Raw genomic sequence first — 72,089 nt, 5'->3', positions numbered from 1 at the left:
AAAAAAATGATTAACCACAAACAAAAAACAAAAAAACAAAAAAACAAAAAAACAAACATACAAGCTGACTAATACATCTTGCAAAAACTTCGTTTTGGCAAGATAACAAACATACAAGCTGACTAATACATCTTGCAAAAACTTCGTTTTGGCAAGATAATAAAACTCACCCACAGGGTGAACCGTATCTTGCCAAAATGTGAACATGAGTGACTTGCTTCAGGTCACACTGAGGTGAACAGAACTGCTATCCACTAGAAGCGACTCTTTGAGGAATGTCTGCCCACGAGATATTCCGATGATTAATCGTTCTAGAGAGTGACCTTGAAAAATCAGTTTTTTCGTCATGACATCATCAAATGACGTCATAGCGTCAAACTAGTTATATGTTTGGAAAGCACTCAACAAGGGCTTCAATTTGAGGTACTACTCGATATGGTAACTGAAACTTGAAAATTTTACCTTTTGGCCAAAATTGAATGACCTTCAAAATGACCTTGAAGGTCAAGGCCGATCGACACCAAAAACTAATCAACTGAGCGCCATACCACACCGTATATACCCACCAAGTTTGGAGATCATAAGATCAAAGTTACTCAAAAAATAAGGGTTTCGTAATTTGACCTTGGGGTCAATAATTTTCGACCTCCAGCGCTAACCATGAAGGTCAAGGCCGATCGCCACCAAAAACTAATCAGCTGAGCGCCGGACCACATACTAGATTCCCATGAAGTTTGGAGACGATCCGATCAAAGTTACTCAAAAAATAAGGGTTTCGTCGACCTCCATGATTGACCACAAAGTGACCTTGACCTTTGACCTTGACCTTCAAAATTTTGTGTGCTGAAGGGTATCTCTATAGGATTCTGATATGCGAAGTTACAGGAGTTTCCAATGACTCGATATGGTAACTGAAACTTGAAAATTTTACCTTTTGGTCAAAATTGAATGACCTTCAAAATGACCTTGAAGGTCAAGGCCGATCGCCACCAAAAACTAATCAGCTGAGCGCCGGACCATATACTAGATTCCCATGAAGTTTGGAGACGATCCGATCAAAGTTACTCAAAAAATAAGGGTTTCGTCGACCTCCATGATTGACCACAAAGTGACCTTGACCTTTGACCTTGACCTTCAAAATTTTGTGTGCTGAAGGGTATCTCTATAGGACTCTGATATGCGAAGTTACAGGAGTTTCCAATAATAACTGTGGTCTACAGAGTGATCTAAACGTGGAAAAAAAATGATTAACCACAAACAAAAAAACAAAAAAACAAACATACAAGCTGACTAATACATCTTGCAAAAACTTCGTTTTGGCAAGATAAAAACAAACATACAAGCTGACTAATACATCTTGCAAAAACTTCGTTTTGGCAAGATAACAAACAAACAAAATAAAACTCACCCACAGGGTGAACCGTATCTTGCCAAAATGTGAACATGAGTGACTTGCTTCAGGTCACACTGAGGTGAACAGAACTGCTATCCACTAGAAGCGACTCTTTGAGGAATGTCTGCCCACGAGATATTCCGATGATAATCGTTCTAGAGAGTGACCTTGAAAAATCCGTTTTTTCGTCATGACGTCATCAAATGACGTCATAGCGTCAAACTAGTTATATGTTTGGAAAGCACTCAACAAGGGCTTCAATTTGAGGTACTACTCGATATGGTAACTGAAACTTGAAAATTTTACCTTTTGGCCAAAATTGAATGACCTTCAAAATGACCTTGAAGGTCAAGGCCGATCGACACCAAAAACTAATCAACTGAGCGCCATACCACACCCTATATACCCACCAAGATTGGAGATCATAAGATCAAAGTTACTCAAAAAATAAGGGTTTCGTAATTTGACCTTGGGGTCAATAATTTTCGACCTCCAGCGCTAACCATGAAGGTCAAGGCCGATCGCCACCAAAAACTAATCAGCTGAGCGCCGGACCATATACTAGATTTCCATGAAGTTTGGAGACGATCCGATCAAAGTTACTCAAAAAATAAGGGTTTCGTTGACCTCCATGATTGACCGCAAAGTGACCTTGACCTTTGACCTTGACCTTCAAAATTTTGTGTGCTGAAGGGTATCTCTATCGGACTCTGATATGCGAAGTTACAGGAGTTTCCAATAATAACTGTGGTCTACAGAGTGATCTAAACGTGAAAAAAAATGAAATTGAATGACCTTCAAAATGACCTTGAAGGTCAAGGCCGATCGACACCAAAAACTAATCAACTGAGCGCCATACCACACCCTATATACCCACCAAGTTTGGAGATCATAAGATCAAAGTTACTCAAAAAATAAGGGTTTCGTAATTTGACCTTGGGGTCAATAATTTTCGACCTCCAGCGCTAACCATGAAGGTCAAGGCCGATCGCCACCAAAAACTAATCAGCTGAGCGCCGGACCATATACTAGATTCCCATGAAGTTTGGAGACGATCCGATCAAAGTTACTCAAAAAATAAGGGTTTCGTTGACCTCCATGATTGACCGCAAAGTGACCTTGACCTTTGACCTTGACCTTCAAAATTTTGTGTGCTGAAGGGTATCTCTATAGGACTCTGATATGCGAAGTTACAGGAGTTTCCAATAATAACTGTGGTCTACAGAGTGATCTAAACGTGAAAAAAAATGAAATTGAATGACCTTCAAAATGACCTTGAAGGTCAAGGCCGATCGACACCAAAAACTAATCAACTGAGCGCCATACCACACCCTATATACCCACCAAGTTTGGAGATCACAAGATCAAAGTTACTCAAAAAATAAGGGTTTCGTAATTTGACCTTGGGGTCAATAATTTTCGACCTCCAGCGCTAACCATGAAGGTCAAGGCCGATCGCCACCAAAAACTAATCAGCTGAGCGCCGGACCATATACTAGATTCCCATGAAGTTTGGAGACGATCCGATCAAAGTTACTCAAAAAATAAGGGTTTCGTCGACCTCCATGATTGACCACAAAGTGACCTTGACCTTTGACCTTGACCTTCAAAATTTTGTGTGCTGAAGGGTATCTCTATAGGACTCTGATATGCGAAGTTACAGGAGTTTCCAATAATAACTGTGGTCTACAGAGTGATCTAAACGTGGAAAAAAAATGATTAACCACAAACAAAAAAACAAAAAAACAAAAAAATAAAAACTCACCCACAGGGTGAACCGTATCTTGCCAAAATGTGAACATGAGTGACTTGCTTCAGGTCACACTGAGGTGAACAGAACTGCTATCCACTAGAAGCGACTCTTTGAGGAATGTCTGCCCACGAGATATTCCGTTGATAAATAATCGTTCTAGAGAGTGACCTTGAAAAATCCGTTTTTTCGTCATGACGTCATCAAATGACGTCATAGCGTCAAACTAGTTATATGTTTGGAAAGCACTCAACAAGGGCTTCAATTTGAGGTACTACTCGATATGGTAACTGAAACTTGAAAATTTTACCTTTTGGCCAAAATTGAATGACCTTCAAAATGACCTTGAAGGTCAAGGCCGATCGACACCAAAAACTAATCAACTGAGCGCCATACCACACCCTATATACCCACCAAGTTTGGAGATCATAAGATCAAAGTTACTCAAAAAATAAGGGTTTCGTAATTTGACCTTGGGGTCAATAATTTTCGACCTCCAGCGCTAACCATGAAGGTCAAGGCCGATCGCCACCAAAAACTAATCAGCTGAGCGCCGGACCATATACTAGATTCCCATGAAGTTTGGAGACGATCCGATCAAAGTTACTCAAAAAATAAGGGTTTCGTTGACCTCCATGATTGACCGCAAAGTGACCTTGACCTTTGACCTTGACCTTCAAAATTTTGTGTGCTGAAGGGTATCTCTATAGGACTCTGATATGCGAAGTTACAGGAGTTTCCAATAATAACTGTGGTCTACAGAGTGATCTAAACGTGAAAAAAAATGAAATTGAATGACCTTCAAAATGACCTTGAAGGTCAAGGCCGATCGACACCAAAAACTAATCAACTGAGCGCCATACCACACCCTATATACCCACCAAGTTTGGAGATCACAAGATCAAAGTTACTCAAAAAATAAGGGTTTCGTAATTTGACCTTGGGGTCAATAATTTTCGACCTCCAGCGCTAACCATGAAGGTCAAGGCCGATCGCCACCAAAAACTAATCAGCTGAGCGCCGGACCATATACTAGATTCCCATGAAGTTTGGAGACGATCCGATCAAAGTTACTCAAAAAATAAGGGTTTCGTCGACCTCCATGATTGACCACAAAGTGACCTTGACCTTTGACCTTGACCTTCAAAATTTTGTGTGCTGAAGGGTATCTCTATAGGACTCTGATATGCGAAGTTACAGGAGTTTCCAATAATAACTGTGGTCTACAGAGTGATCTAAACGTGGAAAAAAAATGATTAACCACAAACAAAAAAACAAAAAAACAAAAAAATAAAAACTCACCCACAGGGTGAACCGTATCTTGCCAAAATGTGAACATGAGTGACTTGCTTCAGGTCACACTGAGGTGAACAGAACTGCTATCCACTAGAAGCGACTCTTTGAGGAATGTCTGCCCACGAGATATTCCGTTGATAAATAATCGTTCTAGAGAGTGACCTTGAAAAATCCGTTTTTTCGTCATGACGTCATCAAATGACGTCATAGCGTCAAACTAGTTATATGTTTGGAAAGCACTCAACAAGGGCTTCAATTTGAGGTACTACTCGATATGGTAACTGAAACTTGAAAATTTTACCTTTTGGCCAAAATTGAATGACCTTCAAAATGACCTTGAAGGTCAAGGCCGATCGACACCAAAAACTAATCAACTGAGCGCCATACCACACCCTATATACCCACCAAGTTTGGAGATCATAAGATCAAAGTTACTCAAAAAATAAGGGTTTCGTAATTTGACCTTGGGGTCAATAATTTTCGACCTCCAGCGCTAACCATGAAGGTCAAGGCCGATCGCCACCAAAAACTAATCAGCTGAGCGCCGGACCATATACTAGATTCCCATGAAGTTTGGAGACGATCCGATCAAAGTTACTCAAAAAATAAGGGTTTCGTCGACCTCCATGATTGACCACAAAGTTACCTTGACCTTTGACCTTGACCTTCAAAATTTTGTGTGCTGAAGGGTATCTCTATAGGACTCTGATATGCGAAGTTACAGGAGTTTCCAATGACTCGATATGGTAACTGAAACTTGAAAATTTTACCTTTTGGTCAAAATTGAATGACCTTCAAAATGACCTTGAAGGTCAAGGCCGATGGACACCAAAAACTAATCAACTGAGCGCCATACCACACCCTATATACCCACCAAGTTTGGAGATCATAAGATCAAAGTTACTCAAAAAATAAGGGTTTCGTAATTTGACCTTGGGGTCAATAATTTTCGACCTCCAGCGCTAACCATGAAGGTCAAGGCCGATCGCCACCAAAAACTAATCAGCTGAGCGCCGGACCATATACTAGATTCCCATGAAGTTTGGAGACGATCCGATCAAAGTTACTCAAAAAATAAGGGTTTCATCGACCTCCATGATTGACCACAAAGTGACCTTGACCTTTGACCTTGACCTTCAAAATTTTGTGTGCTGAAGGGTATCTCTATAGGACTCTGATATGCGAAGTTACAGGAGTTTCCAATAATAACTGTGGTCTACAGAGTGATCTAAACGTGGAAAAAAAATGATTAACCACAAACAAAAAAACAAAATAAACATATGTCACCCACAGGGTGAACCGTATCTTGCCAAAATGTGAAAATTCCGTTTTTTCGTCATGACGTCATCAAATGACGTCATAGCGTCAAACTGTTTACAGATCTGGGAAGCACTCATCAAGGGCATTCATATGAGGTATTACTCAATATGGTACCTACGATTTCAAAATTTGACCTTGGGGTCAATAATTTTCGACCTCCAGCGCTAACCATGAAGGTCAAGGCCGATCGCCACCAAAAACTAATCAGCTGAGCGCCGGACCATATACTAGATTCCCATGAAGTTTGGAGACGATCCGATCAAAGTTACTCAAAAAACTACGATTTCAAAATTTGACCTTGGGGTCAATAATTTTCGACCTCCAGCGCTAACCATGAAGGTCAAGGCCGATCGCCACCAAAAACGAATCAGCTGAGCGCCTGACCATATACTAGATACCCACCAAGTTTGGAGACGATCCGATCAAAGTTACTCAAAAAATAAGGGTTTCGTTGACCTCCATGATTGACCGCAAAGTGACCTTGACCTTTGACCTTGACCTTCAAAATTTTGTGTGCTGAAGGGTATCTCTATCGGACTCTGATATGCGAAGTTACAGGAGTTTCCAATAATAACTGTGGTCTACAGAGTGATCTAAACGTGAAAAAAAATGAAATTGAATGACCTTCAAAATGACCTTGAAGGTCAAGGCCGATCGACACCAAAAACTAATCAACTGAGCGCCATACCACACCCTATATACCCACCAAGTTTGGAGATCATAAGATCAAAGTTACTCAAAAAATAAGGGTTTCGTAATTTGACCTTGGGGTCAATAATTTTCGACCTCCAGCGCTAACCATGAAGGTCAAGGCCGATCGCCACCAAAAACTAATCAGCTGAGCGCCGGACCATATACTAGATTCCCATGAAGTTTGGAGACGATCCGATCAAAGTTACTCAAAAAATAAGGGTTTCGTTGACCTCCATGATTGACCGCAAAGTGACCTTGACCTTTGACCTTGACCTTCAAAATTTTGTGTGCTGAAGGGTATCTCTATAGGACTCTGATATGCGAAGTTACAGGAGTTTCCAATAATAACTGTGGTCTACAGAGTGATCTAAACGTGAAAAAAAATGAAATTGAATGACCTTCAAAATGACCTTGAAGGTCAAGGCCGATCGACACCAAAAACTAATCAACTGAGCGCCATACCACACCCTATATACCCACCAAGTTTGGAGATCACAAGATCAAAGTTACTCAAAAAATAAGGGTTTCGTAATTTGACCTTGGGGTCAATAATTTTCGACCTCCAGCGCTAACCATGAAGGTCAAGGCCGATCGCCACCAAAAACTAATCAGCTGAGCGCCGGACCATATACTAGATTCCCATGAAGTTTGGAGACGATCCGATCAAAGTTACTCAAAAAATAAGGGTTTCGTCGACCTCCATGATTGACCACAAAGTGACCTTGACCTTTGACCTTGACCTTCAAAATTTTGTGTGCTGAAGGGTATCTCTATAGGACTCTGATATGCGAAGTTACAGGAGTTTCCAATAATAACTGTGGTCTACAGAGTGATCTAAACGTGGAAAAAAAATGATTAACCACAAACAAAAAAACAAAAAAACAAAAAAATAAAAACTCACCCACAGGGTGAACCGTATCTTGCCAAAATGTGAACATGAGTGACTTGCTTCAGGTCACACTGAGGTGAACAGAACTGCTATCCACTAGAAGCGACTCTTTGAGGAATGTCTGCCCACGAGATATTCCGTTGATAAATAATCGTTCTAGAGAGTGACCTTGAAAAATCCGTTTTTTCGTCATGACGTCATCAAATGACGTCATAGCGTCAAACTAGTTATATGTTTGGAAAGCACTCAACAAGGGCTTCAATTTGAGGTACTACTCGATATGGTAACTGAAACTTGAAAATTTTACCTTTTGGCCAAAATTGAATGACCTTCAAAATGACCTTGAAGGTCAAGGCCGATCGACACCAAAAACTAATCAACTGAGCGCCATACCACACCCTATATACCCACCAAGTTTGGAGATCATAAGATCAAAGTTACTCAAAAAATAAGGGTTTCGTAATTTGACCTTGGGGTCAATAATTTTCGACCTCCAGCGCTAACCATGAAGGTCAAGGCCGATCGCCACCAAAAACTAATCAGCTGAGCGCCGGACCATATACTAGATTCCCATGAAGTTTGGAGACGATCCGATCAAAGTTACTCAAAAAATAAGGGTTTCGTCGACCTCCATGATTGACCACAAAGTTACCTTGACCTTTGACCTTGACCTTCAAAATTTTGTGTGCTGAAGGGTATCTCTATAGGACTCTGATATGCGAAGTTACAGGAGTTTCCAATGACTCGATATGGTAACTGAAACTTGAAAATTTTACCTTTTGGTCAAAATTGAATGACCTTCAAAATGACCTTGAAGGTCAAGGCCGATCGACACCAAAAACTAATCAACTGAGCGCCATACCACACCCTATATACCCACCAAGTTTGGAGATCATAAGATCAAAGTTACTCAAAAAATAAGGGTTTCGTAATTTGACCTTGGGGTCAATAATTTTCGACCTCCAGCGCTAACCATGAAGGTCAAGGCCGATCGCCACCAAAAACTAATCAGCTGAGCGCCGGACCATATACTAGATTCCCATGAAGTTTGGAGACGATCCGATCAAAGTTACTCAAAAAATAAGGGTTTCATCGACCTCCATGATTGACCACAAAGTGACCTTGACCTTTGACCTTGACCTTCAAAATTTTGTGTGCTGAAGGGTATCTCTATAGGACTCTGATATGCGAAGTTACAGGAGTTTCCAATAATAACTGTGGTCTACAGAGTGATCTAAACGTGGAAAAAAAATGATTAACCACAAACAAAAAAACAAAATAAACATATGTCACCCACAGGGTGAACCGTATCTTGCCAAAATGTGAAAATTCCGTTTTTTCGTCATGACGTCATCAAATGACGTCATAGCGTCAAACTGTTTACAGATCTGGGAAGCACTCATCAAGGGCATTCATATGAGGTATTACTCAATATGGTACCTACGATTTCAAAATTTGACCTTGGGGTCAATAATTTTCGACCTCCAGCGCTAACCATGAAGGTCAAGGCCGATCGCCACCAAAAACTAATCAGCTGAGCGCCGGACCATATACTAGATTCCCATGAAGTTTGGAGACGATCCGATCAAAGTTACTCAAAAAACTACGATTTCAAAATTTGACCTTGGGGTCAATAATTTTCGACCTCCAGCGCTAACCATGAAGGTCAAGGCCGATCGCCACCAAAAACGAATCAGCTGAGCGCCTGACCATATACTAGATACCCACCAAGTTTGGAGACGATCCGATCAAAGTTACTCAAAAAATAAGGGTTTCGTTGACCTCCATGATTGACCGCAAAGTGACCTTGACCTTTGACCTTGACCTTCAAAATTTTGTGTGCTGAAGGGTATCTCTATAGGACTCTGATATGCGAAGTTACAGGAGTTTCCAATAATAACTGTGGTCTACAGAGTGATCTAAACGTGAAAAAAAAATGATTAACCACAAACAAAAAAACAAAATGAAGGTCAAGGCCGATCGCCACCAAAAACTAATCAGCTGAGCGCCGGACCATATGCTAGATACCCACCAAGTTTGGAGACGATCCGATCAAAGTTACTCAAAAAATAAGGGTTTCGTTGACCTCCATGATTGACCGCAAAGTGACCTTGACCTTTGACCTTGGAAGGTCAAGGCCGATCGCCACCAAAAACTAATCAGCTGAGCGCGGGACCATATACTAGATACCCACCAAGTTTGGAGACGATCCGATCAAAGTTACTCAAAAAATAAGGGTTTCGTCGACCTCCATGATTGACCACAAAGTGACCTTGACCTTTGACCTTGACCTTCAAAATTTTGTGTGCTGAAGGGTATCTCTATAGGACTCTGATATGCGAAGTTACAGGAGTTTCCAATAATAACTGTGGTCTACAGAGTGATCTAAACGTGGAAAAAAAATGATTAACCACAAACAAAAAAACAAAAAAAAAAACAAACAAAAAAACAAACATACAAGCTGACTAATACATCTTGCAAAAACTTCGTTTTGGCAAGATAAAAATGAACATATGTCACCCACAGGGTGAACCGTATCTTGCCAAAATGTGAACATGAGTGACTTGCTTCAGGTCACACTGACGTGAACAGAACTGCTATCCACTAGAAGCGACTCTTTGAGGAATGTCTGCCCACGAGATATTGAAAGATTTTGATGAGAACTGAGGAAATAATTTTTTCATGAAAATTCCGTTTTTTCGTCATGACGTCATCAAATGACGTCATAGCGTCAAACTGTTTACAGATCTGGGAAGCACTCATCAAGGGCATTCATATGAGGTATTACTCGATATGGTACCTACGATTTCAAAATTTGACCTTGGGGTCAATAATTTTCGACCTCCAGCGCTAACCATGAAGGTCAAGGCCGATCGCCACCAAAAACTAATCAGCTGAGCGCCGGACCATATACTAGATTCCCATGAAGTTTGGAGACGATCCGATCAAAGTTACTCAAAAAATAACGATTTCAACATTTGACCTTGGGGTCAATAATTTTCGACCTCCAGCGCTAACCATGAAGGTCAAGGCCGATCGCCACCAAAAACTAATCAGCTGAGCGCCGGACCATATACTAGATTCCCATGAAGTTTGGAGACGATCCGATCAAAGTTACTCAAAAAATAAGGGTTTCGTCGACCTCCATGATTGACCACAAAGTGACCTTGACCTTTGACCTTGACCTTCAAAATTTTGTGTGCTGAAGGGTATCTCTATAGGACTCTGATATGCGAAGTTACAGGAGTTTCCAATAATAACTGTGGTCTACAGAGTGATCTGAAGGTCAAGGTCAAAGGTCAAGGTCGACCTCCAGCGCTAACCATGAAGGTCAAGGCCGATCGCCACCAAAAACTAATCAGCTGAGCGCCGGACCATATACTAGATTCCCATGAAGTTTGGAGACGATCCGATCAAAGTTACTCAAAAAATAACGATTTCAACATTTGACCTTGGGGTCAATAATTTTCGACCTCCAGCGCTAACCATGAAGGTCAAGGCCGATCGCCACCAAAAACTAATCAGCTGAGCGCCGGACCATATACTAGATTCCCATGAAGTTTGGAGACGATCCGATCAAAGTTACTCAAAAAATAAGGGTTTCGTCGACCTCCATGATTGACCACAAAGTGACCTTGACCTTTGACCTTGACCTTCAAAATTTTGTGTGCTGAAGGGTATCTCTATAGGACTCTGATATGCGAAGTTACAGGAGTTTCCAATAATAACTGTGGTCTACAGAGTGATCTAAACGTGGAAAAAAAATGATTAACCACAAACAAAAAAACAAAAAAACAAAAAAACAAACATACAAGCTGACTAATACATCTTGCAAAAACTTCGTTTTGGCAAGATAACAAACATACAAGCTGACTAATACATCTTGCAAAAACTTCGTTTTGGCAAGATAACAAACATACAAGCTGACTAATACATCTTGCAAAAACTTCGTTTTGGCAAGATAATGAACATATGTCACCCACAGGGTGAACCGTATCTTGCCAAAATGTGAACATGAGTGACTTGCTTCAGGTCACACTGAGGTGAACAGAACTGCTATCCACTAGAAGCGACTCTTTGAGGAATGTCTGCCCACGAGATATTGAAAGATTTTGATGAGAACTGAGGAAATAATTTTTTCATGAAAATTCCGTTTTTTCGTCATGACGTCATCAAATGACGTCATAGCGTCAAACTGTTTACAGATCTGGGAAGCACTCATCAAGGGCATTCATATGAGGTATTACTCGATATGGTACCTACGATTTCAAAATTTGACCTTGGGGTCAATAATTTTCGACCTCCAGCGCTAACCATGAAGGTCAAGGCCGATCGCCACCAAAAACTAATCAGCTGAGCGCCGGACCATATACTAGATTCCCATGAAGTTTGGAGACGATCCGATCAAAGTTACTCAAAAAATAAGGATTTCAACATTTGACCTTGGGGTCAATAATTTTCGACCTCCAGCGCTAACCATGAAGGTCAAGGCCGATCGCCACCAAAAACTAATCAGCTGAGCGCCGGACCATATACTAGATTCCCATGAAGTTTGGAGACGATCCGATCAAAGTTACTCAAAAAATAAGGGTTTCGTCGACCTCCATGATTGACCACAAAGTGACCTTGACCTTTGACCTTGACCTTCAAAATTTTGTGTGCTGAAGGGTATCTCTATAGGAGTCTGATATGCGAAGTTACAGGAGTTTCCAATAATAACTGTGGTCTACAGAGTGATCTAAACGTGAAAAAAAAATGATTAACCACAAACAAAAAAACAAAATGAAGGTCAAGGCCGATCGCCACCAAAAACTAATCAGCTGAGCGCCGGACCATATGCTAGATACCCACCAAGTTTGGAGACGATCCGATCAAAGTTACTCAAAAAATAAGGGTTTCGTTGACCTCCATGATTGACCGCAAAGTGACCTTGACCTTTGACCTTGGAAGGTCAAGGCCGATCGCCACCAAAAACTAATCAGCTGAGCGCGGGACCATATACTAGATACCCACCAAGTTTGGAGACGATCCGATCAAAGTTACTCAAAAAATAAGGGTTTCGTCGACCTCCATGATTGACCACAAAGTGACCTTGACCTTTGACCTTGACCTTCAAAATTTTGTGTGCTGAAGGGTATCTCTATAGGACTCTGATATGCGAAGTTACAGGAGTTTCCAATAATAACTGTGGTCTACAGAGTGATCTAAACGTGGAAAAAAAATGATTAACCACAAACAAAAAAACAAAAAAAAAAACAAACAAAAAAACAAACATACAAGCTGACTAATACATCTTGCAAAAACTTCGTTTTGGCAAGATAAAAATGAACATATGTCACCCACAGGGTGAACCGTATCTTGCCAAAATGTGAACATGAGTGACTTGCTTCAGGTCACACTGACGTGAACAGAACTGCTATCCACTAGAAGCGACTCTTTGAGGAATGTCTGCCCACGAGATATTGAAAGATTTTGATGAGAACTGAGGAAATAATTTTTTCATGAAAATTCCGTTTTTTCGTCATGACGTCATCAAATGACATCATAGCGTCTAACTGTTTACAGATCTGGGAAGCACTCATCAAGGGCATTCATATGAGGTATTACTCGATATGGTACCTACGATTTCAAAATTTGACCTTGGGGTCAATAATTTTCGACCTCCAGCGCTAACCATGAAGGTCAAGGCCGATCGCCACCAAAAACTAATCAGCTGAGCGCCGGACCATATACTAGATTCCCATGAAGTTTGGAGACGATCCGATCAAAGTTACTCAAAAAATAACGATTTCAACATTTGACCTTGGGGTCAATAATTTTCGACCTCCAGCGCTAACCATGAAGGTCAAGGCCGATCGCCACCAAAAACTAATCAGCTGAGCGCCGGACCATATACTAGATTCCCATGAAGTTTGGAGACGACCCGATCAAAGTTACTCAAAAAATAAGGGTTTCGTCGACCTCCATGATTGACCACAAAGTGACCTTGACCTTTGACCTTGACCTTCAAAATTTTGTGTGCTGAAGGGTATCTCTATAGGACTCTGATATGCGAAGTTACAGGAGTTTCCAATAATAACTGTGGTCTACAGAGTGATCTGAAGGTCAAGGTCAAAGGTCAAGGTCGACCTCCAGCGCTAACCATGAAGGTCAAGGCCGATCGCCACCAAAAACTAATCAGCTGAGCGCCGGACCATATACTAGATTCCCATGAAGTTTGGAGACGATCCGATCAAAGTTACTCAAAAAATAACGATTTCAACATTTGACCTTGGGGTCAATAATTTTCGACCTCCAGCGCTAACCATGAAGGTCAAGGCCGATCGCCACCAAAAACTAATCAGCTGAGCGCCGGACCATATACTAGATTCCCATGAAGTTTGGAGACGATCCGATCAAAGTTACTCAAAAAATAAGGGTTTCGTCGACCTCCATGATTGACCACAAAGTGACCTTGACCTTTGACCTTGACCTTCAAAATTTTGTGTGCTGAAGGGTATCTCTATAGGACTCTGATATGCGAAGTTACAGGAGTTTCCAATAATAACTGTGGTCTACAGAGTGATCTAAACGTGGAAAAAAAATGATTAACCACAAACAAAAAAACAAAAAAACAAAAAAACAAACATACAAGCTGACTAATACATCTTGCAAAAACTTCGTTTTGGCAAGATAACAAACATACAAGCTGACTAATACATCTTGCAAAAACTTCGTTTTGGCAAGATAACAAACATACAAGCTGACTAATACATCTTGCAAAAACTTCGTTTTGGCAAGATAATGAACATATGTCACCCACAGGGTGAACCGTATCTTGCCAAAATGTGAACATGAGTGACTTGCTTCAGGTCACACTGAGGTGAACAGAACTGCTATCCACTAGAAGCGACTCTTTGAGGAATGTCTGCCCACGAGATATTGAAAGATTTTGATGAGAACTGAGGAAATAATTTTTTCATGAAAATTCCGTTTTTTCGTCATGACGTCATCAAATGACGTCATAGCGTCAAACTGTTTACAGATCTGGGAAGCACTCATCAAGGGCATTCATATGAGGTATTACTCGATATGGTACCTACGATTTCAAAATTTGACCTTGGGGTCAATAATTTTCGACCTCCAGCGCTAACCATGAAGGTCAAGGCCGATCGCCACCAAAAACTAATCAGCTGAGCGCCGGACCATATACTAGATTCCCATGAAGTTTGGAGACGATCCGATCAAAGTTACTCAAAAAATAAGGATTTCAACATTTGACCTTGGGGTCAATAATTTTCGACCTCCAGCGCTAACCATGAAGGTCAAGGCCGATCGCCACCAAAAACTAATCAGCTGAGCGCCGGACCATATACTAGATTCCCATGAAGTTTGGAGACGATCCGATCAAAGTTACTCAAAAAATAAGGGTTTCGTCGACCTCCATGATTGACCACAAAGTGACCTTGACCTTTGACCTTGACCTTCAAAATTTTGTGTGCTGAAGGGTATCTCTATAGGACTCTGATATGCGAAGTTACAGGAGTTTCCAATAATAACTGTGGTCTACAGAGTGATCTGAAGGTCAAGGTCAAAGGTCAAGGTCGACCTCCAGCGCTAACCATGAAGGTCAAGGCCGATCGCCACCAAAAACTAATCAGCTGAGCGCCGGACCATATACTAGATTCCCATGAAGTTTGGAGACGATCCGATCAAAGTTACTCAAAAAATAACGATTTCAACATTTGACCTTGGGGTCAATAATTTTCGACCTCCAGCGCTAACCATGAAGGTCAAGGCCGATCGCCACCAAAAACTAATCAGCTGAGCGCCGGACCATATACTAGATTCCCATGAAGTTTGGAGACGATCCGATCAAAGTTACTCAAAAAATAAGGGTTTCGTCGACCTCCATGATTGACCACAAAGTGACCTTGACCTTTGACCTTGACCTTCAAAATTTTGTGTGCTGAAGGGTATCTCTATAGGACTCTGATATGCGAAGTTACAGGAGTTTCCAATAATAACTGTGGTCTACAGAGTGATCTAAACGTGAAAAAAAATGAAATTGAATGACCTTCAAAATGACCTTGAAGGTCAAGGCCGATCGACACCAAAAACTAATCAACTGAGCGCCATACCACACCCTATACACCCACCAAGTTTGGAGATCATAAGATCAAAGTTACTCAAAAAATAAGGGTTTCGTAATTTGACCTTGGGGTCAATAATTTTCGACCTCCAGCGCTAACCATGAAGGTCAAGGCCGATCGCCACCAAAAACTAATCAGCTGAGCGCCGGACCATATACTAGATTCCCATGAAGTTTGGAGACGATCCGATCAAAGTTACTCAAAAAATAAGGGTTTCGTCGACCTCCATGATTGACCACAAAGTGACCTTGACCTTTGACCTTGACCTTCAAAATTTTGTGTGCTGAAGGGTATCTCTATAGGACTCTGATATGCGAAGTTACAGGAGTTTCCAATAATAACTGTGGTCTACACAGTGATCTAAACGTGGAAAAAAAATGATTAACCACAAACAAAAAAACAAAAAAACAAAAAAACAAACAAACAAAAAAATAAAAACTCACCCACAGGGTGAACCGTATCTTGCCAAAATGTGAACATGAGTGACTTGCTTCAGGTCACACTGAGGTGAACAGAACTGCTATCCACTAGAAGCAACTCTTTGAGGAATGTCTGCCCACGAGATATTGAAAGATTTTGATGAGAACTGAGGAAATAATTTTTTCATGAAAATTCCGTTTTTTCGTCATGACGTCATCAAATGACGTCATAGCGTCAAACTGTTTACAGATCTGGGAAGCACTCATCAAGGGCATTCATATGAGGTATTACTCGATATGGTACCTACGATTTCAAAATTTGACCTTGGGGTCAATAATTTTCGACCTCCAGCGCTAACCATGAAGGTCAAGGCCGATCGCCACCAAAAACTAATCAGCTGAGCGCCGGACCATATACTAGATTCCCATGAAGTTTGGAGACGATCCGATCAAAGTTACTCAAAAAATAACGATTTCAACATTTGACCTTGGGGTCAATAATTTTCGACCTCCAGCGCTAACCATGAAGGTCAAGGCCGATCGCCACCAAAAACTAATCAGCTGAGCGCCGGACCATATACTAGATTCCCATGAAGTTTGGAGACGATCCGATCAAAGTTACTCAAAAAATAAGGGTTTCGTCGACCTCCATGATTGACCACAAAGTGACCTTGACCTTTGACCTTGACCTTCAAAATTTTGTGTGCTGAAGGGTATCTCTATATGACTCTGATATGCGAAGTTACAGGAGTTTCCAATAATAACTGTGGTCTACAGAGTGATCTGAAGGTCAAGGTCAAAGGTCAAGGTCGACCTCCAGCGCTAACCATGAAGGTCAAGGCCGATCGCCACCAAAAGCTAATCAGCTGAGCGCCGGACCATATACTAGATTCCCATGAAGTTTGGAGACGATCCGATCAAAGTTACTCAAAAAATAACGATTTCAACATTTGACCTTGGGGTCAATAATTTTCGACCTCCAGCGCTAACCATGAAGGTCAAGGCCGATCGCCACCAAAAACTAATCAGCTGAGCGCCGGACCATATACTAGATTCCCATGAAGTTTGGAGACGATCCGATCAAAGTTACTCAAAAAATAAGGGTTTCGTCGACCTCCATGATTGACCACAAAGTGACCTTGACCTTTGACCTTGACCTTCAAAATTTTGTGTGCTGAAGGGTATCTCTATAGGACTCTGATATGCGAAGTTACAGGAGTTTCCAATAATAACTGTGGTCTACAGAGTGATCTAAACGTGAAAAAAAATGAAATTGAATGACCTTCAAAATGACCTTGAAGGTCAAGGCCGATCGACACCAAAAACTAATCAACTGAGCGCCATACCACACCCTATACACCCACCAAGTTTGGAGATCATAAGATCAAAGTTACTCAAAAAATAAGGGTTTCGTAATTTGACCTTGGGGTCAATAATTTTCGACCTCCAGCGCTAACCATGAAGGTCAAGGCCGATCGCCACCAAAAACTAATCAGCTGAGCGCCGGACCATATACTAGATTCCCATGAAGTTTGGAGACGATCCGATCAAAGTTACTCAAAAAATAAGGGTTTCGTCGACCTCCATGATTGACCACAAAGTGACCTTGACCTTTGACCTTGACCTTCAAAATTTTGTGTGCTGAAGGGTATCTCTATAGGACTCTGATATGCGAAGTTACAGGAGTTTCCAATAATAACTGTGGTCTACACAGTGATCTAAACGTGGAAAAAAAATGATTAACCACAAACAAAAAAACAAAAAAACAAAAAAACAAACAAACAAAAAAATAAAAACTCACCCACAGGGTGAACCGTATCTTGCCAAAATGTGAACATGAGTGACTTGCTTCAGGTCACACTGAGGTGAACAGAACTGCTATCCACTAGAAGCAACTCTTTGAGGAATGTCTGCCCACGAGATATTGAAAGATTTTGATGAGAACTGAGGAAATAATTTTTTCATGAAAATTCCGTTTTTTCGTCATGACGTCATCAAATGACGTCATAGCGTCAAACTGTTTACAGATCTGGGAAGCACTCATCAAGGGCATTCATATGAGGTATTACTCGATATGGTACCTACGATTTCAAAATTTGACCTTGGGGTCAATAATTTTCGACCTCCAGCGCTAACCATGAAGGTCAAGGCCGATCGCCACCAAAAACTAATCAGCTGAGCGCCGGACCATATACTAGATTCCCATGAAGTTTGGAGACGATCCGATCAAAGTTACTCAAAAAATAACGATTTCAACATTTGACCTTGGGGTCAATAATTTTCGACCTCCAGCGCTAACCATGAAGGTCAAGGCCGATCGCCACCAAAAACTAATCAGCTGAGCGCCGGACCATATACTAGATTCCCATGAAGTTTGGAGACGATCCGATCAAAGTTACTCAAAAAATAAGGGTTTCGTCGACCTCCATGATTGACCACAAAGTGACCTTGACCTTTGACCTTGACCTTCAAAATTTTGTGTGCTGAAGGGTATCTCTATATGACTCTGATATGCGAAGTTACAGGAGTTTCCAATAATAACTGTGGTCTACAGAGTGATCTGAAGGTCAAGGTCAAAGGTCAAGGTCGACCTCCAGCGCTAACCATGAAGGTCAAGGCCGATCGCCACCAAAAGCTAATCAGCTGAGCGCCGGACCATATACTAGATTCCCATGAAGTTTGGAGACGATCCGATCAAAGTTACTCAAAAAATAACGATTTCAACATTTGACCTTGGGGTCAATAATTTTCGACCTCCAGCGCTAACCATGAAGGTCAAGGCCGATCGCCACCAAAAACTAATCAGCTGAGCGCCGGACCATATACTAGATTCCCATGAAGTTTGGAGACGATCCGATCAAAGTTACTCAAAAAATAAGGGTTTCGTCGACCTCCATGATTGACCACAAAGTGACCTTGACCTTTGACCTTGACCTTCAAAATTTTGTGTGCTGAAGGGTATCTCTATAGGACTCTGATATGCGAAGTTACAGGAGTTTCCAATAATAACTGTGGTCTACAGAGTGATCTAAACGTGGAAAAAAAATGATTAACCACAAACAAAAAAACAAAAAAACAAAAAAATGAACATATGTCACCCACAGGGTGAACCGTATCTTGCCATTTGACCTTGACCTTAATAATTTCGTATGGTGAATAGTATGTCTTCATGACCAACGCACATGAAATATTGAAAGATTTTGATGAGAACTGAGGAAATAATTTTTTCATGAAAATTCCGTTTTTTCGTCATGACGTCATCAAATGACGTCATAGCGTCAAACTGTTTACAGATCTGGGAAGCACTCATCAAGGGCATTCATATGAGGTATTACTCGATATGGTACCTACGATTTCAAAATTTGACCTTGGGGTCAATAATTTTCGACCTCCAGCGCTAACCATGAAGGTCAAGGCCGATCGCCACCAAAAACTAATCAGCTGAGCGCCTGACCATATACTAGATACCCACCAAGTTTGGAGACGATCCGATCAAAGTTACTCAAAAAATAAGGGTTTCGTTGACCTCCATGATTGACCGCAAAGTGACCTTGACCTTTGACCTTGACCTTCAAAATTTTGTGTGCTGAAGGGTATCTCTATAGGACTCTGATATGCGAAGTTACAGGAGTTTCCAATAATAACTGTGGTCTACAGAGTGATCTAAACGTGAAAAAAAAATGATTAACCACAAACAAAAAAACAAAATGAAGGTCAAGGCCGATCGCCACCAAAAACTAATCAGCTGAGTGCCGGACCATATGCTAGATACCCACCAAGTTTGGAGACGATCCGATCAAAGTTACTCAAAAAATAAGGGTTTCGTTGACCTCCATGATTGACCGCAAAGTGACCTTGACCTTTGACCTTGGAAGGTCAAGGCCGATCGCCACCAAAAACTAATCAGCTGAGCGCGGGACCATATACTAGATACCCACCAAGTTTGGAGACGATCCGATCAAAGTTACTCAAAAAATAAGGGTTTCGTCGACCTCCATGATTGACCACAAAGTGACCTTGACCTTTGACCTTGACCTTCAAAATTTTGTGTGCTGAAGGGTATCTCTATAGGACTCTGATATGCGAAGTTACAGGAGTTTCCAATAATAACTGTGGTCTACAGAGTGATCTAAACGTGGAAAAAAAATGATTAACCACAAACAAAAAAACAAAAAAAAAAACAAACAAAAAAACAAACATACAAGCTGACTAATACATCTTGCAAAAACTTCGTTTTGGCAAGATAATAAAACTCACCCACAGGGTGAACCGTATCTTGCCAAAATGTGAACATGAGTGACTTGCTTCAGGTCACACTGAGGTGAACAGAACTGCTATCCACTAGAAGCGACTCTTTGAGGAATGTCTGCCCACGAGATATTCCGATGATAATCGTTCTAGAGAGTGACCTTGAAAAATCCGTTTTTTCGTCATGACGTCATCAAATGACGTCATAGCGTCAAACTAGTTATATGTTTGGAAAGCACTCAACAAGGGCTTCAATTTGAGGTACTACTCGATATGGTAACTGAAACTTGAAAATTTTACCTTTTGGCCAAAATTGAATGACCTTCAAAATGACCTTGAAGGTCAAGGCCGATCGACACCAAAAACTAATCAACTGAGCGCCATACCACACCCTATATACCCACCAAGATTGGAGATCATAAGATCAAAGTTACTCAAAAAATAAGGGTTTCGTAATTTGACCTTGGGGTCAATAATTTTCGACCTCCAGCGCTAACCATGAAGGTCAAGGCCGATCGCCACCAAAAACTAATCAGCTGAGCGCCGGACCATATACTAGATTTCCATGAAGTTTGGAGATGATCCGATCAAAGTTACTCAAAAAATAAGGGTTTCGTTGACCTCCATGATTGACCGCAAAGTGACCTTGACCTTTGACCTTGACCTTCAAAATTTTGTGTGCTGAAGGGTATCTCTATCGGACTCTGATATGCGAAGTTACAGGAGTTTCCAATAATAACTGTGGTCTACAGAGTGATCTAAACGTGAAAAAAAATGAAATTGAATGACCTTCAAAATGACCTTGAAGGTCAAGGCCGATCGACACCAAAAACTAATCAACTGAGCGCCATACCACACCCTATATACCCACCAAGTTTGGATATCATAAGATCAAAGTTACTCAAAAAATAAGGGTTTCGTAATTTGACCTTGGGGTCAATAATTTTCGACCTCCAGCGCTAACCATGAAGGTCAAGGCCGATCGCCACCAAAAACTAATCAGCTGAGCGCCGGACCATATACTAGATTCCCATGAAGTTTGGAGACGATCCGATCAAAGTTACTCAAAAAATAACGATTTCAACATTTGACCTTGGGGTCAATAATTTTCGACCTCCAGCGCTAACCATGAAGGTCAAGGCCGATCGCCACCAAAAACTAATCAGCTGAGCGCCGGACCATATACTAGATTCCCATGAAGTTTGGAGACGATCCGATCAAAGTTACTCAAAAAATAAGGGTTTCGTCGACCTCCATGATTGACCACAAAGTGACCTTGACCTTTGACCTTGACCTTCAAAATTTTGTGTGCTGAAGGGTATCTCTATAGGACTCTGATATGCGAAGTTACAGGAGTTTCCAATAATAACTGTGGTCTACAGAGTGATCTAAACGTGAAAAAAAATGAAATTGAATGACCTTCAAAATGACCTTGAAGGTCAAGGCCGATCGACACCAAAAACTAATCAACTGAGCGCCATACCACACCCTATACACCCACCAAGTTTGGAGATCATAAGATCAAAGTTACTCAAAAAATAAGGGTTTCGTAATTTGACCTTGGGGTCAATAATTTTCGACCTCCAGCGCTAACCATGAAGGTCAAGGCCGATCGCCACCAAAAACTAATCAGCTGAGCGCCGGACCATATACTAGATTCCCATGAAGTTTGGAGACGATCCGATCAAAGTTACTCAAAAAATAAGGGTTTCGTCGACCTCCATGATTGACCACAAAGTGACCTTGACCTTTGACCTTGACCTTCAAAATTTTGTGTGCTGAAGGGTATCTCTATAGGACTCTGATATGCGAAGTTACAGGAGTTTCCAATAATAACTGTGGTCTACACAGTGATCTAAACGTGGAAAAAAAATGATTAACCACAAACAAAAAAACAAAAAAACAAAAAAACAAACAAACAAAAAAATAAAAACTCACCCACAGGGTGAACCGTATCTTGCCAAAATGTGAACATGAGTGACTTGCTTCAGGTCACACTGAGGTGAACAGAACTGCTATCCACTAGAAGCAACTCTTTGAGGAATGTCTGCCCACGAGATATTGAAAGATTTTGATGAGAACTGAGGAAATAATTTTTTCATGAAAATTCCGTTTTTTCGTCATGACGTCATCAAATGACGTCATAGCGTCAAACTGTTTACAGATCTGGGAAGCACTCATCAAGGGCATTCATATGAGGTATTACTCGATATGGTACCTACGATTTCAAAATTTGACCTTGGGGTCAATAATTTTCGACCTCCAGCGCTAACCATGAAGGTCAAGGCCGATCGCCACCAAAAACTAATCAGCTGAGCGCCGGACCATATACTAGATTCCCATGAAGTTTGGAGACGATCCGATCAAAGTTACTCAAAAAATAACGATTTCAACATTTGACCTTGGGGTCAATAATTTTCGACCTCCAGCGCTAACCATGAAGGTCAAGGCCGATCGCCACCAAAAACTAATCAGCTGAGCGCCGGACCATATACTAGATTCCCATGAAGTTTGGAGACGATCCGATCAAAGTTACTCAAAAAATAAGGGTTTCGTCGACCTCCATGATTGACCACAAAGTGACCTTGACCTTTGACCTTGACCTTCAAAATTTTGTGTGCTGAAGGGTATCTCTATATGACTCTGATATGCGAAGTTACAGGAGTTTCCAATAATAACTGTGGTCTACAGAGTGATCTGAAGGTCAAGGTCAAAGGTCAAGGTCGACCTCCAGCGCTAACCATGAAGGTCAAGGCCGATCGCCACCAAAAGCTAATCAGCTGAGCGCCGGACCATATACTAGATTCCCATGAAGTTTGGAGACGATCCGATCAAAGTTACTCAAAAAATAACGATTTCAACATTTGACCTTGGGGTCAATAATTTTCGACCTCCAGCGCTAACCATGAAGGTCAAGGCCGATCGCCACCAAAAACTAATCAGCTGAGCGCCGGACCATATACTAGATTCCCATGAAGTTTGGAGACGATCCGATCAAAGTTACTCAAAAAATAAGGGTTTCGTCGACCTCCATGATTGACCACAAAGTGACCTTGACCTTTGACCTTGACCTTCAAAATTTTGTGTGCTGAAGGGTATCTCTATAGGACTCTGATATGCGAAGTTACAGGAGTTTCCAATAATAACTGTGGTCTACAGAGTGATCTGAAGGTCAAGGTCAAAGGTCAAGGACGACCTCCAGCGCTAACCATGAAGGTCAAGGCCGATCGCCACCAAAAACTAATCAGCTGAGCGCCGGACCATGTACTAGATTCCCATGAAGTTTGGAGACGATCCGATCAAAGTTACTCAAAAAATAACGATTTCAACATTTGACCTTGGGGTCAATAATTTTCGACCTCCAGCGCTAACCATGAAGGTCAAGGCCGATCGCCACCAAAAACTAATCAGCTGAGCGCCGGACCATATACTAGATTCCGATGAAGTTTGGAGACGATCCGATCAAAGTTACTCAAAAAATAAGGGTTTCGTCGACCTCCATGATTGACCACAAAGTGACCTTGACCTTTGACCTTGACCTTCAAAATTTTGTGTGCTGAAGGGTATCTCTATAGGACTCTGATATGCGAAGTTACAGGAGTTTCCAATAATAACTGTGGTCTACAGAGTGATCTAAACGTGGAAAAAAAATGATTAACCACAAACAAAAAAACAAAAAAACAAAAAAATGAACATATGTCACCCACAGGGTGAACCGTATCTTGCCATTTGACCTTGACCTTAATAATTTCGTATGGTGAATAGTATGTCTTCATGACCAACGCACATGAAATATTGAAAGATTTTGATGAGAACTGAGGAAATAATTTTTTCATGAAAATTCCGTTTTTTCGTCATGACGTCATCAAATGACGTCATAGCGTCAAACTGTTTACAGATCTGGGAAGCACTCATCAAGGGCATTCATATGAGGTATTACTCGATATGGTACCTACGATTTCAAAATTTGACCTTGGGGTCAATAATTTTCGACCTCCAGCGCTAACCATGAAGGTCAAGGCCGATCGCCACCAAAAACTAATCAGCTGAGCGCCTGACCATATACTAGATACCCACCAAGTTTGGAGACGATCCGATCAAAGTTACTCAAAAAATAAGGGTTTCGTTGACCTCCATGATTGACCGCAAAGTGACCTTGACCTTTGACCTTGACCTTCAAAATTTTGTGTGCTGAAGGGTATCTCTATAGGACTCTGATATGCGAAGTTACAGGAGTTTCCAATAATAACTGTGGTCTACAGAGTGATCTAAACGTGAAAAAAAAATGATTAACCACAAACAAAAAAACAAAATGAAGGTCAAGGCCGATCGCCACCAAAAACTAATCAGCTGAGCGCCGGACCATATGCTAGATACCCACCAAGTTTGGAGACGATCCGATCAAAGTTACTCAAAAAATAAGGGTTTCGTTGACCTCCATGATTGACCGCAAAGTGACCTTGACCTTTGACCTTGGAAGGTCAAGGCCGATCGCCACCAAAAACTAATCAGCTGAGCGCGGGACCATATACTAGATACCCACCAAGTTTGGAGACGATCCGATCAAAGTTACTCAAAAAATAAGGGTTTCGTCGACCTCCATGATTGACCACAAAGTGACCTTGACCTTTGACCTTGACCTTCAAAATTTTGTGTGCTGAAGGGTATCTCTATAGGACTCTGATATGCGAAGTTACAGGAGTTTCCAATAATAACTGTGGTCTACAGAGTGATCTAAACGTGGAAAAAAAATGATTAACCACAAACAAAAAAACAAAAAAAAAAACAAACAAAAAAACAAACATACAAGCTGACTAATACATCTTGCAAAAACTTCGTTTTGGCAAGATAATAAAACTCACCCACAGGGTGAACCGTATCTTGCCAAAATGTGAACATGAGTGACTTGCTTCAGGTCACACTGAGGTGAACAGAACTGCTATCCACTAGAAGCGACTCTTTGAGGAATGTCTGCCCACGAGATATTCCGATGATAATCGTTCTAGAGAGTGACCTTGAAAAATCCGTTTTTTCGTCATGACGTCATCAAATGACGTCATAGCGTCAAACTAGTTATATGTTTGGAAAGCACTCAACAAGGGCTTCAATTTGAGGTACTACTCGATATGGTAACTGAAACTTGAAAATTTTACCTTTTGGCCAAAATTGAATGACCTTCAAAATGACCTTGAAGGTCAAGGCCGATCGACACCAAAAACTAATCAACTGAGCGCCATACCACACCCTATATACCCACCAAGATTGGAGATCATAAGATCAAAGTTACTCAAAAAATAAGGGTTTCGTAATTTGACCTTGGGGTCAATAATTTTCGACCTCCAGCGCTAACCATGAAGGTCAAGGCCGATCGCCACCAAAAACTAATCAGCTGAGCGCCGGACCATATACTAGATTTCCATGAAGTTTGGAGACGATCCGATCAAAGTTACTCAAAAAATAAGGGTTTCGTTGACCTCCATGATTGACCGCAAAGTGACCTTGACCTTTGACCTTGACCTTCAAAATTTTGTGTGCTGAAGGGTATCTCTATCGGACTCTGATATGCGAAGTTACAGGAGTTTCCAATAATAACTGTGGTCTACAGAGTGATCTAAACGTGAAAAAAAATGAAATTGAATGACCTTCAAAATGACCTTGAAGGTCAAGGCCGATCGACACCAAAAACTAATCAACTGAGCGCCATACCACACCCTATATACCCACCAAGTTTGGATATCATAAGATCAAAGTTACTCAAAAAATAAGGGTTTCGTAATTTGACCTTGGGGTCAATAATTTTCGACCTCCAGCGCTAACCATGAAGGTCAAGGCCGATCGCCACCAAAAACTAATCAGCTGAGCGCCGGACCATATACTAGATTCCCATGAAGTTTGGAGACGATCCGATCAAAGTTACTCAAAAAATAAGGGTTTCGTTGACCTCCATGATTGACCGCAAAGTGACCTTGACCTTTGACCTTGACCTTCAAAATTTTGTGTGCTGAAGGGTATCTCTATAGGACTCTGATATGCGAAGTTACAGGAGTTTCCAATAATAACTGTGGTCTACAGAGTGATCTAAACGTGAAAAAAAATGAAATCGAATGACCTTCAAAATGACCTTGAAGGTCAAGCCGATCGACACCAAAAACTAATCAACTGAGCGCCATACCACACCCTATATACCCACCAAGTTTGGAGATCATAAGATCAAAGTTACTCAAAAAATAAGGGTTTCGTAATTTGACCTTGGGGTCAATAATTTTCGACCTCCAGCGCTAACCATGAAGGTCAATGCCGATCGCCACCAAAAACTAATCAGCTGAGCGCCGGACCATATACTAGATTCCCATGAAGTTTGGAGACGATCCGATCAAAGTTACTCAAAAAATAAGGGTTTCGTCGACATCCATGATTGACCACAAAGTGACCTTGACCTTTGACCTTGACCTTCAAAATTTTGTGTGCTGAAGGGTATCTCTATAGGACTCTGATATGCGAAGTTACAGGAGTTTCCAATAATAACTGTGGTCTACAGAGTGATCTAAACGTGGAAAAAAAATGATTAACCACAAACAAAAAAACAAAAAAACAAAAAAACAAACAAACAAAAAAATGACCATATGTCACCCACAGGGTGAACCGTATCTTGCCATTTGACCTTGACCTTAATAATTTCGTATGGTGAATAGTATGTCTTCATGACCAACGCACATGAAATATTGAAAGATTTTGATGAGAACTGAGGAAATAATTTTTTCATGAAAATTCCGTTTTTTCGTCATGACGTCATCAAATGACGTCATAGCGTCAAACTGTTTACAGATCTGGGAAGCACTCATCAAGGGCATTCATATGAGGTATTACTCGATATGGTACCTACGATTTCAAAATTTGACCTTGGGGTCAATAATTTTCGACCTCCAGCGCTAACCATGAAGGTCAAGGCCGATCGCCACCAAAAACTAATCAGCTGAGCGCCGGACCATATACTAGATATCCACCAAGTTTGGAGACGATCCGATCAAAGTTACTCAAAAAATAAGGGTTTCGTTGACCACCATGATTGACCGCAAAGTGACCTTGACCTTTGACCTTGACCTTCAAAATTTTGTGTGCTGAAGGGTATCTCTATAGGACTCTGATATGCGAAGTTACAGGAGTTTCCAATAATAACTGTGGTCTACAGAGTGATCTAAACGTGAAAAAAAAATGATTAACCACAAACAAAAAAACAAAATGAAGGTCATGGCCGATCGCCACCAAAAACTAATCAGCTGAGCGCCGGACCATATACTAGATACCCACCAAGTTTGGAGACGATCCGATCAAAGTTACTCAAAAAATAAGGGTTTCGTTGACCTCCATGATTGACCGCAAAGTGACCTTGACCTTTGACCTTGGAAGGTCAAGGCCGATCGCCACCAAAAACTAATCAGCTGAGCGCGGGACCATATACTAGATACCCACCAAGTTTGGAGACGATCCGATCAAAGTTACTCAAAAAATAAGGGTTTCGTCGACCTCCATGATTGACCACAAAGTGACCTTGACCTTTGACCTTGACCTTCAAAATTTTGTGTGCTGAAGGGTATCTCTATAGGACTCTGATATGCGAAGTTACAGGAGTTTCCAATAATAACTGTGGTCTACAGAGTGATCTAAACGTGGAAAAAAAATGATTAACCACAAACAAAAAAACAAAAAAAAAACAAAAAAAAAAAACAAACATACAAGCTGACTAATACATCTTGCAAAAACTTCGTTTTGGCAAGATAATAAAACTCACCCACAGGGTGAACCGTATCTTGCCAAAATGTGAACATGAGTGACTTGCTTCAGGTCACACTGAGGTGAACAGAACTGCTATCCACTAGAAGCGACTCTTTGAGGAATGTCTGCCCACGAGATATTCCGATGATAATCGTTCTAGAGAGTGACCTTGAAAAATCAGTTTTTTCGTCATGGCGTCATCAAATGACGTCATAGCGTCAAACTAGTTATATGTTTGGAAAGCACTCAACAAGGGCTTCAATTTGAGGTACTACTCGATATGGTAACTGAAACTTGAAAATTTTACCTTTTGGCCAAAATTGAATGACCTTCAAAATGACCTTGAAGGTCAAGGCCGATCGACACCAAAAACTAATCAACTGAGCGCCATACCACACCCTATATACCCACCAAGATTGGAGATCATAAGATCAAAGTTACTCAAAAAATAAGGGTTTCGTAATTTGACCTTGGGGTCAATAATTTTCGACCTCCAGCGCTAACCATGAAGGTCAAGGCCGATCGCCACCAAAAACTAATCAGCTGAGCGCCGGACCATATACTAGATTTCCATGAAGTTTGGAGACGATCCGATCAAAGTTACTCAAAAAATAAGGGTTTCGTTGACCTCCATGATTGACCGCAAAGTGACCTTGACCTTTGACCTTGACCTTCAAAATTTTGTGTGCTGAAGGGTATCTCTATCGGACTCTGATATGCGAAGTTACAGGAGTTTCCAATAATAACTGTGGTCTACAGAGTGATCTAAACGTGAAAAAAAATGAAATTGAATGACCTTCAAAATGACCTTGAAGGTCAAGGCCGATCGACACCAAAAACTAATCAACTGAGCGCCATACCACACCCTATATACCCACCAAGTTTGGATATCATAAGATCAAAGTTACTCAAAAAATAAGGGTTTCGTAATTTGACCTTGGGGTCAATAATTTTCGACCTCCAGCGCTAACCATGAAGGTCAAGGCCGATCGCCACCAAAAACTAATCAGCTGAGCGCCGGACCATATACTAGATTCCCATGAAGTTTGGAGACGATCCGATCAAAGTTACTCAAAAAATAAGGGTTTCGTTGACCTCCATGATTGACCGCAAAGTGACCTTGACCTTTGACCTTGACCTTCAAAATTTTGTGTGCTGAAGGGTATCTCTATAGGACTCTGATATGCGAAGTTACAGGAGTTTCCAATAATAACTGTGGTCTACAGAGTGATCTAAACGTGAAAAAAAATGAAATTGAATGACCTTCAAAATGACCTTGAAGGTCAAGCCGATCGACACCAAAAACTAATTAACTGAGCGCCATACCACACCCTATATACCCACCAAGTTTGGAGATCATAAGATCAAAGTTACTCAAAAAATAAGGGTTTCGTAATTTGACCTTGGGGTCAATAATTTTCGACCTCCAGCGCTAACCATGAAGGTCAATGCCGATCGCCACCAAAAACTAATCAGCTGAGCGCCGGACCATATACTAGATTCCCATGAAGTTTGGAGACGATCCGATCAAAGTTACTCAAAAAATAAGGGTTTCGTCGACATCCATGATTGACCACAAAGTGACCTTGACCTTTGACCTTGACCTTCAAAATTTTGTGTGCTGAAGGGTATCTCTATAGGACTCTGATATGCGAAGTTACAGGAGTTTCCAATAATAACTGTGGTCTACAGAGTGATCTAAACGTGGAAAAAAAATGATTAACCACAAACAAAAAAACAAAAAAACAAAAAAACAAACAAACAAAAAAATGACCATATGTCACCCACAGGGTGAACCGTATCTTGCCATTTGACCTTGACCTTAATAATTTCGTATGGTGAATAGTATGTCTTCATGACCAACGCACATGAAATATTGAAAGATTTTGATGAGAACTGAGGAAATAATTTTTTCATGAAAATTCCGTTTTTTCGTCATGACGTCATCAAATGACGTCATAGCGTCAAACTGTTTACAGATCTGGGAAGCACTCATCAAGGGCATTCATATGAGGTATTACTCGATATGGTACCTACGATTTCAAAATTTGACCTTGGGGTCAATAATTTTCGACCTCCAGCGCTAACCATGAAGGTCAAGGCCGATCGCCACCAAAAACTAATCAGCTGAGCGCCGGACCATATACTAGATATCCACCAAGTTTGGAGACGATCCGATCAAAGTTACTCAAAAAATAAGGGTTTCGTTGACCACCATGATTGACCGCAAAGTGACCTTGACCTTTGACCTTGACCTTCAAAATTTTGTGTGCTGAAGGGTATCTCTATAGGACTCTGATATGCGAAGTTACAGGAGTTTCCAATAATAACTGTGGTCTACAGAGTGATCTAAACGTGAAAAAAAAATGATTAACCACAAACAAAAAAACAAAATGAAGGTCATGGCCGATCGCCACCAAAAACTAATCAGCTGAGCGCCGGACCATATACTAGATACCCACCAAGTTTGGAGACGATCCGATCAAAGTTACTCAAAAAATAAGGGTTTCGTTGACCTCCATGATTGACCGCAAAGTGACCTTGACCTTTGACCTTGGAAGGTCAAGGCCGATCGCCACCAAAAACTAATCAGCTGAGCGCGGGACCATATACTAGATACCCACCAAGTTTGGAGACGATCCGATCAAAGTTACTCAAAAAATAAGGGTTTCGTCGACCTCCATGATTGACCACAAAGTGACCTTGACCTTTGACCTTGACCTTCAAAATTTTGTGTGCTGAAGGGTATCTCTATAGGACTCTGATATGCGAAGTTACAGGAGTTTCCAATAATAACTGTGGTCTACAGAGTGATCTAAACGTGGAAAAAAAATGATTAACCACAAACAAAAAAACAAAAAAAAAAACAAACAAAAAAACAAACATACAAGCTGACTAATACATCTTGCAAAAACTTCGTTTTGGCAAGATAATAAAAACTCACCCACAGGGTGAACCATATCTTGCCAAAATGTGAACATGAGTGACTTGCTTCAGGTCACACTGAGGTGAACAGAACTGCTATCCACTAGAAGCGACTCTTTGAGGAATGTCTGCCCACGAGATATTCCGATGATAATCGTTCTAGAGAGTGACCTTGAAAAATCCGTTTTTTCGTCATGACGTCATCAAATGACGTCATAGCGTCAAACTAGTTATATGTTTGGAAAGCACTCAACAAGGGCTTCAATTTGAGGTACTACTCGATATGGTAACTGAAACTTGAAAATTTTACCTTTTGGCCAAAATTGAATGACCTTCAAAATGACCTTGAAGGTCAAGGCCGATCGACACCAAAAAGTAATCAACTGAGCGCCATACCACACCCTATATACCCACCAAGTTTGGAGATCATAAGATCAAAGTTACTCAAAAAATAAGGGTTTCGTAATTTGACCTTGGGGTCAATAATTTTCGACCTCCAGCGCTAACCATGAAGGTCAAGGCCGATCGCCACCAAAAACTAATCAGCTGAGCGCCGGACCATATACTAGATTCCCATGAAGTTTGGAGACGATCCGATCAAAGTTACTCAAAAAATAAGGGTTTCGTCGACCTCCATGATTGACCACAAAGTGACCTTGACCTTTGACCTTGACCTTCAAAATTTTGTGTGCTGAAGGGTATCTCTATAGGACTCTGATATGCGAAGTTACAGGAGTTTCCAATGACTCGATATGGTAACTGAAACTTGAAAATTTTACCTTTTGGTCAAAATTGAATGACCTTCAAAATGACCTTGAAGGTCAAGGCCGATCGACACCAAAAACTAATCAACTGAGCGCCATACCACACCCTATATACCCACCAAGTTTGGAGATCACAAGATCAAAGTTACTCAAAAAATAAGGGTTTCGTAATTTGACCTTGGGGTCAATAATTTTCGACCTCCAGCGCTAACCATGAAGGTCAAGGCCGATCGCCACCAAAAACTAATCAGCTGAGCGCCGGACCATATACTAGATTCCCATGAAGTTTGGAGACGATCCGATCAAAGTTACTCAAAAAATAAGGGTTTCGTCGACCTCCATGATTGACCACAAAGTGACCTTGACCTTTGACCTTGACCTTCAACATTTTGTGTGCTGAAGGGTATCTCTATAGGACTCTGATATGCGAAGTTACAGGAGTTTCCAATAATAACTGTGGTCTACAGAGTGATCTAAACGTGGAAAAAAAATGATTAACCACAAACAAAAAAACAAAAAAACAAAAAATAAATAAAACATCACCCACAGGGTGAACCGTATCTTGCCAGGGTTTCGTTGACCTCCATGATTGACCGCAAAGTGACCTTGACCTTTGACCTTGACCTTAATAATTTCGTATGGTGAATAGTATGTCTTCATGACCAACGCACATGAAATATTGAAAGATTTTGATGAGAACTGAGGAAATAATTTTTTCATGAAAATTCCGTTTTTTCGTCATGACGTCATCAAATGACGTCATAGCGTCAAACTGTTTACAGATCTGGGAAGCACTCATCAAGGGCATTCATATGAGGTATTACTCGATATGGTACCTACGATTTCAACATTTGACCTTGGGGTCAATAATTTTCGACCTCCAGCGCTAACCATGAAGGTCAAGGCCGATCGCCACCAAAAACTAATCAGCTGAGCGCCGGACCATATACTAGATTCCCATGAAGTTTGGAGACGATCCGATCAAAGTTACTCAAAAAATAAGGGTTTCAACATTTGACCTTGGGGTCAATAATTTTCGACCTCCAGCGCTAACCATGAAGGTCAAGGCCGATCGCCACCAAAAACTAATCAGCTGAGCGCCGGACCATATACTAGATTCCCATGAAGTTTGGAGACGATCCGATCAAAGTTACTCAAAAAATAAGGGTTTCGTCGACCTCCATGATTGACCACAAAGTGACCTTGACCTTTGACCTTGACCTTCAAAATTTTGTGTGCTGAAGGGTATCTCTATAGGACTCTGATATGCGAAGTTACATGCGAAGATATGCGAAGATATGGTACCTACGATTTCAACATTTGACCTTGGGGTCAATAATTTTCGACCTCCAGCACTAACCATGAAGGTCAAGGCCGATCGCCACCAAAAACTAATCAGCTGAGCGCCGGACCATATACTAGATTCCCATGAAGTTTGGAGACGATCCGATCAAAGTTACTCAAAAAATAAGGGTTTCAACATTTGACCTTGGGGTCAATAATTTTCGACCTCCAGCGCTAACCATGAAGGTCAAGGCCGATCGCCACCAAAAACTAATCAGCTGAGCGCTGGACCATATACTAGATTCCCATGAAGTTTGGAGACGATCCGATCAAAGTTACTCAAAAAATAAGGGTTTCGTCGACCTCCATGATTGACCACAAAGTGACCTTGACCTTTGACCTTGACCTTCAAAATTTTGTGTGCTGAAGGGTATCTCTATAGGACTCTGATATGCGAAGTTACATGCGAAGATATGCGAAGATATGGTACCTACGATTTCAACATTTGACCTTGGGGTCAATAATTTTCGACCTCCAGCGCTAACCATGAAGGTCAAGGCCGATCGCCACCAAAAACTAATCAGCTGAGCGCCGGACCATATACTAGATTCCCATGAAGTTTGGAGACGATCCGATCAAAGTTACTCAAAAAATAAGGGTTTCAACATTTGACCTTGGGGTCAATAATTTTCGACCTCCAGCGCTAACCATGAAGGTCAAGGCCGATCGCCACCAAAAACTAATCAGCTGAGCGCCGGACCATATACTAGATTCCCATGAAGTTTGGAGACGATCCGATCAAAGTTACTCAAAAAATAAGGGTTTCGTCCACCTCCATGATTGACCACAAAGTGACCTTGACCTTTGACCTTGACCTTCAAAATTTTGTGTGCTGAAGGGTATCTCTATAGGACTCTGATATGCGAAGTTACAGGAGTTTCCAATAATAACTGTGGTCTACAGAGTGATCTAAACGTGGAAAAAAAATGATTAACCACAAACAAAAAAACAAAAAAAAAAACAAACAAAAAAACAAACATACAAGCTGACTAATACATCTTGCAAAAACTTCGTTTTGGCAAGATAATAAACATATGTCACCCACAGGGTGAACCGTATCTTGCCAAAATGTGAACATGAGTGACTTGCTTCAGGTCACACTGAGGTGAACAGAACTGCTATCCACTAGAAGCGACTCTTTGAGGAATGTCTGCCCACGAGATATTGAAAGATTTTGATGAGAACTGAGGAAATAATTTTTTCATGAAAATTCCGTTTTTTCGTCATGACGTCATCAAATGACGTCATAGCGTCAAACTGTTTACAGATCTGGGAAGCACTCATCAAGGGCATTCATATGAGGTATTACTCGATATGGTACCTACGATTTAAAAATTTGACCTTGGGGTCATTAATTTTCGACCTCCAGCGCTAACCATGAAGGTCAAGGCCGATCGCCACCAAAAACTAATCAGCTGAGCGCCGGACCATATACTAGATTCCCATGAAGTTTGGAGACGATCCGATCAAAGTTACTCAAAAAATAACGATTTCAACATTTGACCTTGGGGTCAATAATTTTCGACCTCCAGCGCTAACCATGAAGGTCAAGGCCGATCGCCACCAAAAACTAATCAGCTGAGCGCCGGACCATATACTAGATTCCCATGAAGTTTGGAGACGATCCGATCAAAGTTACTCAAAAAATAAGGGTTTCGTCGACCTCCATGATTGACCACAAAGTGACCTTGACCTTTGACCTTGACCTTCAAAATTTTGTGTGCTGAAGGGTATCTCTATAGGACTCTGATATGCGAAGTTACAGGAGTTTCCAATAATAACTGTGGTCTACAGAGTGATCTGAAGGTCAAGGTCAAAGGTCAAGGTCGACCTCCAGCGCTAACCATGAAGGTCAAGGCCGATCGCCACCAAAAACTAAACAGCTGAGCGCCGGACCATATACTAGATTCCCATGAAGTTTGGAGACGATCCGATCAAAGTTACTCAAAAAATAACGATTTCAACATTTGACCTTGGGGTCAATAATTTTCGACCTCCAGCGCTAACCATGAAGGTCAAGGCCGATCGCCACCAAAAACTAATCAGCTGAGCGCCGGACCATATACTAGATTCCCATGAAGTTTGGAGACGATCCGATCAAAGTTACTCAAAAAATAAGGGTTTCGTCGACCTCCATGATTGACCACAAAGTGACCTTGACCTTTGACCTTGACCTTCAAAATTTTGTGTGCTGAAGGGTATCTCTATAGGACTCTGATATGCGAAGTTACAGGAGTTTCCAATAATAACTGTGGTCTACAGAGTGATCTAAACGTGGAAAAAAAATGATTAACCACAAACAAAAAAACAAAAAAACAAAAAAACAAAAAAACAAACATACAAGCTGACTAATACATCTTGCAAAAACTTCGTTTTGGCAAGATAACAAACATACAAGCTGACTAATACATCTTGCAAAAACTTCGTTTTGGCAAGATAATAAAACTCACCCACAGGGTGAACCGTATCTTGCCAAAATGTGAACATGAGTGACTTGCTTCAGGTCACACTGAGGTGAACAGAACTGCTATCCACTAGAAGCGACTCTTTGAGGAATGTCTGCCCACGAGATATTCCGATGATTAATCGTTCTAGAGAGTGACCTTGAAAAATCAGTTTTTTCGTCATGACATCATCAAATGACGTCATAGCGTCAAACTAGTTATATGTTTGGAAAGCACTCAACAAGGGCTTCAATTTGAGGTACTACTCGATATGGTAACTGAAACTTGAAAATTTTACCTTTTGGCCAAAATTGAATGACCTTCAAAATGACCTTGAAGGTCAAGGCCGATCGACACCAAAAACTAATCAACTGAGCGCCATACCACACCCTATATACCCACCAAGTTTGGAGATCATAAGATCAAAGTTACTCAAAAAATAAGGGTTTCGTAATTTGACCTTGGGGTCAATAATTTTCGACCTCCAGCGCTAACCATGAAGGTCAAGGCCGATCGCCACCAAAAACTAATCAGCTGAGCGCCGGACCACATACTAGATTCCCATGAAGTTTGGAGACGATCCGATCAAAGTTACTCAAAAAATAAGGGTTTCGTCGACCTCCATGATTGACCACAAAGTGACCTTGACCTTTGACCTTGACCTTCAAAATTTTGTGTGCTGAAGGGTATCTCTATAGGATTCTGATATGCGAAGTTACAGGAGTTTCCAATGACTCGATATGGTAACTGAAACTTGAAAATTTTACCTTTTGGTCAAAATTGAATGACCTTCAAAATGACCTTGAAGGTCAAGGCCGATCGCCACCAAAAACTAATCAGCTGAGCGCCGGACCATATACTAGATTCCCATGAAGTTTGGAGACGATCCGATCAAAGTTACTCAAAAAATAAGGGTTTCGTCGACCTCCATGATTGACCACAAAGTGACCTTGACCTTTGACCTTGACCTTCAAAATTTTGTGTGCTGAAGGGTATCTCTATAGGACTCTGATATGCGAAGTTACAGGAGTTTCCAATAATAACTGTGGTCTACAGAGTGATCTAAACGTGGAAAAAAAATGATTAACCACAAACAAAAAAACAAAAAAACAAACATACAAGCTGACTAATACATCTTGCAAAAACTTCGTTTTGGCAAGATAAAAACAAACATACAAGCTGACTAATACATCTTGCAAAAACTTCGTTTTGGCAAGATAACAAACAAACAAAATAAAACTCACCCACAGGGTGAACCGTATCTTGCCAAAATGTGAACATGAGTGACTTGCTTCAGGTCACACTGAGGTGAACAGAACTGCTATCCACTAGAAGCGACTCTTTGAGGAATGTCTGCCCACGAGATATTCCGATGATAATCGTTCTAGAGAGTGACCTTGAAAAATCCGTTTTTTCGTCATGACGTCATCAAATGACGTCATAGCGTCAAACTAGTTATATGTTTGGAAAGCACTCAACAAGGGCTTCAATTTGAGGTACTACTCGATATGGTAACTGAAACTTGAAAATTTTACCTTTTGGCCAAAATTGAATGACCTTCAAAATGACCTTGAAGGTCAAGGCCGATCGACACCAAAAACTAATCAACTGAGCGCCATACCACACCCTATATACCCACCAAGATTGGAGATCATAAGATCAAAGTTACTCAAAAAATAAGGGTTTCGTAATTTGACCTTGGGGTCAATAATTTTCGACCTCCAGCGCTAACCATGAAGGTCAAGGCCGATCGCCACCAAAAACTAATCAGCTGAGCGCCGGACCATATACTAGATTTCCATGAAGTTTGGAGACGATCCGATCAAAGTTACTCAAAAAATAAGGGTTTCGTTGACCTCCATGATTGACCGCAAAGTGACCTTGACCTTTGACCTTGACCTTCAAAATTTTGTGTGCTGAAGGGTATCTCTATCGGACTCTGATATGCGAAGTTACAGGAGTTTCCAATAATAACTGTGGTCTACAGAGTGATCTAAACGTGAAAAAAAATGAAATTGAATGACCTTCAAAATGACCTTGAAGGTCAAGGCCGATCGACACCAAAAACTAATCAACTGAGCGCCATACCACACCCTATATACCCACCAAGTTTGGAGATCATAAGATCAAAGTTACTCAAAAAATAAGGGTTTCGTAATTTGACCTTGGGGTCAATAATTTTCGACCTCCAGCGCTAACCATGAAGGTCAAGGCCGATCGCCACCAAAAACTAATCAGCTGAGCGCCGGACCATATACTAGATTCCCATGAAGTTTGGAGACGATTCGATCAAAGTTACTCAAAAAATAAGGGTTTCGTTGACCTCCATGATTGACCGCAAAGTGACCTTGACCTTTGACCTTGACCTTCAAAATTTTGTGTGCTGAAGGGTATCTCTATAGGACTCTGATATGCGAAGTTACAGGAGTTTCCAATAATAACTGTGGTCTACAGAGTGATCTAAACGTGAAAAAAAATGAAATTGAATGACCTTCAAAATGACCTTGAAGGTCAAGGCCGATCGACACCAAAAACTAATCAACTGAGCGCCATACCACACCCTATATACCCACCAAGTTTGGAGATCACAAGATCAAAGTTACTCAAAAAATAAGGGTTTCGTAATTTGACCTTGGGGTCAATAATTTTCGACCTCCAGCGCTAACCATGAAGGTCAAGGCCGATCGCCACCAAAAACTAATCAGCTGAGCGCCGGACCATATACTAGATTCCCATGAAGTTTGGAGACGATCCGATCAAAGTTACTCAAAAAATAAGGGTTTCGTCGACCTCCATGATTGACCACAAAGTGACCTTGACCTTTGACCTTGACCTTCAAAATTTTGTGTGCTGAAGGGTATCTCTATAGGACTCTGATATGCGAAGTTACAGGAGTTTCCAATAATAACTGTGGTCTACAGAGTGATCTAAACGTGGAAAAAAAATGATTAACCACAAACAAAAAAACAAAAAAATAAAAAAATAAAAACTCACCCACAGGGTGAACCGTATCTTGCCAAAATGTGAACATGAGTGACTTGCTTCAGGTCACACTGAGGTGAACAGAACTGCTATCCACTAGAAGCGACTCTTTGAGGAATGTCTGCCCACGAGATATTCCGTTGATAAATAATCGTTCTAGAGAGTGACCTTGAAAAATCCGTTTTTTCGTCATGACGTCATCAAATGACGTCATAGCGTCAAACTAGTTATATGTTTGGAAAGCACTCAACAAGGGCTTCAATTTGAGGTACTACTCGATATGGTAACTGAAACTTGAAAATTTTACCTTTTGGCCAAAATTGAATGACCTTCAAAATGACCTTGAAGGTCAAGGCCGATCGACACCAAAAACTAATCAACTGAGCGCCATACCACACCCTATATACCCACCAAGTTTGGAGATCATAAGATCAAAGTTACTCAAAAAATAAGGGTTTCGTAATTTGACCTTGGGGTCAATAATTTTCGACCTCCAGCGCTAACCATGAAGGTCAAGGCCGATCGCCACCAAAAACTAATCAGCTGAGCGCCGGACCATATACTAGATTCCCATGAAGTTTGGAGACGATCCGATCAAAGTTACTCAAAAAATAAGGGTTTCGTCGACCTCCATGATTGACCACAAAGTTACCTTGACCTTTGACCTTGACCTTCAAAATTTTGTGTGCTGAAGGGTATCTCTATAGGACTCTGATATGCGAAGTTACAGGAGTTTCCAATGACTCGATATGGTAACTGAAACTTGAAAATTTTACCTTTTGGTCAAAATTGAATGACCTTCAAAATGACCTTGAAGGTCAAGGCCGATCGACACCAAAAACTAATCAACTGAGCGCCATACCACACCCTATATACCCACCAAGTTTGGAGATCATAAGATCAAAGTTACTCAAAAAATAAGGGTTTCGTAATTTGACCTTGGGGTCAATAATTTTCGACCTCCAGCGCTAACCATGAAGGTCAAGGCCGATCGCCACCAAAAACTAATCAGCTGAGCGCCGGACCATATACTAGATTCCCATGAAGTTTGGAGACGATCCGATCAAAGTTACTCAAAAAATAAGGGTTTCATCGACCTCCATGATTGACCACAAAGTGACCTTGACCTTTGACCTTGACCTTCAAAATTTTGTGTGCTGAAGGGTATCTCTATAGGACTCTGATATGCGAAGTTACAGGAGTTTCCAATAATAACTGTGGTCTACAGAGTGATCTAAACGTGGAAAAAAAATGATTAACCACAAACAAAAAAACAAAATAAACATATGTCACCCACAGGGTGAACCGTATCTTGCCAAAATGTGAAAATTCCGTTTTTTCGTCATGACGTCATCAAATGACGTCATAGCGTCAAACTGTTTACAGATCTGGGAAGCACTCATCAAGGGCATTCATATGAGGTATTACTCAATATGGTACCTACGATTTCAAAATTTGACCTTGGGGTCAATAATTTTCGACCTCCAGCGCTAACCATGAAGGTCAAGGCCGATCGCCACCAAAAACTAATCAGCTGAGCGCCGGACCATATACTAGATTCCCATGAAGTTTGGAGACGATCCGATCAAAGTTACTCAAAAAACTACGATTTCAAAATTTGACCTTGGGGTCAATAATTTTCGACCTCCAGCGCTAACCATGAAGGTCAAGGCCGATCGCCACCAAAAACTAATCAGCTGAGCGCCTGACCATATACTAGATACCCACCAAGTTTGGAGACGATCCGATCAAAGTTACTCAAAAAATAAGGGTTTCGTTGACCTCCATGATTGACCGCAAAGTGACCTTGACCTTTGACCTTGACCTTCAAAATTTTGTGTGCTGAAGGGTATCTCTATAGGACTCTGATATGCGAAGTTACAGGAGTTTCCAATAATAACTGTGGTCTACAGAGTGATCTAAACGTGAAAAAAAAATGATTAACCACAAACAAAAAAACAAAATGAAGGTCAAGGCCGATCGCCACCAAAAACTAATCAGCTGAGCGCCGGACCATATGCTAGATACCCACCAAGTTTGGAGACGATCCGATCAAAGTTACTCAAAAAATAAGGGTTTCGTTGACCTCCATGATTGACCGCAAAGTGACCTTGACCTTTGACCTTGGAAGGTCAAGGCCGATCGCCACCAAAAACTAATCAGCTGAGCGCGGGACCATATACTAGATACCCACCAAGTTTGGAGACGATCCGATCAAAGTTACTCAAAAAATAAGGGTTTCGTCGACCTCCATGATTGACCACAAAGTGACCTTGACCTTTGACCTTGACCTTCAAAATTTTGTGTGCTGAAGGGTATCTCTATAGGACTCTGATATGCGAAGTTACAGGAGTTTCCAATAATAACTGTGGTCTACAGAGTGATCTAAACGTGGAAAAAAAATGATTAACCACAAACAAAAAAACAAAAAAAAAAACAAACAAAAAAACAAACATACAAGCTGACTAATACATCTTGCAAAAACTTCGTTTTGGCAAGATAATAAAAACTCACCCACAGGGTGAACCGTATCTTGCCAAAATGTGAACATGAGTGACTTGCTTCAGGTCACACTGAGGTGAACAGAACTGCTATCCACTAGAAGCGACTCTTTGAGGAATGTCTGCCCACGAGATATTCCGTTGATAAATAATCGTTCTAGAGAGTGACCTTGAAAAATCCGTTTTTTCGTCATGACGTCATCAAATGACGTCATAGCGTCAAACTAGTTATATGTTTGGAAAGCACTCAACAAGGGCTTCAATTTGAGGTACTACTCGATATGGTAACTGAAACTTGAAAATTTTACCTTTTGGCCAAAATTGAATGACCTTCAAAATGACCTTGAAGGTCAAGGCCGATCGACACCAAAAACTAATCAACTGAGCGCCATACCACACCCTATATACCCACCAAGTTTGGAGATCATAAGATCAAAGTTACTCAAAAAATAAGGGTTTCGTAATTTGACCTTGGGGTCAATAATTTTCGACCTCCAGCGCTAACCATGAAGGTCAAGGCCGATCGCCACCAAAAACTAATCAGCTGAGCGCCGGACCATATACTAGATTCCCATGAAGTTTGGAGACGATCCGATCAAAGTTACTCAAAAAATAAGGGTTTCGTCGACCTCCATGATTGACCACAAAGTTACCTTGACCTTTGACCTTGACCTTCAAAATTTTGTGTGCTGAAGGGTATCTCTATAGGACTCTGATATGCGAAGTTACAGGAGTTTCCAATGACTCGATATGGTAACTGAAACTTGAAAATTTTACCTTTTGGTCAAAATTGAATGACCTTCAAAATGACCTTGAAGGTCAAGGCCGATCGACACCAAAAACTAATCAACTGAGCGCCATACCACACCCTATATACCCACCAAGTTTGGAGATCATAAGATCAAAGTTACTCAAAAAATAAGGGTTTCGTAATTTGACCTTGGGGTCAATAATTTTCGACCTCCAGCGCTAACCATGAAGGTCAAGGCCGATCGCCACCAAAAACTAATCAGCTGAGCGCCGGACCATATACTAGATTCCCATGAAGTTTGGAGACGATCCGATCAAAGTTACTCAAAAAATAAGGGTTTCATCGACCTCCATGATTGACCACAAAGTGACCTTGACCTTTGACCTTGACCTTCAAAATTTTGTGTGCTGAAGGGTATCTCTATAGGACTCTGATATGCGAAGTTACAGGAGTTTCCAATAATAACTGTGGTCTACAGAGTGATCTAAACGTGGAAAAAAAATGATTAACCACAAACAAAAAAACAAAATAAACATATGTCACCCACAGGGTGAACCGTATCTTGCCAAAATGTGAAAATTCCGTTTTTTCGTCATGACGTCATCAAATGACGTCATAGCGTCAAACTGTTTACAGATCTGGGAAGCACTCATCAAGGGCATTCATATGAGGTATTACTCAATATGGTACCTACGATTTCAAAATTTGACCTTGGGGTCAATAATTTTCGACCTCCAGCGCTAACCATGAAGGTCAAGGCCGATCGCCACCAAAAAGTAATCAGCTGAGCGCCGGACCATATACTAGATTCCCATGAAGTTTGGAGACGATCCGATCAAAGTTACTCAAAAAACTACGATTTCAAAATTTGACCTTGGGGTCAATAATTTTCGACCTCCAGCGCTAACCATGAAGGTCAAGGCCGATCGCCACCAAAAACTAATCAGCTGAGCGCCTGACCATATACTAGATACCCACCAAGTTTGGAGACGATCCGATCAAAGTTACTCAAAAAATAAGGGTTTCGTTGACCTCCATGATTGACCGCAAAGTGACCTTGACCTTTGACCTTGACCTTCAAAATTTTGTGTGCTGAAGGGTATCTCTATAGGACTCTGATATGCGAAGTTACAGGAGTTTCCAATAATAACTGTGGTCTACAGAGTGATCTAAACGTGAAAAAAAAATGATTAACCACAAACAAAAAAACAAAATGAAGGTCAAGGCCGATCGCCACCAAAAACTAATCAGCTGAGCGCCGGACCATATGCTAGATACCCACCAAGTTTGGAGACGATCCGATCAAAGTTACTCAAAAAATAAGGGTTTCGTTGACCTCCATGATTGACCGCAAAGTGACCTTGACCTTTGACCTTGGAAGGTCAAGGCCGATCGCCACCAAAAACTAATCAGCTGAGCGCGGGACCATATACTAGATACCCACCAAGTTTGGAGACGATCCGATCAAAGTTACTCAAAAAATAAGGGTTTCGTCGACCTCCATGATTGACCACAAAGTGACCTTGACCTTTGACCTTGACCTTCAAAATTTTGTGTGCTGAAGGGTATCTCTATAGGACTCTGATATGCGAAGTTACAGGAGTTTCCAATAATAACTGTGGTCTACAGAGTGATCTAAACGTGGAAAAAAAATGATTAACCACAAACAAAAAAACAAAAAAAAAAACAAACAAAAAAACAAACATACAAGCTGACTAATACATCTTGCAAAAACTTCGTTTTGGCAAGATAACAAACATACAAGCTGACTAATACATCTTGCAAAAACTTCGTTTTGGCAAGATAACAAACATACAAGCTGACTAATACATCTTGCAAAAACTTCGTTTTGGCAAGATAATAAAACTCACCCACAGGGTGAACCGTATCTTGCCAAAATGTGAACATGAGTGACTTGCTTCAGGTCACACTGAGGTGAACAGAACTGCTATCCACTAGAAGCGACTCTTTGAGGAATGTCTGCCCACGAGATATTCCGATGATTAATCGTTCTAGAGAGTGACCTTGAAAAATCAGTTTTTTCGTCATGACGTCATCAAATGACGTCATAGCGTCAAACTAGTTATATGTTTGGAAAGCACTCAACAAGGGCTTCAATTTGAGGTACGACTCGATATGGTAACTGAAACTTGAAAATTTTACCTTTTGGCCAAAATTGAATGACCTTCAAAATGACCTTGAAGGTCAAGGCCGATCGACACCAAAAACTAATCAACTGAGCGCCATACCACACCCTATATACCCACCAAGTTTGGAGATCATAAGATCAAAGTTACTCAAAAAATAAGGGTTTCGTAATTTGACCTTGGGGTCAATAATTTTCGACCTCCAGCGCTAACCATGAAGGTCAAGGCCGATCGCCACCAAAAACTAATCAGCTGAGCGCCGGACCACATACTAGATTCCCATGAAGTTTGGAGACGATCCGATCAAAGTTACTCAAAAAATAAGGGTTTCGTCGACCTCCATGATTGACCACAAAGTGACCTTGACCTTTGACCTTGACCTTCAAAATTTTGTGTGCTGAAGGGTATCTCTATAGGATTCTGATATGCGAAGTTACAGGAGTTTCCAATGACTCGATATGGTAACTGAAACTTGAAAATTTTACCTTTTGGTCAAAATTGAATGACCTTCAAAATGACCTTGAAGGTCAAGGCCGATCGACACCAAAAACTAATCAACTGAGCGCCATACCACACCCTATATACCCACCAAGTTTGGAGATCATAAGATCAAAGTTACTCAAAAAATAAGGGTTTCGTAATTTGACCTTGGGGTCAATAATTTTCGACCTCCAGCGCTAACCATGAAGGTCAAGGCCGATCGCCACCAAAAACTAATCAGCTGAGCGCCGGACCATATACTAGATTCCCATGAAGTTTGGAGACGATCCGATCAAAGTTACTCAAAAAATAAGGGTTTCGTCGACCTCCATGATTGACCACAAAGTGACCTTGACCTTTGACCTTGACCTTCAAAATTTTGTGTGCTGAAGGGTATCTCTATAGGACTCTGATATGCGAAGTTACAGGAGTTTCCAATAATAACTGTGGTCTACAGAGTGATCTAAACGTGGAAAAAAAATGATTAACCACAAACAAAAAAACAAAAAAACAAACATACAAGCTGACTAATACATCTTGCAAAAACTTCGTTTTGGCAAGATAAAAACAAACATACAAGCTGACTAATACATCTTGCAAAAACTTCGTTTTGGCAAGATAACAAACAAACAAAAAAATAAACATATGTCACCCACAGGGTGAACCGTATCTTGCCAAAATGTGAAAATTCCGTTTTTTCGTCATGACGTCATCAAATGACGTCATAGCGTCAAACTGTTTACAGATCTGGGAAGCACTCATCAAGGGCATTCATATGAGGTATTACTCAATATGGTACCTACGATTTCAAAATTTGACCTTGGGGTCAATAATTTTCGACCTCCAGCGCTAACCATGAAGGTCAAGGCCGATCGCCACCAAAAACTAATCAGCTGAGCGCCGGACCATATACTAGATTCCCATGAAGTTTGGAGACGATCCGATCAAAGTTACTCAAAAAACTACGATTTCAAAATTTGACCTTGGGGTCAATAATTTTCGACCTCCAGCGCTAACCATGAAGGTCAAGGCCGATCGCCACCAAAAACTAATCAGCTGAGCGCCTGACCATATACTAGATACCCACCAAGTTTGGAGACGATCCGATCAAAGTTACTCAAAAAATAAGGGTTTCGTTGACCTCCATGATTGACCGCAAAGTGACCTTGACCTTTGACCTTGACCTTCAAAATTTTGTGTGCTGAAGGGTATCTCTATAGGACTCTGATATGCGAAGTTACAGGAGTTTCCAATAATAACTGTGGTCTACAGAGTGATCTAAACGTGAAAAAAAAATGATTAACCACAAACAAAAAAACAAAATGAAGGTCAAGGCCGATCGCCACCAAAAACTAATCAGCTGAGCGCCGGACCATATGCTAGATACCCACCAAGTTTGGAGACGATCCGATCAAAGTTACTCAAAAAATAAGGGTTTCGTTGACCTCCATGATTGACCGCAAAGTGACCTTGACCTTTGACCTTGGAAGGTCAAGGCCGATCGCCACCAAAAACTAATCAGCTGAGCGCGGGACCATATACTAGATACCCACCAAGTTTGGAGACGATCCGATCAAAGTTACTCAAAAAATAAGGGTTTCGTCGACCTCCATGATTGACCACAAAGTGACCTTGACCTTTGACCTTGACCTTCAAAATTTTGTGTGCTGAAGGGTATCTCTATAGGACTCTGATATGCGAAGTTACAGGAGTTTCCAATAATAACTGTGGTCTACAGAGTGATCTAAACGTGGAAAAAAAATGATTAACCACAAACAAAAAAACAAAACAAAAAACAAACAAAAAAACAAACATACAAGCTGACTAATACATCTTGCAAAAACTTCGTTTTGGCAAGATAACAAACATACAAGCTGACTAATACATCTTGCAAAAACTTCGTTTTGGCAAGATAAAAACAAACATACAAGCTGACTAATACATCTTGCAAAAACTTCGTTTTGGCAAGATAATAAAACTCACCCACAGGGTGAACCGTATCTTGCCAAAATGTGAACATGAGTGACTTGCTTCAGGTCACACTGAGGTGAACAGAACTGCTATCCACTAGAAGCGACTCTTTGAGGAATGTCTGCCCACGAGATATTCCGATGATAATTAATCGTTCTAGAGAGTGACCTTGAAAAATCCGTTTTTTCGTCATGACGTCATCAAATGACGTCATAGCGTCAAACTAGTTATATGTTTGGAAAGCACTCAACAAGGGCTTCAATTTGAGGTACTACTCGATATGGTAACTGAAACTTGAAAATTTTACCTTTTGGCCAAAATTGAATGACCTTCAAAATGACCTTGAAGGTCAAGGCCGATCGACACTAAAAACTAATCAACTGAGCGCCATACCACACCCTATATACCCACCAAGTTTGGAGATCATAAGATCAAAGTTACTCAAAAAATAAGGGTTTCGTAATTTGACCTTGGGGTCAATAATTTTCGACCTCCAGCGCTAACCATGAAGGTCAAGGCCGATCGCCACCAAAAACTAATCAGCTGAGCGCCGGACCATATACTAGATTCCCATGAAGTTTGGAGACGATCCGATCAAAGTTACTCAAAAAATAAGGGTTTCGTCGACCTCCATGATTGACCACAAAGTGACCTTGACCTTTGACCTTGACCTTCAAAATTTTGTGTGCTGAAGGGTATCTCTATAGGACTCTGATATGCGAAGTTACAGGAGTTTCCAATGACTCGATATGGTAACTGAAACTTGAAAATTTTACCTTTTGGTCAAAATTGAATGACCTTCAAAATGACCTTGAAGGTCAAGGCCGATCGACACCAAAAACTAATCAACTGAGCGCCATACCACACCCTATATACCCACCAAGTTTGGAGATCATAAGATCAAAGTTACTCAAAAAATAAGGGTTTCGTAATTTGACCTTGGGGTCAATAATTTTCGACCTCCAGCGATAACCATGAAGGTCAAGGCCGATCGCCACCAAAAACTAATCAGCTGAGCGCCGGACCATATACTAGATTCCCATGAAGTTTGGAGACGATCCGATCAAAGTTACTCAAAAAATAAGGGTTTCGTCGACCTCCATGATTGACCACAAAGTGACCTTGACCTTTGACCTTGACCTTCAAAAGTTTGTGTGCTGAAGGGTATCTCTATAGGACTCTGATATGCGAAGTTACAGGAGTTTCCAATAATAACTGTGGTCTACATAGTGATCTAAACGTGGAAAAAAAATGATTAACCACAAACAAAAAAACAAATAAAACATCACCCACAGGGTGAACCGTATCTTGCCAGGGTTTCGTTGACCTCCATGATTGACCGCAAAGTGACCTTGACCTTTGACCTTGACCTTAATAATTTCGTATGGTGAATAGTATGTCTTCATGACCAACGCACATGAAATATTGAAAGATTTTGATGAGAACTGAGGAAATAATTTTTTCATGAAAATTCCGTTTTTTCGTCATGACGTCATCAAATGACGTCATAGCGTCAAACTATTTACAGATCTGGGAAGCACTCATCAAGGGCATTCATATGAGGTATTACTCGATATGGTAACTGAAACTTGAAAATTTTACCTTTTGGTCAAAATTGAATGACCTTCAAAATGACCTTGAAGGTCAAGGCCGATCGACACCAAAAACTAATCAACTGAGCGCCATACCACACGCTATATACCCACCAAGTTTGGAGATCATAAGATCAAAGTTACTCAAAAAATAAGGGTTTCGTAATTTGACCTTGGGGTCAATAATTTTCGACCTCCAGCGCTAACCATGAAGGTCAAGGCCGATCGCCACCAAAAACTAATCAGCTGAGCGCCGGACCATATACTAGATTCCCATGAAGTTTGGAGACGATCCGATGAAAGTTACTCAAAAAATAAGGGTTTCGTCGACCTCCATGATTGACCACAAAGTGACCTTGACCTTTGACCTTGACCTTCAAAATTTTGTGTGCTGAAGGGTATCTCTATAGGACTCTGATATGAGTAGTGTAATAATGTTGCTTCTGGGACACCTCCGTTTAACATGGGAAATCCCTATCTAATGTCATTTACCCCCTTGTCTTTTTCAAAAATCATAAACACCTCTATTTCTCCCACCCTCATCTTTATGAACCTTTTGTCTGTAGTACCTATCCTTAATGTTGTTCATTAGACCACTCAAACACTACAAATATTTGTTTTCTCTTATAGACCTATCATCCTTCTTCTACATATCATCTGGCAGATTAATCTTTGACCCATTCACTTCCATATTAATTCTTTCCCTCCCTCATTGACCCTAAACACCTATATTTCTCTCACCCTGTTCTTTACAAACCTTCTAACCTTTTGACATGCTATCCTTATTCATTAGACCACTTAAACACCTGTGATCCTTCTGACCTTATGGACCTTTTAACCTTTTACTCTTAATATCATCTGGTGAATATAACCCACTCAAACAACGACCCTACAAATATTTGTTTATGCGTGGGAAATAATTTAATTCTCTTGCCACTCTCTTCACCATCTAATATATTAACAAAAAATATGTTTGAGTTTGGTTCTTTATTAAGATATTTTAACTGAGCTAAGATAAAATGGTAAACCTCCCTCAATGTTCTTATTTGAGCGCCTCCAGTGCCACACACTTTTTGGTAGGCTCTGCCCACCTTTTGTTAAGCTCCGTCCACTTTTTGGAAAAACCCCGCCCACTTTTTGGTAAGCCACGCCCACCTTTTACTAAGCCCCGCCCACTTTTTGTTAAGCCACGCCCACTTTTTGCTATACCCCGCCCACTTTTGCTAAGCTCCGCCCACTTTTGCTAAGTCCCACCCACTTTATAAACTCTTCAGCATTGTATCATTTCCAGGTAATACATAACATCATTTTCAGGGAATTTCCATCACATCATTTCCAGTTAAGACACGCCCAGGGAATTTCCACAGGAAATGACACACACCCAGCCCTTCTTATAAAAGGCACCGACCACACAGGCTTTTTCAAACACGCTTTCTGCTTCACTTGAGAATGGACTCCTATGCCGAAATGGAATGGGATAACTTTGCTATTCCTTGGAGTCCTACTACCTGTGTAGCGCTCAACCTTCAGATTGATGAACTGGACTCGAACCTCTTGTCGATGGAGGAAATTGTATCTGAGCTACGAAATGAAAATTCTACTTTTAACACAACTTGGGATAAAGTTATTTTTTTGTTTGAAGATCTTTTGAACAACCAAGACCCACAGAACGAGTTCTACCTTGATGACCCAGCCAAAGAGTTATACCTTGGAGATCCACAAAATCCTGAAAAAGAGTTCTACCATGATGATACTTATTGTGAGTTATCAAAACAAAACCCACTGAACGAGTTCTACCTTGATGACCCAGCCAAAGAGTTATACCTTGGAGACTCACTAAATTTGGGAAAAACAAATTATGAGGTCTGCCTAGATGGTTCTAACTGTGGAGCCTACCTTGGAGACTCACTAAATTTGGGAAAAACAAATTATGAGGTTTGCCTAGATGGTTCTAACTGTGGAGCCTACCTTGGAGACTCACTGAATTTGGGAAAAACAAATTATGAGGTCTGCCTAGATGGTTCTAACTGTGGAGCCTACCTTGGAGACTCACTAAATTTGGGAAAAACAAATTATGAGGTTTGCCTAGATGGTTCTAACTGTGGAGCCTACCTTGGAGACTCACTAAATTTGGGAAAAACAAATTATGAGGTTTGCCTAGATGGTTCTAACTGTGGAGCCTACCTTGGAGACTCACTAAATTTGGGAAAGACAAATTATGAGGTTTGCCTAGATGGTTCTAACTGTGGAGCCTACCTTGGAGACTCACTAAATTTGGGAAAAACAAATTATGAGGTCTGCCTAGATGGTTCTAACTGTGGAGCCTACCTTGGAGACTCACTAAATTTGGGAAAAACAAATTATGAGGTTTGCCTAGATGGTTCTAACTGTGGAGCCTACCTTGGAGACTCACTGAATTTGGGAAAAACAAATTATGAGGTCTGCCTAGATGGTTCTAACTGTGGAGCCTACCTTGGAGACTCACTAAATTTCATAAAATTAGGAAAAGAGTTTTACCTTGGAGACTTTGAAAACTGGTTTCGTTTTGGAGACTCTGAATGGGGGTTTTGTTTTGATAACTCGGAATGTGATACCTATCTTGGAGACTCAACAGGATTGTGGTTATACCTTGGGAACTTGGAAAGTTGGTTTTATTTTGGAGACTCTACCTGTGGGGTACATCTTGGAGACTCTTTGCATTCTAAAGCAATGAACAATGTTCTTTGTTTAATGACGCTTGATTTAAGCAATATCAAGAAAGTTCGAGGAAGAAAATGCTGGAAAATTCTTTCTTCCCATTTCTACTTCTTCAAACTTGAAAGCCTTGAAAGACAGAATTGGAGGAAGAGGAAAAAAAATAAAAATGAAATACGTATTTAAAAAAAGAAGAAAAAAAAAGAAATACGTATTTTTAAAAAAGAAGGAAAAAAAAGATTATGTTAGGGTTAGGGTGGGATTTTGAATGTGAGGGTTAGGGATTAGGTTGGGTTAGGGATGGAGTTGGGTTAGGGATGGGGTTGGGTTAGGGTTGGGATTTTGAATGTGAGGGTTAGGGTTGGGATTGGGTTAGGGATGGGGTTGGGTTAGGGTTGGGATTTTGAATGTGAGGGTTAGGGTTGGGGTTGGGTTAGGGATGGGGTTGGGTTAGGGATGGGGTTGGGTTAGGGATGGGGTTGGGTTAGGGATGGGGTTGGGTTGGGGATGGGGTTGGGTTAGGGATGGGGTTGGGTTAGGGATGGGGTTGGGTTAGGGATGGGGTTGGGTTGGGGATGGGGTTGGGTTAGGGATGGGGTTGGGTTAGGGATGGGTTGGGTTAGGGATGGGTTTGGGTTAGGGATGGGGTTGGGTTAGGGTTTGTATATTATTATGACTCACTCACACATACACACACACAAAAGTTAAGCCCCAACTGAAAAGTTGAGGGATTCTGTGTTTGGGGTTCACAGATTTAAAAACGTATCCCCATTATACACATACAAAAGTTAAGCCCCAACTGAAAAGTTGAGGGATTCTGTGTTTGGGGTTCACAGGTTTAAAAACGTATCCCCATTATACACACACAAAAGTTAAGCCCCAACTGAAAAGTTGAGGGATTCTGTGTTTGGGGTTCACAGGTTTAAAAACGTATCCCCATTGTACACACAAACAAAAGTTAAGCCCCAACTGAAAAGTTGAGGGATTCTGTGTTTGTGGTTCACAGATTTAAAAACGTATCCCCATTACATTTTTTTTATTTATTTATTATTTTCAAGGGTATTATCTGCTTACTTGTGTTTTTTGTAATTCTTGCGAGTAAAATGAACCCAAGATTTCTTCTCCATTTAAATCATTTAATTTGTAAGTCCAAGGGTTTGTAGCCATTACATCAACGATTTTAAATAATTCACGAGTCCATTTTTGTGTATAACCTTTCTCAAAATGGCTTTTCCATTTGTATATCCTTACCATATCACCAACTTTGAACTTGGGCTTTCTCAAATTAATCTCCTTTTCATATTCTAATTTTGTAAATGTTTCTGATGGTTTTGATTTTGTTGATGAATGAACTGTATTGTTGTAATCATCTACAATATCCTGAATTAAATACACCCATTTTTGAGAACCGAGTTCTGTGAATTTTTTATATAATTTCTCTTTCAAAGTACGATTAAAACGCTCAATAACAACTGCCTTTCCTTCATTAAAGGTGCTGTATAATTTAATACCCTTCCCCTTAAGAAATTTCATGAATATTTTGTTATAGAACTCTGTTCCCTCATCAGTCCATAACTTCTTTGGTTTCCTTTTATCCCGATCAAATATTAGCTTAAAGGCTAACATTAAAGTATCACCCCTTTTATTTTTTAAAGGGACAACCCAGGCAAATCTACTCCTCAAATCAATAACGGTTAAAGCATACCTGTATCCCCTGTCATTATTCAATTCAATTAAATCAGCGGACCATATGTGGTCGGTGTATTTAGAATAAACCTTCCTTCTTTTAAACTTTGTGATTATAGGTTTGTGTAATTCTTCAGCCAAAAGCTCCTCAGTCTTGATGACATCATTAGAGCCTAATAGTTTTTTGAGGAATAACCAAGACCAAGTTTCAATTTAGCATTTATCAAATTTCTCACAATAAACCTATCAACTTTCTCTCTCAACGTTGGATTTTGTATCAAAGACAAATTATACAACATTTCGCTGTCGGCTTTATGTTTTTCAGTCAACGTAGTGGTTTTCCCATAAGCAATATCATGCTTCATACACACTTCGTCAACCCTATTTGTAGGTTTAGACCAAGGTTTAGGATTGTCAGCCTCATCTAATCTTTTATCCAAGTTTGTTCCTGGACCACAGAAAGAATACCCTGGAAGGTGTAATTCCCCTGGAATTCCAGTTGTTGTAAATTTACTTCCTGACAGAAACTTTTGTATGTCTCCTCCTCTTTTAGGAGAGATGAATTGGCACTTTTTAGAGCCACATACTTGACATATTCCTTTTTGATAAACTCTATTATTTTTAGCTTTAACATAAGAGATATTTTTAGATTTAGTTTTCTTTTTACATTTGAGACAATAACTCATATTTATTTATCAGAAAAATTCCGACAGAGTATCAAAACCTTTTTGGTTTTCAACATATACATTTCAATCTTTATTTTTAAAACATAAAGAATCCTAAGGAATGCCTTCACTCTCTCCTCCATTTATTTACAAATAAAAACTAACTAAAGTCAATGACACCAACATCATCAATCACATAATCTTTTCCTTCTTCTTCTTCTTCTTCTTCACCACTTTCTCGTTTAAATCTCCTCCCTGAAATTGAAGACATTGACGTTCTTATTTTTGAAACTATTATCTTCATAAGAGTTGTTAATTCTTTAATTTCCTCTTCGGTGCGTTGAGATTGATTTATTTGCTTTAATACACTCAATCTTTTATGAATCTCACTGATTTCCATCTCCCTCTCCTCCTCCTCCATTTTCTCCCTCTCCTCCTTCTCCTTTTTCTCCCTTTTCTCCCTTTCCTCCTTCTCCCTTTTCTCCCTTTCCTCCTTCTCCTTTTTCTCCCTCTCCTCCTTCTCCTCCTTTTTCTCCCTCTCCTCCTTCTCCTCCCTCTCCCTTTCCTCCTTCTCCTTTTTCTCTCTTTCCTCCTTCTCTTCTTCAACTCCTTCCTCATCCCTTGCTACCCTTGAGTTTGAACCCCAAAGAATATTATACATATACTCATCTGGATTTTGAGATATTCTTGTATCTATAATTATTTTTCTCATAATAGGATACCAATAAGATTTGTTGACGATTTCTAAAAGAGTTTTATATTTCATAACTTTGAGAAGTTCATTTTTATTTAATATTTTAAACAAGTCTCTATTTGTGGGTTTAACAATATCAGTATAAGGCCAGTTTTTTATGACAAAATTCCCATGTATATGCTCCAAATCATAAGGTATGTAATACCGAGCACCCTTTTCTTGTAGGTATCCTTGAATACAAAAATTATAATTCTCTTGTAGTCTTCTTCCTGCCATTTATGTATCAGAAATATATGTGAGATTAATATTATGACAGGTAATACCACCCCATCTTCCCACTACCAAATCGGTTTGTATTCCTCGGCTTTCTATCCTTATCTCATTACCTTCCTTCTTTGTCATGCGAACCATCGCTATACTATCATATATTTTTCTTTTCTTAAAATCACGTATTTGTTGTTTACTAATTGTACTTCCACATAAATCCTTATCCTCACCAAGTGGATAATATTCTTCTTTACGAGACTGATTTAAATCATGTAGGTCTTCTATGTTTATTGAAAAAGACCAATTATACCCTAAATCAGGCATATCATACCCCCATTTATTAATTCGCATATTAACTAAATGTCCTTCTTTATAAAATTCAATTGTAAGCAGGTAGTTAAATTCAATGAGGAAAGGTGTATGGTCAGTATAACCAGGTGTTGTGGTTGTAAATTTTACTTCTTTCACAAAACGTGCTGTTTTCTTTAAAAATATATATTGTGATAAATCACTTAATCTAATTAAGTCATTCGCATCTGTAGGGTTTGGATAATTGATTAATTTATAAGTATTCTTCATATTAATATTTTTACTTACACTATATTTTTGTCGTTCAGCCTGTGCCTTTGTATAATAATTTGATAAATCAATATCCTGAGAGGATTTTCCAAAGATAGAACCATCTTTTCCAACATAAGTCATTTATATTAGATTAAAAATGATATCATAAAAATTTTCATTATTGTTGAGTTGAAATAATACATATAAACATAATTGGCCACAACATTTAGAATTAATTTCTTGAACTTGGAATGTTTGATAAACACCATTCTGTAAGAATTGTATTACTTCAACAGGTGGTGGCATACCATAACTATCAAAATAATATTTATCCTGACTATTATGAATACAAACCCAATGAGAACCATTCTGTGTGTCTAAATTCATAATAATATTCTTTGTATTCTTATTTATATGTATTAATTCATCTCTCATACAAATAACCACATTATCAATTTTTAGTGTTTTACAATACTTAGCTAGTTCTATATTTGACGTTGTATTCTTTCCAAATTGTTTAAACCATTTATCCATTTATTTATGAGAAAGATACAATCCATTACCCCGTTTAGTTAGTTTAACACCCGCTTGAGCGATAGAGGAAAGCATATCTCCAACCAACAATCTAGCTTTATCAGGTAGACTTTCAAGTTTTTGAGCAAAATCTACAATTACACCACTTCCACTAATTTGTTTCTCCAACTCCTTGTTATGTCTTTCCAATTCTTTTTGAGCTTTTAGTTGTGCCTTCCTTTCGTTAGCAGTTTTTACCGCTGCTGAAATACCACCAGTCAATGCTCCCGCCGCACTTAAACCAGCAAATAAAGGAATTAGAAACGGGAGAAATCCTCCTCTTGACTCATCTATTGAATATTTCTTTAACATAGGTTTCGTCATTTTAATTTTAAGTGATCCAACATCATTTAGTGTTTTTACTTGTGTGTGTGTGAGTAAAACATCAATTCTTACAGCTCCTTTTCTTTGAATTGTATTAACATTAATAATACAAGGCTTTTGATTTTGAATACAAGATGTTAATTTATTAAGATTGATTTGATTAACATATACCCCAACCATTTATTTATGAGAAAAAACCTATGTGATATTAATCATAACACCATTATCTGTATTAATCTGTAATTCTGTTTCCTCCAAAAGCAAACAATATGCATTAACCTCTTCACTCTCCCCTCTTTCAATGTATAGAGAAGTATCCACTCGATTAGACTTTATAGTTTCCTTTTGAGAACTCAGGTCAATTGTGTAGATTGTATAAAGTTTTTGAAACGCAACCATATCCAAAATAGGATCATTATTACCATTACTTTCACACACCTTTTGGTAGGACTTGTAGGCTTCCGCATAATCATTTTTTTCCCAATCAATTTCCAATCTATCTCGCGGATAAAATGTGCCATCAAGAGAAACCCGAAGTTGTTTCACCTTAGCATTATCACTCAGCGCATTATTCTTATTAGTACCGTCCTCTCCATCTGGTTTTTTAAAAATGAGCCAGAGGTATCGTGGCTTTCCTTGAAGAACACCCAAATTCCAAGTGTAGGTAGTGTGTTCCAGTTTAACGTGTTGACATCTTCTTTTAAGGTATGATACATTTAGCGGTTTCTTTGAGTTAAGTCTTCTATTTAACATCTCTTCCGTTTTAAGATTAGGAGTATATTCACTGATATACCAACACAAATCATTAATAACAAATTTATTGTTGTCTCCAAAAGCATTTTCATCCCCAAAAAGCAACCTATTTACATTATCATTCCTTTGTAGTTGAAATCTAATTTTAAGACCATACAAAACTTTATCATAATCGCAAAATCCAAATATACCTTTAAGAGGTACTGCTACGGTAAAACTATTCACTGCTTTTGTTTCATCATTATACATTGACTTCCTTTGACTATAACCAGGGTCTGCGTTTGTACCCGTTGACATATCAGGAATAAAACCTTCAACAGCTCCCTTACCCATTCTATCACTAAACGAATATAGTGTAAATTTCATCATTTCAGATGTAGCAGAGACATAATCAACCGCTTCAACCTCTTGTGTTCCAATATACAGGCGGACACTGTCAAACATTTTCCAGAAGAAATCATTTACGAGTGTAGCATTAGTATTATTCGCAGCCTTAGTGAATTTAAATTTACACAGCAAGAAACTATCAGCTATATTCAAGTAAGTTTGTTGATTATTTATTTCAAAACTTTTTGTTCCGTTTGAATTCCAGTCTGTTCCTGTTATAGCATTTACCTTAAAATAGTCTTCCTTTTTAGTGGAGTTTGAAATGATAATCGTATCATCCAAATCATAGATACTATCAATCGCTTCCATACTTGTATTTATATAGCATTAAAATTGTTGAAACCCTGACCCAAGTATTTTAATGATTTTTTGTCGTTCTTGTGAAGATAGTTGAGTTTTACCTTTTTTTATTTCTTTGATTGCTTGTAATTTATGAGACTCCTTTTGAGCATCTTTTATACTCTTTATAGCACCCGCAACGGAGCCCACGGCAGAAGCAGTTGAACCAATTAGGTCTTTATGTTTAAGGATGGTTGAACCAATACCCATTAGAGTATCAATTATCCCATCTCCTTTATTTCGAAATTGATGACCTACACCTCGTTGTCTCTTAGGTTTATAGTATCCTCTACCCACATACCTTGTATAGTCTGGTGAAAGGAACATGCCCTCCCCTGTAATTATTTTATATTTTCCCAACTCGTGTTTTCTCACAATAACCATTATTTATTTATTGAAAAACTTCACGTAGGTGAATTCTGATGGATATAATTTCATCATTAAAGGATATCATACGATTATCTTGGTCGGTTATCCTAAAATTTACTCTGTATATGGTTTTTCCTGACACAGGTAAATAGACAAGATTTTTTGGTTCCATATTAAATTTATAACCAATCGGGGTTGAGTATGCACTGAATGAAAATATTGTATTTGTTCTTATTCCATCGTTATAAGCACCATCAATCAAATCACAATGAATTAATACTGAATTTATACCGGAGGATATTTGGATAACATTATCACTGTAAAACGTCCCGTTATTTTCAATCTTTTTTGAAGAGAAACCCAATAGCTCTCTAAACGAATTTTCAATCGTGAAATCAACTTTATAATTATTTTTAAGTTTAATAGTTGATTTTGAAGTGTGTTTTTGAATATCTATTACAATATTTTTTGGTTCATCACCTTTTTCTTTCATAAGGCGAGAGACTTCTGAAGATATTTGAGAAATCTCGTAAGCTCCAGGTGAAACAGTTATAGTTTTATATCCACTTCCTGGATTATAACTAAACTTGCTGTTTTTCTCTGTGATATTAAACAAGGTATTATAAGTTTCCATCGACAATAAAGATGCCTCATATGAGGTAAGGGGGTCAAGTTGTAGTGGGTAAGGGAATGAAGCTGTGTAATCGCTCGTTGTGAAATTAAAACTAAGAATTGTGCTTCTCATCTTATTTAATATCTAATAAAATATCTTTGTATTGACATTTATTAATTATTTTCATATTCATCAACTGATCTAAAATGGCTGAGGATTCATTAAAACAATTGTTGTTTCCAGCCTTCTTACTACCTAACAACAATAATAGCCTATTAACTAATTGTGATGGGTCATTTGGAAGAAAACTAACACCTGAACCAAGTTTACTTAAAGCATCAATAATATGTTTCTCCTTCTCATTCTTCTTACTTTTACCAGCAACAGAAACTCCATAATCAAGTGCATTTAACAACTCAATATATACCCTATCTTCCTCTCTTTCCATATCAAGTGGTTCCTCAAAATATTTTGAACCGCTGAATCCGGGGTTTGTTAGAAGAAACATTAATCTTGGAGTTAATTTAACATTTGGTTGAGTAGAACTCAAGAACATCAATTCATCATTAAATATCAATACCTTTTCTTCCACAAGATGAAACACTGCTGGTTCTTCTGTTGGAATGAGACCTGCTCTGGTTTTTGAACCCGCCGAATATTCATTGTTTTGAAGAGCTTCCACAACATAATTAGGGGGTTGATTTACCTGCTCAAGTTTCCGAAATAATCCCTCGTCATCATATTCTAATTCACCAAGTTCTTGTTTTGTTATCTGACTAAAATCTTTGAGCATTTGAAGTTTTTTCGGAGTAAATTCTACCGTGGGAACTGTAGGTGAGTGTTGAGTTTTCAAAAGTGGTTTAAAGAATTTCTCTTGTTTTCTTTCAAAGGCTTCTTCACCAGTTAGTTTCTGTCTCCGTTTCTTCTTTATCTCTTCCTGTTGTTTAACAACTTTTGAAACTAATTGTTGATGTTCCTTAAACTTTCTTTCTCTTTCTTCGGTATTCATTTTCTGTATTTATTTATTGAAAAATATCATTTAGTATCTCATCTTGTTTCACAACAATATATTTATATTTTCCAATCGTGTGTTTCATATAATTTTCAAATTCTTTTTTACTACATAACGTAGAGCAATTATCTCTCCAAAAATTATTTACATCTATTGAATTTAACTTAAATAAAATAAAAGTATTGGCATTGTTTCTTATTGAGCGTCGAGGGAGTTGAAAATATGATTGACTAAGATATATACAATTACAAGAAGAATGTCTCCCTCTTGTATAGTAGCTATCCATTACTGTTTGGTTTCTCTCATTAACACAATCATCAAAGATGACGAGGTTCTTTTTTGATTTATCTAAATCTTGAGGTGAAGGTATATCATCCGTATTATCACTGAGAATACAAGTTATGGGTTTCGATTTTGATTTCTGTGTATCACAAAATAATTGTATTATATCTTCAATATTATAATCATTCAGTTTGTTTTGAAGTTTAAATAAACCGATAATGTCTTCCTTTTTAAGACCTGCATTAAAACCCTGTGAGAGTAGTTGATACTCGGGTTGAAAACTTGACTTTGTAAAAATTATTAAATTATCATAATCTAAAAAATTAGGACCAAGGAGCATCTTTAAAAGTAAACAGGTTTTCCCACATCCGCTTGAACCAACTATTAGACATCTCAATGAATTTGGAATGTTTTTATGGTTATTAAACTTTATCTTATTTTCCCAAATGGGTAAAAAATCATTCATTTATATATTTGGAAAACAAGTCATCTAACTTTTTTTGAGCTATTTTAGAAACTCTATATTTTATCCTGAGTTCGGGTTTAATTTCAAAATAATTCATTATTTTATTTATATAGTATCTTGTATTAACATTTCCATTAAAATTATTTTGAATAATAAATATCATTAAACCCTTATACATTTCCTCAATACAAAGAGTCTCTTTCCTTGTAAGAAATGGTGTATTATCACCATAATGCTTAACATTCATCTCTCTTATTAATCTTGTAAAGTAATTCATTTTTGGTTCTAATTTAAAAGAGTTATATGTTTTTTTATATTTCTTATTATCATTAATTAGAATATAATCACAGAATAAACATTGTTTATATGAACCCTCATTATTAAGCCCTATTCTATCACAAGCTGGACAATTCTCTAATTTATCATATGGAGAGTCTGGAAATTCTAAATATCCTTCAGAACTTATCATATTTATATAGTAAATTTTTACTTAAACTAAACGCAAGTTTATTCATTAATAAATACAATGTTTCAAAGCACAAAAGACAAATTTCAATCAATCTCTACTTCGGTGGAAGATATAGAAAAATATGTCAAAGATGTTAAATTGAACAAAGATAAATATGGAAATTTTTGGGTAAAACCAGTTATGGAAAATAACATGAGCCCCTCTATTTCATTTAAAGGAAGAGCTCTAACTATACCTGGAAAGACATCCATTAAAGTAAATCTAACAAAAGTTTCTCCTCTACTCCTGGCAATTTATTCAAAGCTTGAAAAAGTGATTGACCACGATACTTTGAAAAAGAATGATAAGACCATTAATAATTCTAGAGGAGACATTTGTATTTTCTTTAATAATCCAAAGGGTGTAGATCTAAGTAAAATGAATGATGTTAATATTTCTGGTGAAATGTCATTTCGTTCTATGATAGTTAGAGATTATTTAAAGATAACTTTTGATATTAAAAATGTAGAGATTGAATCCGTTAATGAAAGAAAGTATATTGGTATAGATGGAAAGGTTTTTTCTGCTAATTAAATATGAGTCATTACAGCAGTGAAGATTTTACTATTTCATTGAACTCGGACGATAGTGATGATAGTATTTCATTGAACTCGGACGATGGTGATGATAGTATTTCATTGAACACAGATGATAGTTATGATACTAATAGTTTGTGCTCAAATGATAGTTATGAGAGTAGCTTTATTGATGACTCTGAGTATGATTCTGAGTATTCATGTGATAGTTATGACTTAGATGATTCTGAGTGAAAAAGTGTTTTAGTTTAAGCACAGCGATATATATAAAACGGAGCTGTAAAGCTCAAAAGTGTTTTATTTTAAGCACAGTGATATATATAAAACACCACGTTTTCTCACGCTATAAATATGGTTTATTGTGATACTTGCGAGAAGGAAGTAAAATATTATAAACAACATATTCTCACCGCAAAACATACATACAACATTTTAAACAAACTTTCCCCTCTTCCACCTGAAACAAAACACTGTTCTACATGTAATAAAAATATCCTCAAGAAAGGCTTCAAAATACATCTTAAAACAAATCTACATTTATCAAATTTTATCACAACTAAAAACTCTGATGGAGCATTCAAAGGACATATTAAAATAAGAGTCTTTAACTTCAAACCTCCTGAACCAGAGTCTATAGTTGATGCTGTAGAAATAGTTAAACCTGCTGTTCAAACGTTGATTGAAAAAACACTAAAGGAAATGAAACCACTTAAATTTTATATGGGAGTAAAATTAGAAATGACAAAGGATGAAGGAGTTATAGATGCACCATACATGAGAACTGAGCCACACTTTATATCTTCATATCAAGATTTTAAAACATCAGGAGTCTATGATGAACTTATTAAACAAGAGCAAGATGTGGATAATTCAATCGTAGGAAGTGGATTCAATATAGGAAAAATTATTTACATAGACATTCATATTCTTAAATCAGATCCTCTAAAAGCTTCTTCTTACATTGATTTACCCAGTGTTATCAAAAATAGAAAAGCAGTTATCAATATCAAAAATAAAGACAATAAATGTTTTCTCTGGTCTATTTTAGCACACTTACATCCTCCACATTTTCATGATGAAAGAGTATCTCATTATAAAAAATATGAGAATACATTAAATACGAAAGATCTAAAGTTTCCGATGACTTTAAATGATATTCCTAAATTTGAAAAGATGAATAATTTATCAGTTAATGTTTATGGTCTAACAGAAACAAACAACATTCAGGTTTTAAAGCTTTCTGACAATTGTAAACAAACTCATATTAATCTTCTATATTTTAATTCAGACGAAAATTCACATTATACATACATCAAAGATATTGCTAAATTAATAAAACCACAAGTCTGTAAGAGAACAAATAAAATATATATTTGTTTGCGTTGTCTTAACTTCTTCAATTCACAAGAAAGATTAGATAAACATTCAAATTATTGTGGCGAACATAAATCAACGGTAATCAATATGCCTAAAGAAGGCTCAAAGATCACATTCAAAGATGAAAATAAAAAGATCAAACATCCATTTGTTATATATGCTGATTTTGAAAGTATTTTAGAAAAAATTGATACTGCTTCTCCAGATCCAAAAGAATCATACACAAATAAATATCAAAAACATACTCCTTGTGGTTTTTGTTATTATATCAAATCATCCGTTGGTGATAAATATAACAAGTTAGAGATGTATAGAGGCTCAAATACCCCAGAGGAGTTTGTGAAACGACTAGAAAAAGACTGTGTTCGATTAACCAAGATAATGAGAGAAACCAATAAACCAATGTCCTTAACAAGTAAAGAAAAAAGGGAATTTATAAAAAACAATGTCTGTCATATTTGTGAGGAGAAAATTGGTAAAGGTCTAAAGGTTAGAGACCATTGTCATCTCACTGGTAAATATAGAGGTCTGGCTCATCAAAGTTGTAATATTAATTATCAACTCCCCTCTTTCATTCCTGTCTTTCTTCATAACAACGCTCATTATGATACACATCTATTTATCAAGGAACTCTCAAAGACTTCTGGAAGTATCTCAGCAATTCCAAACACGGATCAGAAATACATTTCATTCACAAAAACAATTCACACATCTCCTATTACTCATATCAGATTTCTTGATACATTTAAATTCATGGCAAGTCCATTGGTTAACTTGGTTCAAAATCTAAAAGAGTTTCCATGTCTTTCAGAGTATTTTTTAGATAAAGATTTTCTAACACAAAAGGGAATTTACCCCTATGACTATATGGACTCATTTGAGAGATTCAATGAAACACAACTTCCTTCAAAAGAAAATTTCTATAACAAATTAAACAACAGTAATATATCTGATAAAGATTATGTACACGCACAAAATGTTTGGGAAAAATATAACATCAGGAATCTTGGCGAGTATCACGATTTGTATCTCAAAACTGATGTGCTTTTATTGGCCGATGTATTTGAAGCCTTTAGATCTGTTTGTCGCACTGGATATGGATTGGATCCTGCTCACTACTACACAGCACCTGGATTGGCCTGGAGTGCGATGTTGAAAATGACAAAACAAGATTTGGATTTGATAACCGATGTTGATATGCTTTTGATGATTGAAAAGGCAAAAAGAGGTGGAATTTCACAAGTCTGCTCGAGTAGATACGCAAAAGCAAATAACAAATATCTTCCAAATTATGATCCAACGAAAGAGAGTTCTTACTTGATGTACTATGACGCAAACAACCTGTATGGCTGGGCAATGTCTCAGGCTCTTCCTTATGGAAAACTTAGATGGGTAAAGGAAAAAGACTACAAAAACGTTTTACAAGATGTATGTATCTCTACACAAAAAGAATTGGATGAAGAAAAAGTTGGTTATTATTTTGAAATTGATTTAAAATATCCAGAGGAACTCCATAACCTACACAAAGATCTCCCATTTGCTTGTGAGAAAGAAAGTCCAAAGAAAGAATGGTTGAGTGATTATCAACGATCGTTTGATATAGGTGAATCAACAGAAAAATTACTTACTACATTATATAACAAGAAAAATTATGTTCTACACCAAAGAAATTTGCGACAATATTTATCAAAAGGTCTAAGAGTAGAGAAGATCCATAGGGTTCTAAAGTTCAATCAAAGTCATTGGTTAAAGGGGTACATTGATTTTAATACACAAAGAAGAACAGAGTCAAAAACAGATTTTGAGAAAGACTTTTATAAATTGATGAATAATGCGGTCTTTGGTAAGACTATGGAGAATGTGAGGAAAAGACAAAATATCAGATTATCAACATCTTGGGAACAAGCATCAAAATTAATTAATAGACCGAGTTTTACTCGAGCTGAGGTCTTTACTGAGAACTTTTGTGCGATCCATTTGATTAAAGAGAGTATTGAAATGAACAAACCTATTTATATTGGGACAACAATTCTTGATTTATCAAAGTCATTAATGTATGATTACTTTTATAATAACTTGAGGAAGAAATATCAAAATGATGTTAATCTACTTTATATGGATACAGATAGTTTTATTTTGAAAATTAATACCAACGATGTTTATTCAGACATGAAAAGAGACATTAATATCTATGACACGAGTAATTACAGTCCAGAGAGTGAGTTGTTCTCTTCTAAAAATAAAAAGGTGATTGGAAAGTTCAAGGATGAATTAGGAGGAAATGTCATGAGTGAATTTGTGGGATTGAGGTCTAAGGCTTATGCTTATAAATACATTGTGAATAACGTTGAAAAAACTGATAAGAAATTAAAAGGTGTAAAGAAAAATGTCATTAAAGAAACAATAAACTTTAAGGATTATTATAACTGTTTAACAACAAAGAAAGAAGAGTTTAGAAAGATTAATGGAATAAGAAGTTATAAACATCAATTATATTCAGAAGAGGTGAATAAGAAAGCATTGGGGGCTTTTGATGATAAGAGGTTTATTTTAGAAAATGGAATTGATAGTCTCCCTTATGGTTATATAAGTATATAAGTGATAAGATATATATAAGTGATAAGATATATATAAGTGATAAGATATATATAAGTGATAAGATATACATAAGTGATAAGATATATATAAGTGATAAGTTAAAAAGGGGGGGTTGGGGATTTTAACGGGCTACCGCCGCCTTTTTTACTATTATATAAATGATAGAACCAAGTATCAACCAGACTAAAGAGTGGAGGTGTAATCAACCTTGGTATATAAATGGAAAACATAATGAATGTGAAAAATATCAAATAGGTATAATTGAAAAGGCAACTGGTAAAAAAATTCACAAAACAAATAAGAGAATTAATTTAAATACCGGTGAATTGGGTAAAAAAGATGGAAATATTTTTGAGTGGACGGAAAACTTTGATGGTTGTCAGGAAAATATATACTTTAATTTAAAAATGGTATGTGGCACTGGAGGTGCTCAAACAAGAACATTGAGGGAGGTTTACCATTTTATCTTAGCTCAGTTAAAATATCTTAATAAAGAACCAAACTCAATCATCTTTTTTGTTAATATATTAGATGGTGAAGAGAGTGGCAAGAGAATTAAATTATTTCCCACGCATAAACAAATATTTGTAGGGTCGTTGTTTGAGTGGGTTATATTCACCAGATGATATTAAGAGTAAAAGGTTAAAAGGTCCATAAGGTCAGAAGGATCACAGGTGTTTAAGTGGTCTAATGAATAAGGATAGCATGTCAAAAGGTTAGAAGGTTTGTAAAGAACAGGGTGAGAGAAATATAGGTGTTTAGGGTCAATGAGGGAGGGAAAGAATTAATATGGAAGTGAATGGGTCAAAGATTAATCTGCCAGATGATATGTAGAAGAAGGATGATAGGTCTATAAGAGAAAACAAATATTTGTAGTGTTTGAGTGGTCTAATGAACAACATTAAGGATAGGTACTACAGACAAAAGGTTCATAAAGATGAGGGTGGGAGAAATAGAGGTGTTTATGATTTTTGAAAAAGACAAGGGGGTAAATGACATTAGATAGGGATTTCCCATGTTAAACGGAGGTGTCCCAGAAGCAACATTATTACACTACTGATATGCGAAGTTACATGCGAACATATGCGAAGATATGGTACCTACGATTTCAACATTTGACCTTGGGGTCAATAATTTTCGACCTCCAGCGCTAACCATGAAGGTCAAGGCCGATCGCCACCAAAAACTAATCAGCTGAGCGCCGGACCATATACTAGATTCCCATGAAGTTTGGAGACGATCCGATCAAAGTTACTCAAAAAATAAGGGTTTCAACATTTGACCTTGGGGTCAATAATTTTCGACCTCCAGCGCTAACCATGAAGGTCAAGGCCGATCGCCACCAAAAACTAATCAGCTGAGCGCCGGACCATATACTAGATTCCCATGAAGTTTGGAGACGATCCGATCAAAGTTACTCAAAAAATAAGGGTTTCGTCGACCTCCATGATTGACCACAAAGTGACCTTGACCTTTGACCTTGACCTTCAAAATTTTGTGTGCTGAAGGGTATCTCTATAGGACTCTGATATGCGAAGTTACAGGAGTTTCCAATAATAACTGTGGTCTACAGAGTGATCTAAACGTGAAAAAAAATGATTAACCACAAACAAAAAAACAAAAAAATAAACATATGTCACCCACAGGGTGAACCGTATCTTGCCAAAATGTGAAAATTCCGTTTTTTCGTCATGACGTCATCAAATGACGTCATAGCGTCAAACTGTTTACAGATCTGGGAAGCACTCATCAAGGGCATTCATATGAGGTATTACTCAATATGGTACCTACGATTTCAAAATTTGACCTTGGGGTCAATAATTTTCGACCTCCAGCGCTAACCATGAAGGTCAAGGCCGATCGCCACCAAAAACTAATCAGCTGAGCGCCGGACCATATACTAGATTCCCATGAAGTTTGGAGACGATCCGATCAAAGTTACTCAAAAAACTACGATTTCAAAATTTGACCTTGGGGTCAATAATTTTCGACCTCCAGCGCTAACCATGAAGGTCAAGGCCGATCGCCACCAAAAACTAATCAGCTGAGCGCCTGACCATATACTAGATACCCACCAAGTTTGGAGACGATCCGATCAAAGTTACTCAAAAAATAAGGGTTTCGTTGACCTCCATGATTGACCGCAAAGTGACCTTGACCTTTGACCTTGACCTTCAAAATTTTGTGTGCTGAAGGGTATCTCTATAGGACTCTGATATGCGAAGTTACAGGAGTTTCCAATAATAACTGTGGTCTACAGAGTGATCTAAACGTGAAAAAAAAATGATTAACCACAAACAAAAAAACAAAATGAAGGTCAAGGCCGATCGCCACCAAAAACTAATCAGCTGAGCGCCGGACCATATGCTAGATACCCACCAAGTTTGGAGACGATCCGATCAAAGTTACTCAAAAAATAAGGGTTTCGTTGACCTCCATGATTGACCGCAAAGTGACCTTGACCTTTGACCTTGGAAGGTCAAGGCCGATCGCCACCAAAAACTAATCAGCTGAGCGCGGGACCATATACTAGATACCCACCAAGTTTGGAGACGATCCGATCAAAGTTACTCAAAAAATAAGGGTTTCGTCGACCTCCATGATTGACCACAAAGTGACCTTGACCTTTGACCTTGACCTTCAAAATTTTGTGTGCTGAAGGGTATCTCTATAGGACTCTGATATGCGAAGTTACAGGAGTTTCCAATAATAACTGTGGTCTACAGAGTGATCTAAACGTGGAAAAAAAATGATTAACCACAAACAAAAAAACAAAAAAAAAAACAAACAAAAAAACAAACATACAAGCTGACTAATACATCTTGCAAAAACTTCGTTTTGGCAAGATAACAAACAAAAAAACAAACAAAAAAACAAACATACAAGCTGACTAATACATCTTGCAAAAACTTCGTTTTGGCAAGATAAAAACAAACATACAAGCTGACTAATACATCTTGCAAAAACTTCGTTTTGGCAAGATAAAAACAAACATACAAGCTGACTAATACATCTTGCAAAAACTTCGTTTTGGCAAGATAATAAAACTCACCCACAGGGTGAACCGTATCTTGCCAAAATGTGAACATGAGTGACTTGCTTCAGGTCACACTGAGGTGAACAGAACTGCTATCCACTAGAAGCGACTCTTTGAGGAATGTCTGCCCACGAGATATTCCGATGATAATTAATCGTTCTAGAGAGTGACCTTGAAAAATCCGTTTTTTCGTCATGACGTCATCAAATGACGTCATAGCGTCAAACTAGTTATATGTTTGGAAAGCACTCAACAAGGGCTTCAATTTGAGGTACTACTCGATATGGTAACTGAAACTTGAAAATTTTACCTTTTGGCCAAAATTGAATGACCTTCAAAATGACCTTGAAGGTCAAGGCCGATCGACACCAAAAACTAATCAACTGAGCGCCATACCACACCCTATATACCCACCAAGTTTGGAGATCATAAGATCAAAGTTACTCAAAAAATAAGGGTTTCGTAATTTGACCTTGGGGTCAATAATTTTCGACCTCCAGCGCTAACCATGAAGGTCAAGACCGATCGCCACCAAAAACTAATCAGCTGAGCGCCGGACCATATACTAGATTCCCATGAAGTTTGGAGACGATCCGATCAAAGTTACTCAAAAAATAAGGGTTTCGTCGACCTCCATGATTGACCACAAAGTGACCTTGACCTTTGACCTTGACCTTCAAAATTTTGTGTGCTGAAGGGTATCTCTATAGGACTCTGATATGCGAAGTTACAGGAGTTTCCAATGACTCGATATGGTAACTGAAACTTGAAAATTTTACCTTTTGGTCAAAATTGAATGACCTTCAAAATGACCTTGAAGGTCAAGGCCGATCGACACCAAAAACTAATCAACTGAGCGCCATACCACACCCTATATACCCACCAAGTTTGGAGATCAGAAGATCAAAGTTACTCAAAAAATAAGGGTTTCGTAATTTGACCTTGGGGTCAATAATTTTCGACCTCCAGCGCTAACCATGAAGGTCAAGGCCGATCGCCACCAAAAACTAATCAGCTGAGCGCCGGACCATATACTAGATTCCCATGAAGTTTGGAGACGATCCGATCAAAGTTACTCAAAAAATAAGGGTTTCGTCGACCTCCATGATTGACCACAAAGTGACCTTGACCTTTGACCTTGACCTTCAAAATTTTGTGTGCTGAAGGGTATCTCTATAGGACTCTGATATGCGAAGTTACAGGAGTTTCCAATAATAACTGTGGTCTACAGAGTGATCTAAACGTGGAAAAAAAATGATTAACCACAAACAAAAAAACAAAAAAACAAAAAAACAAACAAACAAAAAAATAAAACTCACCCACAGGGTGAACCGTATCTTGCCAAAATGTGAACATGAGTGACTTGCTTCAGGTCACACTGAGGTGAACAGAACTGCTATCCACTAGAAGCGACTCTTTGAGGAATGTCTGCCCACGAGATATTCCGATGATAATCGTTCTAGAGTGACCTTGAAAAATCAGTTTTTTCGTCATGACGTCATCAAATGACGTCATAGCGTCAAACTAGTTATATGTTTGGAAAGCACTCAGCAAGGGCTTCAATTTGAGGTACTACTCGATATGGTAACTGAAACTTGAAAATTTTACCTTTTGGCCAAAATTGAATGACCTTCAAAATGACCTTGAAGGTCAAGGCCGATCGACACCAAAAACTAATCAACTGAGCGCCATACCACACCCTATATACCCACCAAGTTTGGAGATCATAAGATCAAAGTTACTCAAAAAATAAGGGTTTCGTAATTTGACCTTGGGGTCAATAATTTTCGACCTCCAGCGCTAACCATGAAGGTCAAGGCCGATCGCCACCAAAAACTAATCAGCTGAGCGCCGGACCATATACTAGATTCCCATGAAGTTTGGAGACGATCCGATCAAAGTTACTCAAAAAATAAGGGTTTCGTCGACCTCCATGATTGACCACAAAGTGACCTTGACCTTTGACCTTGACCTTCAAAATTCTGTGTGCTGAAGGGTATCTCTATAGGACTCTGATATGCGAAGTTACAGGAGTTTCCAATGACTCGATATGGTAACTGAAACTTGAAAATTTTACCTTTTGGTCAAAATTGAATGACCTTCAAAATGACCTTGAAGGTCAAGGCCGATCGACACCAAAAACTAATCAACTGAGCGCCATACCACACCCTATATACCCACCAAGTTTGGAGATCATAAGATCAAAGTTACTCAAAAAATAAGGGTTTCGTAATTTGACCTTGGGGTCAATAATTTTCGACCTCCAGCGATAACCATGAAGGTCAAGGCCGATCGCCACCAAAAACTAATCAGCTGAGCGTCGGACCATATACTAGATTCCCATGAAGTTTGGAGACGATCCGATCAAAGTTACTCAAAAAATAAGGGTTTCGTCGACCTCCATGATTGACCACAAAGTGACCTTGACCTTTGACCTTGACCTTCAAAAGTTTGTGTGCTGAAGGGTATCTCTATAGGACTCTGATATGCGAAGTTACAGGAGTTTCCAATAATAACTGTGGTCTACATAGTGATCTAAACGTGGAAAAAAAATGATTAACCACAAACAAAAAAACAAAAAAACAAAAAAACAAACAAACAAAAAAATAATAACTCACCCACACGGTGAACCGTATCTTGCCAAAATGTGAACATGAGTGACTTGCTTCAGGTCACACTGAGGTGAACAGAACTGCTATCCACTAGAAGCGACTCTTTGAGGAATGTCTGCCCACGAGATATTGAAAGATTTTGATGAGAACTGAGGAAATAATTTTTTCATGAAAATTCCGTTTTTTCGTCATGACGTCATCAAATGACGTCATAGCGTCAAACTGTTTACAGATCTGGGAAGCACTCATCAAGGGCATTCATATGAGGTATTACTCGATATGGTACCTACGATTTAAAAATTTGACCTTGGGGTCAATAATTTTCGACCTCCAGCGCTAACCATGAAGGTCAAGGCCGATCGCCACCAAAAACTAATCAGCTGAGCGCCGGACCATATACTAGATTCCCATGAAGTTTGGAGACGATCCGATCAAAGTTACTCAAAAAATAACGATTTCAACATTTGACCTTGGGGTCAATAATTTTCGACCTCCAGCGCTAACCATGAAGGTCAAGGCCGATCGCCACCAAAAACTAATCAGCTGAGCGCCGGACCATATACTAGATTCCCATGAAGTTTGGAGACGATCCGATCAAAGTTACTCAAAAAATAAGGGTTTCGTCGACCTCCATGATTGACCACAAAGTGACCTTGACCTTTGACCTTGACCTTCAAAATTTTGTGTGCTGAAGGGTATCTCTATAGGACTCTGATATGCGAAGTTACAGGAGTTTCCAATAATAACTGTGGTCTACAGAGTGATCTAAACGTGGAAAAAAAATGATTAACCACAAACAAAAAAACAAAAAAACAAAAAAACAAACATACAAGCTGACTAATACATCTTGCAAAAACTTCGTTTTGGCAAGATAACAAACATACAAGCTGACTAATACATCTTGCAAAAACTTCGTTTTGGCAAGATAATAAAGACAATAAATGTTTTCTCTGGTCTATTCTAGCACACTTACATCCTCCACATTTTCATGATGAAAGAGTATCTCATTATAAAAAATATGAGAAGACATTAAATACGAAAGATCTAAAGTTTCCGATGACTTTAAATGATATTCCTAAATTTGAAAAGTTGAATAATTTATCAGTTAATGTTTATGGTCTAACAGAAACAAACAACATTCAGGTTTTAAAGCTTTCTGACAATTGTAAACAAACTCATATTAATCTTCTATATTTTAATTCAGACGAAAATTCACATTATACATACATCAAAGATATTACAAAATTAATAAAACCACAAGTATGTAAAAGAACAAATAAAATATATATTTGTATGCGTTGTCTTAACTTCTTCCATACACAAGAAAGATTAGATAAACATTCAAATTATTGTGGTGAACATAAATCAACGGTAATCAACATGCCTAAAAAAGGCTCAAAGATCACATTCAAAGATGAAAAGAAAACAATAAAACATCCATTTGTTATATATGCTGATTTTGAAAGTATTTTAGAAAAAATTGATACTGCTTCTCCAGATCCAAAAGAATCATACACAAATAAATATCAAAAACATACTCCTTGTGGTTTTTGTTATTATATCAAATCATCCGCTGGTGATGAATATAATAAGTTAGAGGTGTATAGAGGCTCAAATACCCCAGAGGAGTTTGTGAAACGACTAGAAAAAGACTGTGTCCGATTAACCAAGATAATGAGAGAAACCAATAAACCAATGTCCTTAACAAGTAAAGAAAAAAGAGAATTTAGACAGCCAAAGGTTGCCTGTCATATTTGTGAGAAGAAAATTGGTAAAGGTCTAAAGGTTAGAGACCATTGTCATCTCACTGGTAAATATAGAGGCCCGGCTCATCAAAGTTGTAATATTAATTATCAACTCCTCTCTTTCATTCCTGTCTTTCTTCATAACAACGCTCATTATGATACACATCTATTTATCAA

This window comes from Myxine glutinosa, chromosome 13 (assembly GCF_964187855.1).
Source record: "Myxine glutinosa chromosome 13, kmMyxGlut1.1, whole genome shotgun sequence".
NCBI lineage: Eukaryota > Metazoa > Chordata > Myxini > Myxiniformes > Myxinidae > Myxine > Myxine glutinosa.
Note: the sequence above shows the minus strand (reverse complement) of the source record.